The 64,367-nt window shown below is 37.4% G+C and overlaps 4 protein-coding genes across 4 annotated transcripts; 2 read left to right on the top strand and 2 right to left on the bottom strand.

Moving 5' to 3' along the window:
- Nucleotides 1-2,026: 2,026 nt before the first annotated feature.
- Nucleotides 2,027-7,147, top strand: LOC108674055. Its single transcript, XM_018161954.2, has 5 exons — nt 2,027-2,086; nt 3,189-3,322; nt 4,070-4,273; nt 4,644-5,007; nt 5,391-7,147. Exons 2-5 carry the CDS (start codon nt 3,194-3,196, stop codon nt 6,641-6,643), a joined length of 1,950 nt encoding a protein of 649 aa, XP_018017443.1. The 5' UTR covers nt 2,027-2,086; nt 3,189-3,193; the 3' UTR covers nt 6,644-7,147.
- Nucleotides 7,148-11,211: 4,064 nt separating this feature from the next.
- Nucleotides 11,212-24,096, top strand: LOC108674057 (ATP-dependent DNA/RNA helicase DHX36-like). Its single transcript, XM_018161956.2, has 17 exons — nt 11,212-11,417; nt 13,262-13,450; nt 13,913-14,038; nt 14,289-14,512; nt 14,711-14,817; nt 15,393-15,502; nt 15,974-16,163; nt 16,631-16,805; nt 17,236-17,384; nt 17,742-17,849; nt 18,558-18,844; nt 19,200-19,386; nt 19,724-19,925; nt 20,581-20,769; nt 21,552-21,721; nt 22,193-22,505; nt 22,855-24,096. The coding sequence occupies exons 1-17, from the start codon at nt 11,375-11,377 to the stop codon at nt 23,221-23,223; spliced, it is 3,138 nt and encodes a 1,045-aa protein (XP_018017445.1). The 5' UTR covers nt 11,212-11,374; the 3' UTR covers nt 23,224-24,096.
- Nucleotides 24,097-24,344: 248 nt separating this feature from the next.
- On the bottom strand, nt 24,345-30,326 carry LOC108674058 (sodium-dependent nutrient amino acid transporter 1). Its single transcript, XM_018161957.2, has 8 exons — nt 30,208-30,326; nt 28,888-28,968; nt 28,297-28,552; nt 27,718-27,934; nt 27,141-27,414; nt 26,233-26,745; nt 25,518-25,752; nt 24,345-25,193 (listed from the first exon to the last, which is right to left on the bottom strand). Exons 1-8 carry the CDS (start codon nt 30,259-30,261, stop codon nt 24,895-24,897), a joined length of 1,929 nt encoding a protein of 642 aa, XP_018017446.1. The 5' UTR covers nt 30,262-30,326; the 3' UTR covers nt 24,345-24,894.
- A 4,817-nt stretch (nt 30,327-35,143) lies between these two features.
- On the bottom strand, nt 35,144-61,777 carry LOC108674059 (sodium-dependent nutrient amino acid transporter 1). Its single transcript, XM_018161958.2, has 9 exons — nt 61,300-61,777; nt 46,612-46,719; nt 44,138-44,387; nt 43,594-43,819; nt 42,001-42,274; nt 39,275-39,467; nt 38,633-38,952; nt 37,998-38,232; nt 35,144-36,411 (listed from the first exon to the last, which is right to left on the bottom strand). The coding sequence occupies exons 1-9, from the start codon at nt 61,318-61,320 to the stop codon at nt 36,155-36,157; spliced, it is 1,884 nt and encodes a 627-aa protein (XP_018017447.1). The 5' UTR covers nt 61,321-61,777; the 3' UTR covers nt 35,144-36,154.
- Between the last annotated feature and the right edge of the window lie 2,590 nt (nt 61,778-64,367).

Here is a 64,367-nt window from a genome sequence, read left to right as displayed (position 1 = left end):
ATCAGTGTTTTTACCCGCGACCAGTGTAGGGTTATAAGAACAAATTCGTCGAATTGTGATTATTCCGACTTCGTCGAAGGCAACGTTTCATACATCGCATTATCGACGACTTCTGTTTTTAACGGCTGTATATTTTTCAGAACATCTTTTGTATTGTTTTTATAATCCCGTTACTTTAATCTTGGTATTCAAAGATAACGCATGAAACGATTACATTTTGCAGTAATATAACCAAAAAACTAAATCAGGGTTATTAGCAAATCATCAACAGCGGAAAACTTCCAGCCCCTAATAAGGTTAAAAACCTGCGAACCACTCCACCCAAATGGGCTTTTTTGCAAGAATTATCATCAAATGATTTATTCAGTGACACGCTTGTTCGTTCGCCGTCGATACGAGGCGAGACTCGATCGAAGGGAGGGATTGGCGCTAAGACTTGGTTATTGACAGTCAATACGGCAATGCCGGTCTGGTGATACCGTAAAGTTCATTCCGCGTGGCCTTTGCATTAATGTTTGTGGGGCTCTGTCTAGAATCGGTGCATTGTCGGAATAAATTTGATGCTCTAGGACAATCTTTGAGTTATATTTTGTAATTAAATAATTTGTTACGTTTAAGGTAGTTTGTTCAAATCAACTCTTCTCGATTCGAAACCCCTTTGTCCATAGTTGAAGAAATATAACTCAGTATTCACTGCAGTGAGTGACAGAGAGCGCATTTTCTCGGCGACGAAAACTTGAGGTCACGGACGGACGGACACACGGACAGACAGACAGACGGACATGGCGAGCACAATAGTGCATTTTTTCCCATAAATGAGAAAATGCGCTAAAAAGCGAACTCAACACACCCAATCCCACACATTATTAGTATGGATCCATAATTGAAAATAAATGTATTAGCACCCGTTCTAGTAGAGAGTATCGGACAAGGCCACATATTTTTTGCTATAGTGAGCATAATTCAGCACATATCAAGCTCCTAGGAATAAACTACGAATTATGATGTAAATTAGACGCCTATAGAGTTATTCAATTTTTAATACAACACTATTTTGTAAAAAGTGTCAAAATGGGCCTGTTGCCCCACCCCTGGGGCAATGGGCCCATGGGCTTGGGGCAAGGCGCCCACCCTTGGTTCTTTTACCACAATTGCATATTTTTCGTTTAAAAATGATAAAACAACACTTTACAGTTAAAAATAATAAAATGTAATAAAAAATATGGCATTCATTCATTCATTAACAGCTCAAAATACAGGTGTGCAAAGAAGAATGGTATAAAATACCAGTCAGCATCTGCAAATCATTGGTCGAGACGTATAGAAATAGACTGGTATCTGTTGAGCTGAATAAAGGGTATTCAACCAAGTATTAAATTAAAATAATGCGGATTTATTGTTTTGTACGAATACTTTTTTCACCCGAAAAGTGAACATGTTGCATTGTTTTTTGTTGCATTGAGATTTAATTTCTTTTGATAGTATTTTTGAATACTATGCGTCTCTATACATAATTTAAATCACTTTTCCTGTTAAGTTTGTGTACTTACATACATTAAAATGCGATTTTTCAAGTGTACGAATATTTATTTCCCCCCACTGTATATTATAGTGACACTAATATTGACACTATTTTTTCAAGCAGTATTTTCACTGAAGGAAACTAATTGCCCTTGCACATTGGTCCAGTAGTCGCGTGGTTACTACAACTCACAATAACTAAGCGTCTTCATTTGACGTGCTTCCGGCCTAGGAAGGAGTTCATTCCCATCCGCGTTAGGCTTATAACATGATAATTAGTAGCGGTTATTTTTTTTTAGTTTCAGACTCCACTAGTGACTTCGTGTACAAGGATCATCCAACACCTCCTTTTGACGTTCAGCATTCGCCATTAGCTGGACATCTAAAAATGTTGTTTAATGGCCCAAATTTTTTCGTAAACTATTTCGATGTACTCTGTAACAGTACTATTAGGTTTGGACAGCTAAACTAAAGAGCATTATTTAATGCCTNTACGTGAGCATTGCGTCATCTGGGGCCGTGTTCGAGGTGGCCAGGGTCTGCCGGTCTACTCTGCGACCCGGAGGTGTGATCCTGCACAGAACCTTGACGTAATTTCAACTAGAGTTCAACTGCACATCAGTTACATTTTCAACTGGAGTCCAGCTATATATGGGCCCTAATTATGATCTCAACTAGAGTCTAGCTATAAGCCACAGTTGCCAACTCAACTAAAGTCCAGCTGAAAATGGCCCAAGTTACCGTGCAAAGTTATGTCCAAGCCCAATATCAGACTCTAGTAATCACGGCAATTATTGACCACAGTTGCTGTCTCAGCTTTAATCTAGCTATTGGAGGCATTAACCAGTGTTCAGTGAGTCATGTTCGATGACTTGCATCACCTGCGGGTTTATAGCCTAATTTTCTGGAAATAGATCTCCCATCAAAGTAAATTTCGACAAATATGGCATTTTGTCAACTATAAATACTGATACATGCAGTATTTAGAAATTTCAACCGTCTGTCCGTAACTTCACGTTTTCGTCGACGAGAAAATGCGCTCTTGTGAATCACTACAGTGAGCACTGAGTTATTTTTTTATCTGTTTATTCAAGCCATTTCATTACTTAGTATTTATGTCTATTAAAGCATTGAAGGTGAATTTCCCGTGTGGAATAAATTTTTTATTGGTGAGAAGTTGTGAAAAAACAATCGAATTAACCCAAGTGCTTGAACTTTCAAGAATTAAGATTGTTAAGCATCAAGAGGCTATCTGGCATCAAGTGGTATGTAGAGTATTAAATGTTATCGGAAGCAATGCAATTAATGACCCTTAATGCAATGCTTTGCCGCAAAAACGTTTACACTTAATTAAAGCTTTGCTGCAGAACCTTAAGTTTTTACTCACCGTGCGAATAAACCTCAGTTTTTTCCACATCGTATAAATCAAACTTGAGTTTCCACTAATTGAGTAGCGGTATCAGCGTTAAAGATTAGGCCATTTGGACTGTCCACGAATCTGACTATCGAAGAATTTATGGCAGCTATGGGTATCGTACCCTTATCTCACCGCTCCAAATTTGGAGCTCTGAACTTTAACCACTCGACCACCCTGCCGTCTTCAGATTCTTTACTTTAAGCCAACAATCTTTATATATATAACGGTGCGACATGAAATGTTGCTGCAGTTGCAATGCGGCACGGCGTGTGGAGTGCCTGGAGCGGCTGGAGCGAGTGTGTACCGCCATGCGGATCCGGTCAGCGCATCCGCTACCGATACTGCGACTCCCCGCCCCCTCTCAACAAGGGGGCGTACTGCCAGGTGACCACGTAGGCATCTTAATGATGGGCAGGATCCTTATGCATATGATATTTTCATTATAAAACAATTGCGAAACGTATTGTTTGATTATATATGTGGTTTATGTGATTCTTATCACCATAAGAGTGGCTTTTGCCGCACAAAAGACAATATTTAAGAGTCAGTTTCGTGATTTGCCCGATATTTAACCCACTACTTCCGCATGTCACCGTTCGGGAACATAACTTTTAACTTAAATTATACGTAAACTATTGAGTGTAGGCTGTGTAGCAACCTGAGGACGTTTGTACGCAACAGAGAACATTTTTAAAGTTGTTTTAGGTGGCGGCAGTCATCAGTGAAAGTTATTTGGCTCTCACTAGCAACGTATCCTTTTTGGGAAGTAGGCTTGTGACAATATTGCTCCGGTTACTCGGTTGAGGCGGTAGAGGGTTAAGGTCTAATGAATTAAGGTCTATACTAATGTTCCTTTATGTAACTTTCTAATAGATTTTACAGAATTGCCTGAGCATTACATATCCTTCATATAGTGTTTAATGCGGTTGAAATCCAGCTGTAATTTACGCATCTCATCTAAAACGACTGTACATACCTCTGACGAATTTCATGTCACTATCTCAGTTGAAGACTGCAATTCAATTATTCTCAAAGTTTCTTCATATTATCCTGCTAATTTCTTTTAATTTTAACTAAACTATTAACAACGGAATTATTTTTGAATCCCATCACACTATATTCCCGCTTCAGGGCAACGCTACGGCTGTCACGACATGCACTAACCCCGCGTGTGACCTGCCTGCTGTCACGTCTACATCGTCACCCAGTCTCCCCCTGGACCCCAGACTGCGCTCCTGCAACTGCGGGTGTCGACTCAACGTCACCAGCGGCCACTCACTGCTGCTGGATCTTGACACGAGCTCCTGTCGCGGCAACGTCTCGTGGCTCATCAAGGTAACAAAATTATACACGATGCTTTGCATTTACTTATTTGATTGCCTGGCAAATTATTTTTATGTAATAATCTTAGAAAAATTAATATATTCTATATTAATTTATCATCATTTCCATCATATGAATTATTAGCCAATAAAAATCAGCTTTTAACTTGAAATTAATTTTTGGGGCTAAGTTTATGATCGCTCAACAGTCTGCCTGAATTTCCATGCCAGACTTCGCCACGTTTTCGATGCATTCACTGTAGCCGAAGAACTTGAGCATCCTCAATCACCATTTTATTTAAATACTATAGAATAAAATTACGATGTTTTAAAATAAAGTTTCGAATGTGTAAAATGTTATAATTTTTCTCAATTCTTGGCAGTCACCGGACGGCGAGAGCGTGATGGCAGCGCTGAGCAGAGCGTCGCTTCTGGCTGGCGGTCAGTGGGTGAAAGTGCGGGACGGGAATCGGTCTACTTCACCGCTGCTCCTCACACTTCCCACTCTACCTCGCCACACACCAGGGATCTTCTTAACTACACATATGCTCATGGCGACAACTCTTACTGGGATCCAAGAAGAAAAACGATGGAATAAATTTAACAGCGAGAAAAACACGTTTGATCCTTGGTGGCTTATCAGATCTTCCTCTGAATGGCTGAGGCTCGAAGTGCATACCCTAACTAACGTGAGCAACGAAACTATCATCCCTCATCTTGGCTTCACCCTGCTAGCGCGGCCTGCCGGTGAGTCGGAAATAACCCTGCATGCGATTTGATACAGATTTGTGAACGTTCTTTCTGTTTTGTTGCCGGGTACACCTTGTTATTGGTGATACGCATATATTGAAATACATGTATTGATATACGCATGTATATCAATATTGATATTGATATACGCATGTATTGATATACATGCGTATCATGTTATGTTATGTTATGTTATGTTATTGATATACGCATGTATTGATATACATGCGTATATCATTGATCTCGGTTAATGCACGCGTAGGTTTGAAGAAACAAACCACATGTGGCAGTGTTAAAATTGATGATGTGTTTAAATTGATAGTATTTTGTAAATCTTAAGCCTAATTAACCACTTAAACTTTATATTTTTTTGCATACAGGTGCAATGTGGCCCCATCATGTTGAGGAAGAGTTGTTCGTTTCCAAAGACGTACAAGCAGTGGGCTGGATTTCTTACGCCTCTGTGGTGAACTTCTTCGCTTTGGTGTTTATTGCTATTATTCTTTGCCTAATAGTCGTGTTTGTTGTCGCATATCGGTTTCAGTACCGTGTATATCGCAAGTCTAAGATGGAATCTGATTCTTTGAGCGACTCTTTCGGTAGCTCGAGCGATTTATTGGAACAGCAGTCATCCAAACGACTGCCTTCGCTGCACACTCTTGCCGAGGTCCTGTCTCTGGCATCGTTGTCGTTTGGTCGCCGCGACACACAGAGCAACTACACACAACTCACAGACAGAAATTGTGTGCCGTTAAGAAATAAAACAGGTTTCACGTCGATGCCTTCGTCCCCTTTTTGTGGTAGAGCTCCGTTCATGAGGGCGAAAAATTCACGGCGATGTGAGACCAATCGACGCTCTGCTTCATGTGAAGAACTAGAGTCCAGGTTTATATTCCCCATAAAGGAAGAGAATGTAATGACAACTTCTATTTCTGAAGTAGAAATTAGTTCATCTTGCAAGGAAGATAGTGGAAATGAAAGTCCAAGCAAAGAATCGGCTAAAAAGTTGGGAAAGAAATCTTTGATCAAGAAACCCCAAACAATTAAAGGAAGCTTTGCTTACGTTACGAAAGTCAAAGATCTCAATGGCAGCCGGTTACGAGAGAAAAATTCTAGTAGCAATTCGCCGAAAATACCGAGCCATCTAAAATTGAATCTTAAAAATACGGGAAATGGAAGAAGGCAATCACCTATTACTGTTGGTAAAATATCTTCCATTGCAACCGCTCATGCGAGTTCGACCTCGGAGTTGTCAATGACTGGAGCAGATCTCGAGTTTGATTATTACGACTACAACATGGATAACGCGTCAGCTGTTCCTGGGTCACTGTTTGGTCTCGACCCCACGCTTATGCCGTGGCTTCCGTCCATTTTGAACATCGATGAGATTGATGAAGAAGATGATATTTATACATCAACACGCCATCCATTTTCAGTTTCTGTGTCGACATTGACTCGAGATGATGAAGTGAAGGAAAGCATTCCATTACAAGATATGGCATCACTTGACGGGAGAGCGAAGACTACAGGTCTTGCTGAGAACTCTGACATGTCAGCTTCTAAAGCGATTAGTCTGTCAAGTTCCGATAATTCCGATGAAATTAAATTTGCTGATGATTCTGGAGAAGAGTGATGGCTTCTGAATACGTGATAATTTTCAGTTGATGTATTATAAGTATATAACTCTTTTAGCAATAAATGTGTAAAATGAACCAAGTTCTTTATGGCAATAAAGGCCATTTGGAAATAAATAATGATGTCCTACCTCACTGCCAAACTAGCTAAATGTGGACTTCAATTCAAGCTTTGGCAAATGCAAGTAACTATTTAGGTTGATGGAACACTGAAAATAAAATTAAATACTCTTTATCGCTTTTTCATTGTGATTTAAGACTGTCAAAAGACGCTGAATTATATTTTTACAGTAATTTTCCACATGCTGACTTTTCTAGTCATTAATGCCTTAAGTGTCCAACATCTTCGTAAAGTATTTTAATACATTCTGCACTTGAAGATTTTATTCAAGTCTGTAAATATTATTGCATAGTTCATACATTTTTCTACCGTTTTTAACACAATATCACACAATATCATATCATAATATCACAATGAAATTGATTATATTAGTCAAAATTTTTGAATTGTGTAAAGTGCAAACAATTAATTTTACATCTGATTTTCGAAATTTTGCACAGCCATCAAGTGTCTTGAGTTCAAAAAACTTGATTATTAATTTTAATACTGAGCGTCAAATAATGTGTTTAGTATAATTTTCAGATTATAAATCGAAGCAATTTGTACTATGTAATTATCATGTGAATTTAAATATATTGACGAGAGAATACTCATTTTGCAATAGCAAAAAAGTGTATAATTTATTATCCTCTACACGACTTAAAAAACGTTTCATTCCTCCGATTTGTTTACGAATCGATAAAGAATATGCAATTAATTAACCGCATCAGTAGAACAGTTGATAAATTTTATTCGATGAACAAATGCCGCTGCGGATGTAGAGAAAACTCGTGTAAGTCGGAGCGATTACCGCGCTCCCGGCAATGTTCAACCGATCCCTGTACTTTTTCAAAGATAATTGGTATAAAGCAAGGCAATTGTGAAGAATTGTAAAGTAAGCAGGCTCAAATAGGCTCACTAAAATAAAGAGATATCTAAGCTAAAATTAACGCTATACTGTTACCATTTCATCGACACGAAATTAAGTCCAACTTAACTGCCAAAATCATTCCCTACGAGCTTCAGATAATAGCAATGATTTTACAGGCTAAAATGGTACAAAAATACTGCAATATTTTTGAATTATAACCGTTTTGAAGGGACTATTTTACAAAGCAAATTTAATCTGCGCTTATTAAAGGCATGGTTAACATTGTACCATGTTTTTCGTGCCACTCATCCAAGCGATGATGTCCAGAATTTATGTATATACTGTATTGGCCGGTGCTCTCAGGCCAAGCCCAGTGTTAGAGGTCTCGGCAGCTCGAAGCCATCGATGTACGTCCAAAGTGTAGAAGACGACAAAAACGGTACCTATAATGGAATGATGGTTCTGAGGCGTGCTGGAGCGACTGAGACCTCATGGTTCAGGAATGAATTGAGGCGAGATGTTGAACTGGCAGTGGATTGATAAAAATACGTTACGAAGTAGAATGAAATCTACTTTTAAAAGGCCGGATTTTCGGAGCACGGTATTTAGGTACGGACGCTTCGTATATAACTACGAGGTAGACGTCCATATTCACGAACGGACCGAGAAGTCACCGATGGGAGCAGGTGCGAGACTGACGATTTTTCGTAAATGAAGACCGTCAGAAGGGCATTTAACCATTCACTGGAATGCGATGAAACCAGTCAACCATTCCGTTATGGGAATGACGGGATTGTTTACGTTTATCAATCTCAGTGACGAACTGAACTGAAGAAAGCTGAACTGAAAGACAGAAATCCTCGTGGGTCAACCTTGTATAGTTCAACCATACTTTTTAGCTAAGTACTATGAAATGATCCGCTTCTCTAAGTGAAAAATTGTTGGGATAATGAACGCAGCAGGAAGTGAGCAAAATGAACGAAATTAGTGCAATGCATAATATTAAAGGATTGAAATAAATGTCATAATGTGAATTCGATCGTAAAAATTATTCAGAACCGCGTGTAATTATTGAGGCTAAAGAAGTCATATTTACATTAATGAAACCTAAATTTATTTCTTTGATAAATTATAATGGCTAGAATGAATTTGGTTAGTAATTTAAAACACTGATCATTAAATCAATAGCATATCGTCGCAACTGCCTACCATTACATTCCGATTTTATTAACGTCCTAACCTCAGTGAAAACATGAAATGAAAGTCAACTCGGAATCAATAAAGTCTACGGAGTCTAAAACGAAGATTTAAATATGTTCAACTCTGGGAACATGAACGAATTTCTCAAGTCGTTCAAAATTGGTGAAAATACACTTGAATTTAATTCAGAATTAAATAGTAAACTACGCTGTTATGTTAATCCAAAATTATTTGTTCATTCAGTGCTCATGGCTGATGCGTCAGACCAGCAAGAGTTGGGGCACCTATTACAGCAGCGCCTGACTAAGATGCGATGTCAGAGTTGCTTGCACTAAAAACGTATGTTATTATGAAAATTTATTGTTTTCACGCGATTAATTGAAGTTATGCGTCATCGAATTTTTTATTGTGCCAACGCTCTAGGTGCTCATTGTACAGTCAGGTAGAATTTTACTATTGTTCTACATGAAGTTCGGTCTCGATATTCCAAATGAAATTTTTCTGTGCTGCAAATAAACCCCTTTTCTGTTCCTTCGATTGTAAAGTAATAACTTAATATTTTTCGTTTTGATAATATATATATATACGATGAAAGAATTATGTAAGAATTCTTATTAGAATACAAGAGTTATTTTGTATTACCCCTTGTAGAAGTGTTCTAAACGAGAACTTTTGATAATTTATAACTACATACATATAACTACTACATAGTATAACTACATTTATACTACAAGTCTACAACTACATATATGCAAACTTTCCAAATGAAAATGTATAACTCCATACATCGTCTCTACCGTGTACGTTTGTTTTAGATGCTTGAGGTAACATACAGGACGAGCGTCTTAGGTCGGCACGTCTCGTACGCAAGCAGTGGCGTTGTTGAAGTCAATAGAATTCAACAGAACATTCAAAGAAGTAACAACAAAGAAGTAACTTACCATTCAACATTCATTTTCTTCTGAAGATGAATAGTTATAGGAAACGGGGACAAATTCGCTAATTCGAATTCAAATTGAATTGAAAATATATTGGGAACACACTGGTGCCGTACTAAAAAATTGTGCACCTTGTCCTTGAGTTGAGCGCACCGAGCAAGCCCACCTTCATCTTATACGGGTCCGCATGACACGCTCGTTTTCTTGTCAAGTTTTCGTTTTCATTGCGTGCAGGCAGCCTCGCTGTTCGTAACTAAGTTACGAACAGCGTAAACAAATTACGAACAGCGTCTCATTTTGTTAATATGCGTAATTACCTGACCGTGAGCCGTGATGCTCAGTCCGCTTGGGACATGCAAGTACATATTTTTCTGTGTTATTCATTACAATTCCGGATATCTTATTAATTACTGGTCATTCAAATGATTCAAGTGATTCGAGCAAACGAGTTATATTATTTCTTATTATTTGCTCTGGATTTCTTTTTTATTGTTCCTGAAGAATTTTTCCCTTTTCGTTGGCATTCAGCATTGTATAGATATTAAGAATGTTATTTATGTTACATAAATATTTGCTCATGTTTTCATAAATAAATCACATAAGATTTGAAGTAGTTTTTCCTTGCCGCGCCGAACGGAGTGCGTATAGTCAATCTATATAAAATTNATACGGGCCACGGTTTTTGTTGAAATAAAATTGACGTTCTTGAAATACGAAGTCTACACAAAAATATGGGTCTATTGAAGATGACGCAAAAAGATTGCTCCATCTATTGTTAGGTTTCTTTTTTTTTGTGATCACTAACCTCCAGACTTGGACTTTTAAAGCAGTCACAGCGTAACTGCCAATGCTGCCTCTTAATCGTTAATATGTACCGAGCTTTAGTGGAATTTTATTTCATTTGGGCCGCTGGGAAGGTGGGTGGTGTTTGATAACTACTGTTAATCGTCGCAAGATTGCTTCTATAAATTTTTGTGCAGTAAAAAAAATTCAATGCACATTTACCGCCGGGAAAGCGCAGATGCTTCATGACTTTTGAACTTCTTTTCTGCATAATCGAATTTCTTGGCACGTTGGTTCAAGTTATAGCCAACTTGACTTAACTTGACTTCACCGCATTCGACTTTCCGACTCGACGGAGGCAGATAGACGTCTGCTACGATATGCAGTCTGACGGTTGTCTTTACAATACGAATCAGACCAGTTAGGTATCCAATATAAAATCACAATTAAAAAAATGTAAACAATAAACGTGTTAAAACCAATGAAAATACCCTTACCTAAAGAAGAAAAACCTTTACCAAATCATACCATTTGCAGCACTATAGTAATGACAATTCGAAATAGATCGATGTGTCACACTTAGCTAACATGACTACAAGACTAGGGCTAGTACACTAACTTACTAAGTACAGTAGGAGTAGCACTAGCACAGGCCACAGTTCGTTGCAGTCTACATAATTATAGCTACTTAGAAATTAGAATTTACAACTGGGGTAAATGTAACCACCACAACACATATTTTTCCCAACATTATTTCCAGAGATGAAATTCTGTACTATAATTTAGATGTTGGAACAGCAAAAACGTGTTTAATATTTTGTTCTTAGAACAGTTCAATATGAATTCAGGTTCAGGAGGTTATAGAGGATTTGTTCGTTACAGTAAGTATCATTTTCAATTCATTTTCCCTCAAGTACCATTCTATATATATTTTAACAACACTTTTTTTTAGTTTACAATGTTACGTTGTTACCCTACCCGGTACTCGGTAGCTAGTACTCTGTAAGTCAAAGTCTGTAGCGTGTAGGTATTCTGTAACTGTAAGTCACTCAGTGAGTGCAAATGTACAGTTTCCTGTCCAATGGCCATTGGCCAATGCCTATAATTTGTATTCTGGAGATAATCTAAAATTCTAAACAGTACTATAATTATATAATAGGCCTACTTTATAATAATACATGAATTAGATTTTTGATGAAGATGATAGTCAATTGAATAGCTCTTTGACTCTTTCAGTTTCTGTAGGTTCTTTAAGTTTTATTTAAATAATTAATGATTTTTAAAATATGATTTATTATAGCCTAACCACTGTAACCAGTTTACAATACCTACGTACCTCTAGGCTCAAGCCTATTTAGTTTTTTATTCAATATGAAATTGTATTATATGTATAATTGTGATTTGTGATAGTACCTACTATACTATACCAGTATACCATATCATCTATGAGACTATGACTATGTGCATATGATTTGAAAATTGTCCATGTTCTTGTTCATGTAATAATCTTTTAACAATTATTAAATATTGCATAATGGCGAATGGCGATAATGCATTAATCAAGACTCAAAAAGAGAAAGAAATTTAACCTGTGTCCTGTTATGACAATAATTATGAGCATTCTGTTCATTGTTGCAAGCAATTATTATATAAAAATGAATATATAAATTATGTATAAGCAACTATTACACTATTATTAGTTATAACTTTATTTAATGAATTCTACAGGTAACATGGATCATCAATTAATATGATTAAAATTTTTAAGCATTAATTTTGAGCCTGCAGGCATGGAAACAATTCTAAAAAATTGGGTGGATTGCACTTTGCAGAAGCCACCTATAAATGAGAAAAAAAGTCTGCTTGTAGTCAATTTCATTTGTTTTAAGTATAGCATTATTTCCTTTATAAAAAGATAAGAAAACTGGTACATTTTTGTCCACAAATTTAGAAAATTTTCCATAACATAAGTATTTACTTGAAGTAAAACATACTGGGGAAATTCTGCCAATTGCCCAATACTCCAGATTTATATGTGGAATATATCTACTTTACAAACAAAAATTTCACTTGTTCAACTTTTTATAGAACCTCTAGAGTCACACTACTGTCGGTGTCAAATGTGTCAATGACACTGTGACACATATGTTGCCACTCTGCAGGGCAGGTATTATGAGCCTATGAGGCATATACTTCACTAGTTATAATCAATATTGCCACACTTCCCTAAAAGCCCTATTATACTGGTCATATAAATTGTTAACTACAATTTGGAATTTTTCAATTACCATATTATGGCTACAAAGCTCTTTTGATTACTCTAGTAAGATGTGGCTCAGTGTTGTTAATAAATTAATTATTTCTAATGAAGGCCAGTGATTTAAGTACAGTGGCATCATTATTGGCATTGATAGAAGATGAATTTTTATTTATCTATTTGCCAAGAAATGTGCATGGTTGAGCTGCAAGATTCCAAAATCATTGAAAAGAAGTCACTTTGGACTTGCAAGCCATCAGTTATATAGAGCTCAGAATTTCTGATTGTGCTTCAAGGAAGGCGTGAAATTTTTTTGAGCTTTGGAGATTTCCACTAGAAGAATTTTGTATCTTCTACCTATTAGTTTTTCTTCTTGTTAGTGTCAACTGCCAACTAAGTAAAAATCTTAGAAAAAGTAGGTACCTATTCTGATTATGTTCAATTTTATAAGTTTATTATTTTTTTCAGTCCAAGGCCGTGGCAGCAGGGGACGAGGAAGAGGGCACAGAAACCGTGATGGAAGACATTTTGACTCAGATACTGGACCTCACTCAGGGGACAGAAGTGATCACTACAGACGTGGGCACCGGGATGAATCTGGACGAGGGAATGCAGGCAGACCAAGGCCTCCACCCCATCTACGGGGCAGAGAGATTGGTGAGAGTTCTCATGCCATTCATTAACAGCTCTCACCTTGAGTTAGTTTGCCTTGTAGGTAGTTGTATTACCTATATCTTATTTATTAGTGAAAATAACATTTTTCAGCAAATCTACATTTATCTTGACCAAATTTTAACATAACTAGTTAAAGGCAAAATCCCTAAAGAGTTTGTTGTAGAAAAATTTGAATCATGCAGCCATTTTCATTCAAGTCATGTATTTTTTTACAAACTGTTGGCCAGATTGGAATGATTTTGAGCAAGAATAAGACTTAAGTTACTATTCCAGGAAGACCTGCAACATTTTATGTGCAACTCAATTAAATTTATTGCTGAAATTTGGTTTATGTTGATGTCAACTATTCACTTTAAATTCTGTGTCAAATCATATACTTGATTTTACTTTTGATTTGTATGTATATTTGATTAAAAATTTGTATCAAATTACATAATTTTGCAGGCATGTGGTACCGAGATAATGCAAGAAATTCTAAAAGTGACAAGCATCTTATGGCAAGCTTATCCATGGATTCAGAACAAGCTCAGTCTCTGGATCGTGTTTTAGATTCTATTGGTGGCTCAAAAGGTTTGTATAATTGGTGGCATGAATTTCTGTAATTTTGAGAGATCATTTTTGTCAGTATAAATTAGTGAGCAGTAATATTTCCGAAGTCTTCTTATACAAATACAGGGTTTGAATTAAATAAGGTAAACCCCTTAGAAAATTGTGCTGCTTTTAAGAATCTTCTCCAATACTTTCTGGAATTTCATGGCATTTTAATTTTGATAATTCAGATGAATTTGTTGTTGACATTGCCACTTTCCTCATCACATAGGACGGAGACAAGATTCACGACCTGGTAGCTCTGATCACGATAGCTTCAGCCACCCTGAACAATGGCTTGCTGATCAGCACTCGCAGAAATGTACAGATGAAAAGATGTTGGTGCAACCAGAGCAACAACAGCCTCAAGCGATCTCAACCTATACTCGTACAATTGATGGGATGAAAGACTCGGCTTTCAAGCGTGCCTACATGGACAATGTTAGCGCTAACCAGGTAATATATACTAATTGCACAACCAAAGATTTGTTATTTGATATTACAGTATTTGCTAATCTTGATAATGGTAATTGTCTTCCAACATTGATTACTGTATATTTCTAAGTTTGGATACAGTTTTTCATAAATGCTGTATTGTTAGGAAAGTAATAAATTAAGAATTGATAAACACAATTTTATGTGCCCGTTTTTCAGTTGGAAGATGAGATTAAATCGGAATTTACTTTGGAAAGCTTGAAACAAAACTCTCAACTCGACAGTGCATATCGGGAAGAGCTGATTGAACTAAGGAAAACTGAGAGGTATGTTACAAGGTTCTCTTCTATGCACTAAAATCTAATAATACATGCTATTTTTGTACCTATATGTGATAATAATTTGAATCCTCATTACAGTCAGTTCTATGGAAAGTTAAGTTGGTGGTTATAATTTCTCACTAATGCATATTCAAAGAAACCTCTGTTGTTGATTTTATCAGAACTTGATATAAAAATATCATTCTCGTGACGATGACAAATTTTGACAAAATCTGAACTGAGAAATCAAGGCATGTTGGAAGTCAGTGCAACCCAGATATGTTTTCTGGAAAAAATACTACCTATTAATTTTGTTTTTCTCATCCCTTGCTGCTCTTTTTGTACATTTTTACATCCAGGCGATGTAAAAACATTTTCAGACTCTTGCCATGTCCGTCTGTCTGTCCGTCTGTCCGTGACTTCACGTTTTCGTCGACGATTAAATGCGCTCTCTGTCACTCACTGCAGTGAGCACTGCAGTTTTCATGGTCAATGCACTTTAGTGCACACCAAGGCAATTCTGTGCAAAGCTTTCGTTTGCGCAAAATTAAACCTTTGTATAATTTCTGCACCTTTCCTAGGTACAAAAAAATGCTGGAGTTTCGTAAGCGTTTGCCATCCTACACAATGCAGGAAGAAATCTTACAGCTCGTGAAGAACAATCAAGTGGTTGTGCTTAGTGGAGAAACTGGTAAGACGCGAGGACGGGTGAGTAACATTTACAGAATTTGTCCAGAAATATAAGATGAAGGACTGATTTTTCTCAAGCGGCTGTAATGACAGCGCGTTCGCCGACTGGGTTGGTAGTTGGTAGAGGTCCCTAAGTATAATACGGTAGCTTGTACACAGGGATAGTGGTGGCAGCCAGTATAACTTTCAATTGCTTACTGTGAGTGATTATCATGCTAATGGCATCATGTAGAGGGTTACTGGGTTCATTCGGGGCTAGTAGCGTGTGCACCCGAAGCAAATTGCATGGTGAACAGTGTCAGTTGATATTTGCAAGTCTTACTGGCTGGGACTACCGTCCCCGTGTACAAGCACCCTAACAAATGATAGATTGGGCATTTGTCTTGGAGCCTACGTAGAGTCGGGAAAGTCTTTTTTGCATAACAGGGGAGCTGTACGAGCAGTAAATGAAGTGTTAATCTTTCTTTTTCAGGCTGTGGCAAGACTACTCAAGTTCCCCAGTTCGTGATGGAGCAGGAAGTGGAGGCTGGCCGTGGGTCGGCCTGCCATGTGGTATGCACGCAGCCGCGCCGCATCTCTGCCATCAGCGTCGCTCAGCGCGTGGCCCAAGAGCGCGGCGAGAGCCTCGGCCACAGCGTCGGATACCAAATTCGTCTTGAGGCGTGAGCACTCCCCAACATTTGCCTTCAAATTTCTTCACAATAGAAATTTTCTTCAGTTGCTGGCATCTTTGGCGGTTAATTCCTAAAGTTGTGAGGTGTCACTGTTAAGAACGTCTTTCATGACTTAATATGTGTGATTCTATAGGCATCTAGCGATACAGAGCTGGAGAAGTTAATTTACATGCACTCCCGTACCAGGTCGTATCTTTGAAGTTAAGCGGATGTCTGAAAAGCAATATTCAATTCTATAAAAAATGTGTTTGCTAATATATCACACTCCATTACGAAGTTTATACATAATTATTTCAACTTCTGGTGGGTTAAACTGAAAATGTATTCGAGCTGTTGCAGGGAATTTGTTTCTAATTTACCTGGTCGTAAATAAGCTCCTTCTCGGAACTTCTTCAGAGTTCCTACTCCATCTTCTCTGAAATATTTGCTTATTAATCGCACGTCTTCTTTTTCAGTGTAAAATGTCGGAGTAGAGGGAGTGTAATGTACTGCACTACGGGCATCGTGCTGCAGATGCTGCAGGGAGATCCTCTCCTCAGTTCGGTGTCACATCTCGTGCTCGACGAGATTCACGAGCGTGACACGCAGTCGGACTTCCTCATCGCCATTACTAAGGATCTATTACCTAAGGTTCAACTTGGAGCCTCAAGCTTTGTGTCTTGACATGTAGCTAAAGGATTTTTCACGGAAGTTTTGACTCGAAACGATGATTAATAATTATGGTTTTCTAGAACTAGTGAAAAGAAAGTACTCCTATGTAGGGCTTCAATCTCAAATGTAGTGAAAGAATATATAACTGATTTTCCTATTTGGCCCCCTCTGTATTGTGCATCTTCAAGATGCACCAAATTAAGAACTTTTCCTGTAGGTTTGCCCTGAGGCCCGAAGTTTTGTGCGTATGAGAATGAATGCTAAGTAGAATAGTCTGCTACGATCATGTACTGATTGCTGTACTATGTGGAAAAGTGTAGCCGAGTTTCTTGTTATACTTTTAAATTGATTTTACAGATAATTTCAATTTATTTAATGTGATGATTAATGCTCGTATTTTTTTGAACAGCGACCAGATTTGAAGTTAATCCTGATGAGCGCCACCCTGAATGCCGAGAAGTTCTCCGAGTACTATGGTGGCTGTCCCATGATCCATATTCCTGGCTTTACTTTCCCGGTCACTGAGTATTACTTGGAAGACATCCTGGATACTATACGGTGAGTTTTCAGAGCTTCACTTTTATTACACAATTACGTCAATTTATTCAAAATTTTGAGTCATTTTATCACTATATCAAGAAGTGTTGATGTTTATAAACGACTTTACTGATGTATATATTGTCATTCTTGTCTTTTACTCATCAATAATGTAGCCGAATATTTTTTACATTCTAATACAATTTTCTGTGTATAATTTTTTTCCCCGTTCTTAAAATGATAATAAATGTCAAGGAAATGTTTATAGGCTGATTTATATAATTTTCTTGGCAATATCATCATATATCTTTGATGATTTCCTGAAGTGAAATGTCAATGTTCGACATTAAAACTCGCAATTTCTTGTTCGTTTCACAGCTTCGAGTTTCCACCTCCAAAAGGCAAGGAGCCTATCTGGGCTCAGCGGCGCAACAAGAGCTCGTCAGGTAGCGAATTGTTTAGAAACACCGTCTTACCGTGGGTCGAGTGAGTGGACACATTAACCAGTTATCAGTGATTTATATTAACATGGTTGTATTAGGCTTTAATTTCAAGATTTTTAGGCTTTATTTTCATGATTTTTGGAGGCTTTATTTTCACGATTTTTAGGCTTGATTTTCATGATTTTTGTAGGCTTTATTTTCATGATTTTTGTAGGCTCTATTTTCATGATTTTTTCTCTATCAAAAGATTGTAACTCATGATACACAGAGCAACCACTATAGTTAATTTAATAAATTTTGTCTTGTTTCACCTTATTATAATTACTGTTATTGTTCATAGATTGTATTGGTTAGAGTAAACCTGTTTGCTTTTCAGTAGCTGTATTGACATTCAAAAAAACATGGAAACTATTGAATCGGTAATTATCATCCTTTTCATATAATCTGATTTATGCAATCTTGAATTTATCTTTCTTGATATGTTATTACATTTTACTCCTAAAATAGTCACTTGAATTATTTATTTTCTTGGTACTCATTTTCTACTCTATTACACTATTGGTACACTCTTGCTCGATTAATTTTTCACTAATTATCTCTGAGTTCAAATTTTGTGAAGTTATGAAGTTACTTAAAATATTTATAGATATTATTATTAATATTTTGTTGGTAAATATTTCATATCGTAGTAATAGTATTACGTAAATATTATTAATTATTATGATATTTCAGAGATAATTTCAATCATCAGCTCTCAGGAAGCGAGTGGAGCGATATCAAGAGGTGCTGCTTATGAACTCCGGAAGCCGCACAGCGAAGAGCTTTGCCCTCAGCTCATAGTGAGTCTACTCCGCCACATCTGCCGCCAGCCTCCTGGTGCCGTGCTGGTGTTTGTGCCAGGCTGGGGCGATATCTCGACACTGAACAAACTCATGGACGAGGACTCGTTCCTTCGCGGCCAGAGGCTTCTGGTCATCCCACTGCACTCGCTCATGCCCACAGCCAACCAGAGGGAGGTTTTCGATCATCCCCCATCAGGTCAGTCTTATAGAAGAGTGAATTTTGCTCGTTTTATTATTGCTAATACTCGTATTGCAAAGACTCGTACAAGACTGACCATCTGGCCAGTCTTATAGAAAAGTGATTTTTGCCCATTTTATTTATTGCAAAGCCTCGTATTTTTGCTTGCTCATATTTAAGCTCTCTATCGATATATTTCTGTGGTATAATCGTCAGGTTTGCGTAATTAAACTATGGAATAAGTTGATGCAATGAATTCAACAATCTCCATTCCTAAGTTCAGACTCATCCTCGTTGAATCTATGTTGGCACTGACAAATGATTATTTTCTCAATTCTCCATTCAATTTTTAGAAATTATTCAAAATTTGCAGGTGTGCGCAAGGTTGTTCTTGCCACGAATATTGCCGAGACGAGCATCACGATTGATGACATTGTTTACGTCATCGACAGCGGCTATATCAAAATGACCAACTTTGATAAAAGCTCGAATTTGTCGACGCTGGCGTCGGAGTGGGTGACCAAAGCCAACGCTCACCAGAGGAGAGGCAGGGCAGGCAGGTTTGTTGATCCACCAACGTTTCAACATTTGTCTGCTGACGCTATTTCTGGTATCCAGACCTCTAGATACGACTATCATTTACCTAGATTGAGGTATCCATAGCTGAAGAATTAAAATTAGATAGAAATAAGGTACGGAATCCCGGCATTCATCGTCGTCCTTGGCATCCTTTATTGTAAATAATTCATTTTTATACTATTGATGCATTTATGCAAAAATTCTGATTTGTTTGACCCTTAAATTACATTTTTCCACGTACCGTATGTCTTTAAAGTTAAGAGATCTCGGCTGAAGAGATTGCCCCCAGACGACCTCACTTGATTAATATCGTTGCAGAGTGCAGGCTGGGGTTTGCTATCATCTTTTCACCCGCATCAGAGAACAAAACCTCGCAGAATATCCCCTTCCGGAGATTCTACGCACTCGGCTGGAAGAAATCGTCTTGAATGTTAAAATTCTCAAACTTGGTAGAGCCTTGCCTTTCCTACAGAAACTAATGCAGTCACCAGACGAAGAGGTGCTCAAAATTTCTATAAAGGTAATTGTTGACAGTTGAGTACATGATACACAGCTACTATCTTATTCGTAGATTGTTTCAATGTCATAATATGATTTTTTTACATCCTAAAGACGACGTACGTATGTGTAAGCTGAGTATATGTTGCCTCTCGTCTATAAAACTGCCCTAACTTATGAATTGATGCATCGCAGACTGTCAATCAGGACTGCATTAATAATTTATTGCCACAAATCACACGTATACCGAAAACAGAAGCGAGTCATGTGGAACATACAATTCGTCGGGCAATGTTACTAAAACTAAATATTCAAAAGTTTCGTAATACTCATTGAATATTGGTGGCAACGCGCTCATCTGCCAGTAGCTCACAATGGCTGAAATCTTAAGAAATATGATCATGACAAATGAATTTGTCATATTTTGTCTAGATCTATTTCTACGTTTTGTAGTTGGAATCTTTCTCCAATAGTTTGCTGGTATACTCCATACAACAATTAATTGCGAATTTAATTGTCAAGTTTACATAGACAGTGCCATAATTTGTCATTTAAAAGTCCGGATCTAAAATTTTTGGTGCCACCAACCATGGAGAGGAAGTGCCGGCAAAAGCCAAGATTATATATATTTTTTGAATTTCATTCCTCTCAGTCATTAATTTGACTTTTTTTCACAGTTATTAGAAGCCATTAATGCTTTAGACGATGATGAGAACCTGACGCCTCTGGGCTTCCATCTAGCGCGGCTGCCGATCGATCCTCTGACGGGCCGCATGCTCCTCATGAGCGCCTTCTTCTCCTGTGTGGACCCCATCCTGACCGTCGCTGCCGTGCTCTCTTTCAAGGAGCCTTTCGTGGTGCCCCTGGTGAGTCTTGCTCTCTTTCAAGGAGCCCTTCGTGGTGCCCCTGGTTAGTCTTGCTCTCTTTCAAGGAGCCCTTGGTGGTGCCCCTGGTGAGTCTTGCTCTCTTTCAAGGAGCCCTTCGTGGTGCCCCTGGTGAGCCTTGTTCTCTTTCAAGAAGCCTTTCGTGGTGCCTCTGGTGAGTCTTGGCCTCTTTCACAGTTTTAGTGTCCTTTCGCTGGGCCATGATGAGCTTTCTTGTTTTCCTATTTCAATGGTCCTTCCATTTTGCTCTTGGTGGGCGAGTCGTTTTTCGATTTTCTGCCTTTGCTGATTCTTGCTATTTAGTTTTCATTTATTGGTATCTCAATTTACCACGTCACAAGGTACAAATAACATTCACAATAGAATGACGATATCCATAAGCAAAGGCTCAAGTCTTAGCCAATAGAGATGACGAAGTTAATTTATGGCGATGGCCATGCTGCTGGTTTATCTGTATTGTGCTTTTTCTACGATTCATGAATAAATATGAAAGTATGTTTCTGAATGCAATTAATGATAATATTTTTCGATTATATGGCTTATACAAGAATAATTATATATTATTCTTGCCACCTGAAGACGTAAAAATTTCAAACTTTGACGATTCCGGTTAGACTTCATAATATTGAGCTATTATTCTTTGTTTGCAAGTGTCATTTAGACTTGAACATTAAAATCTATCTTCTTATTCCCCGTTTCGCTTAGCAAAATTGAAATTTTCGTGTTTTGATGTCGTGGCATTTATGTTCAATATTTTGCTACAGGGTAAGGAGAAGTTGGTTGACCAAGTGAAGGCACGATTTGCAGGCAACACTTATAGCGACCATCTGATGTACGTGAGAGTTTTTGACAGCTGGAGGGAAGCGTGCGACAACCGCGACAACAGCTTCTGCTATAAGAACTTCCTCTCCACGTCTGTGCTACAGCAGATCAAGTATGTGGCGTTCGAAGTTAAGGTTATCTTGTTAAGAGAATCACTTAAATGCATTCACTTAAAAAATTTTCTCAAAAATGGCGTTCATATGCAATGCTAATAAAAAATAACATCAGGCCTCGTAATTTTCACGGCACATTTGGCCTTTTCAGTGAAAAACAAGTTTCATGGAACTATTTATGAATCAATTGGTTCAGACATGTTATTGAAATCAGACATGTTATTATTGGCCAATAAATGTTATCAGACATGTTATTGAAATGGCCAATAAATGTATCGTATAATTTTTTGCATGTGGGTACGGTATATCAGAAATATGGAATTGAAAAAAAATTGCCTTTCCTGGAAATCATTTTCATTTTTAATCGTTGTCCTGTTATGTATTTTCTCATTATCTATTGTTTTCTATTTTCATAATTAAAAAAAAAGTTTATTTTGAAGATCATTAACTTACGTGTTTGTCTTTGCCAGACGCATGCGAGACCAATTCTTCGGGTTACTCAAAGACCACAAATTTGTGGCACCAGAAGTACGGAGCGGCTCCGACATCGAAATTAATCTTAACTCCGGCAACGTTGCCGTAGTGCGCGCCGTTATTGCCTCCGGTCTGTACCCTAACGTGGCGTGCCTCAAGCGCACGGGCAAGTCCTCCTCAAAGCGACCAAAAATAATGAGGACCGCCGACCACAACCGCGTTCTCTTCCATCCTAAATGCGTCAACGATAAAATGCAAGCGTTCGAATCGCCGTGGATGGTCTTCAGGGAGAAACTGAAGATGAGCAGTGTAAGTTATGATAATTTATGAGCTGACATATGAAGTAGATTGCGTTAACTGTTTTGGTTTTCCAATTGTGATGGGTAATTAAAACCTCGTGAACTGTAACTTTTTGTGAACTGATTAAAACCTCGTGAACTGTAATTTTTTGGAGAGCCATGCGGTGATTCCCTCTTTTTGATCGCTCTTAATGTCATACATAACTATAGTTTTAAACCATAGTTTTGTATCAACATCCCTGACGATCGTTACATCCCTATTTTTGCCTATGTGTGTTCAGAAATGTGTGATCGTGTGAAGTTGATTTAGTATTTCGAATGACGACAAAATTTAATTAGAAATTTCATATACTTTGCAGGTATTCCTGTTCGACGCTACGAACGTTCCGAACTACCCGCTGCTTCTGTTCGGCCAGCGCCTTGAGTACGTGGCAGCTGAAGGCGCCATTGACGTCGACGGCTTCGTAAAGATTAGGTGCACCGAACAAGTCGCTAACGTCATCCGCAAACTCAGGAAGGAACTCGACGCCGTACTGGAGTATAAAATAAGTCATCCTGACGTCTCACGTTGGGATCAGCACTCGAAGGAAGGCAAGCTGCTCAACGCTATTGTAGATCTCCTGTCCAAGGAGAAAATCGATCCAAATCAGCAATATCATCCGCGGTATGACGTCGCCGACGACGACGATGATGAAGAAATGCATGAAGAATATCCTAGCTATACATAGCGTAATTTTACTCGTACTTTTTCGATTAATTAAGATCATTTCATTTCCTTTTTGCGTTCACCGGTCATGCTCCATCAATGTTGCTCCAAGCTGTGAATCCCCTCATTTATCAGAGGAATCTCATCATGCTGGCCAAAGTCTATTTTCGAGTCGGCTTTTGTATCATTATTTGTTATAAGTATATTGTGTGTAGTGATTCTAAAACTTGATATTATCGAGTACCACACGGTTCCTGGCGCGTTTCAGCAAATTCTTTCTTATCAATTAACTATCATAACTAGTTTCAAATTATTTTACATGCTGCACCAACAATATATCAATTAGTGCATCGGTCAATTGATAATCACATATCAATTGAGTGTAGTGTATGATATTTAACGGTTAGCCGATGTGATTAGGTGGGTGTCATATGGCTACAGTCGCGAATCTTTTCTAGATGATCTGTTGTTGGATATATTTTAGGCAAGTAAAAAGGAATAAAAATTGTTCATAATCCCGAAAGTGCGTACCACTAAACTGGCCTCAGCGTAACTATGTTTGTGCGCATGACAGAGTTTGGAATTACAGTTCATGGGTAACGAATCTCAGTTATTTCGTGTTATTTTCTCATTTTATTATTGAGGTCTACGCGAGGATCTTGGCTTATGTATGAAACCTCAAATTCTGCCTTCCTTCAAAGGCTAACACTTCTGTAATATTCTACTTCAAGTGAATCATCTTGATCTTCGCCTCTCTATTCTTCTGCTCAAGTTGCTTTTTATGCAGCGTGACTGTAAAGAATTGCCTTCCTTAAAAATTGCGTTGTATGTGTAATTCTTCTAACAGAGCGTTGTTAATTTTGAAAATTACTTGAAAGAATAAATGTAAACTGTTTTTCTGGGATTTCTTCGGCATCCATCCGAGTGCTACGGTGGTCGCAGCTGAAGGCACAATTTGCAAGCAAACTGAGGAATGGCTGTGGTGGAGATTCAGTAGAAATAAATGACATTTTAATTGTTTTCATAGTGAGAGAAAACGTTAGAATTACGAGAAATAGATGGGAAAGTCCTGCACTGACTGCCTGGAGTCATTCTAAGATGCATTTTAGCTAGACTAAGCTTCAAGGATATAAAAATTCGATCGATGCTTTAAGAGTTTAATCGTGGGGTGCGTTTAGAACAACACACCCTATGACCTTAGCTATAACTAGTTTACATAATGTGGTGAATGTCAATGGCACCCAACACCGTGAATCATTATGCTTCACATAGGTGAGAATGTAAAGAATATGTTAACATTTATTTCAATAAATAATGACTCTACCTTAACTTAAATGAGTCTTTACCGTTTTTTGACACAAGAACGCGCAAAAGTACTCGATTTTTATGGTGATGAATTCGTGATGTTCGAATGCGGATGATATCGGGATGGACTGGTACCAAAAACGAATTTAGACAATGGAGTGAAATGACAAATGTTTGAAAAAATGGTTGTTTCAAAGGTCAACAATATTTATCTTTTTCATTTTTTGAGTAGATGCTGGAACATGATTTTACCAGAAACCCAGCCTTTTAGCGAATCGTTCGACGGGAATCAGCATTACAAGAAAATCTATCACTGGTTGCTGACTGTTGCTCTCTTTGGCCTTGATAATGCAAGAAGGGTTTCGAAAATATAAAAAATGATTTAAAGTTAATCATGAACTCCCATTGGATTGTCTATTCCATCGACGTCTGTCTTGCCACGGTGCTGAAATCTCCTACCAAAATTTACTAAAACCAAGAACAGCCTAAACTCTGTTACGTTGTATGGTTCGATGAACTGAAGGTATTGGGCTTTTAGTGAAGGGTCTTGGGGTCCCCATTCTTCTGAAGGTCGGAAGAGATTCTTCAAAGAGGACAAGAAAGTAGGTTCCTTGCTCTTGTAGAGGCCTACGACGAAGCAAACAGGCACCACTGCTATGGCGACCACAGTCAGCAACAGGCCGAACACTGGAACAATGTCGAGGGTTAGTTGACAGATTTAGAAAATGATTATAATGAAACATATTATCATTGTGAAACATATGATCATTGTGAAACATTTGATCATAGTGCGAATCTCAGAGGGTTCATCGAAGGAAATTGACATAAAGAGTTTCAGCACAGAAAAACTATTATGGATTTTTTGAGGTATGGTATGCTTTCCGATGATTGTAAGTTATATTGCTATGTTTGCGACAGAGATGCTTAAATAGAATTATAGATTAGCTATTGAGTGAGTATTGACGTTTATGACACTAATAGATACTAGAATAAGCTACATGAGTAACTCACCAATAGCTCCCGTGCCGAATATGTATTTTCCATGAGTGAGAGGCTTGGCCACGGCCAACGTATATATGAAAATTATGATCAAGGAAATTGGGATGATGCCTGCCCAGCAGATCTTCCAGTATAGGCCAGTCTTGCGCTCGAGCATGAACTCGATGTCCATGCAGAACCTCTTAAGTCCGTACACCCACTGCACTGCCACCACCTCCAGCACCGCCAAGATGAAGATGATAAAGCCCTGAGGATAAATGTGGTACGGTTTTTAATATTTTTAAGAACGGAACTCTATGTACCCTGTATATAGTTATGAATAACACTGTCCACCGTTTATTTATTCATAAATACACCTTCTGCCTATTGACGATAATTCTAGTCGCCATTCCAAAGTTTCTAAACGCTTCCATGAAGAGGTCACCCTTCGTCTATTTAAAGTTACTTTAGTTACCAGGCCTTCAGTAACGGATAGCATTAACGATGATATATTTTTCCTTAGACAAAAGGTTGGAACAACGTATCGGCAATATTGTGATGCATAGATTCTTAATGCGAGAACCTTGTTGGGCAAATTAAAGTAGATCCATCAATAGCGCTCCCTTTTTTTCGGTTGTTCACATACCATAATATTCGTCGATTAGAGTGAAGATGTACTAACCTCAGCAGCTCATTATACTATATTGTTAATAATTTATTTTAAGATTGCCACGAGTAACACACTCACCCCTCCATAGTAGTCGACGAGCGTGAGGATGTACTGTCCCTGAGGCGTCACGTAGAATAGCCCCAAGAAGAAACCGGCAAGGCTGACAACCAAAGTCACGACTGGTTTGTTCCATTTCGGGAACTCGTCGCAAATAATTGTAATGACGCATCCCGTCAAAGCCGATGCACTTCCAACTCCCAGAGTGAAAAGCATTAGGAAGAATAACACAGCAAAGAACTGCGGAGCCCATGTGAAGCGAGCCAGGACATCGGGGTAACTGATGAAGGCTAGGGATGTTCCTCCCTCTTTGATGACTTCCGACACGGGCACACCAAGCTGATGGGCGAGGTGGCCTAAAATCGAGAAAATAGTGAAGCCAGCGAGCAAAGAAGTGAGTGTGTCCGTCACCGAGATGATGGTGGAGTCTCGGTACACATTGTGTCGGAAGCCGTTGTATGAAGCGAACATTGTGATGGATCCGAAGCCCACGCTAAGGCTGAAGAAAGATTGAGAAACCGCTGCATACCAAACCTGTGAAGGAAGATATACCGGTAAGAATTAATAAATACGTTGATATTTCTAACCGAAATGGCTTACTATCAAGGGGGCATTAAATGCTCTTGTGCCGATATCCATAACTTGAAAGCTTTACACCGAGTAGATTTTTATTTGAAGTTCAGAAGTAACTGACAGCCTTAACTATTTCTTTTCAACGCTTTTGAAAAGCGTTGATAACAGTAAAATACTTGAGCGGGAAAAATAGGTGCAAAGGTTTAGATTTGACTAATTAATCAAGATAATTTAGGTCATTCAGTTTTGAACAATAACTTTAGAGTGGCATTGCTTGCATATAATAAATTTTGGTGTACTCATGCACTTCTATACCATCTTATTGATATAGAATGATAGAAAACGCGAAATCTTACGTTGAGTTCAATGAGTTTATGCCACTGAGGCGTAATAAAGAACAGAATGCCATCGTAGGCGCCTGGCAAAGTAGCTCCTCTGATAAGCAGGATCAGCAAGACGACGTAGGGGAAAAGGGCAGTGAAGTAAGCCACCTTCCCGGAGCTTGCCACGCCCTTTACCAGCACCACGAAGAGCACGATCCATGACGCCAACAGGCACAGCGCCAGGCGCCACTCGGGGGCATCAATGCCGTGGTCCAGACCGAACCGAGAAATTTGAAGAACCTCTTTGCTGTAAAGGAAATTTCACGTGAAAATAAGTGACTAGAGAGGTTTAATATTATTGGAGATTTTTGTGATTATAAAAAATTCAATGCTTATTAGTTGTGATGCTTTACCATTGGTTTTAACTCAGCTCAAAAAGTAAAAAGGAAAAGTTGAAAATGAAACATTTTCTGCACTTTACGCAATAACACACCATAAATAATTCATTATCTCACGATAGGCATTTGAGGTTTAAATTTTCAGCCAACCGTTTCCTGTGAACAAATTTCTAAATTATATATTAAATAAATTATATATTAAATTTCCTTACTTGAAGTACTCGTCACTGGATGACTTAAGATGAAAGTTCTCCTTCAACGAGATGTTAGCCATGGTATCGACGCAGTCTTCTGATGCCCAGTCCCCGCATGTGGCCCAGGGCAGCGAGCTCTTGAACGACGCCACGAAGTAGAAGACTGTGAGCGCCATCAGTGACACGTAATATGTGACCACGGACCACGTAGCTATCGCCTGACCGTATCCAATACCTGTTATAGAGTTGTGCGTTAACTTTAGTACGTTTCATTGGTTATTTTTCACGTTTGAGGCAACTATTTTAGCACATTTCTTAGGTCATTTTATTCATAATTGGGTAAATCTTCCAAAATTTGTGATGGGTGTGGGGTTGGGGTGGTGGTATTTTAGGTTGTTATTAAAAACGATCATGAATGAGATAATTATCTCTACTACATCGTAATAGTGAAGAAATGTCCAGAAATTTCACTGTCAATTTTAGTTACTTTGGTGTCTTACTAATCAAGTAGGGTAGAAGACTTATATCTCTATTCAAATGAAAGTTCATGAAAATTTCCAATACATTGAGCATGAATAAAAAAAATGTTATTCTCACCTTTGAATGCAGGCGCAAGTTCCCAGACCTTGACCGACCCTCTGGAGGCGAACTGCCCCAAGCAAAGTTCCATGTAGTACAGGGGCTTGCCTATGAAGATGAGCACAACAATGTAAGGGATGAGGAACGCCCCGCCGCCGTTCTCGTACGCCACGAACGGGAACCGCCAGATGTTCCCCAGCCCAACAGACATGGCCACGCATGATAACAGAAACTCGATGGGGTTGCTCCATTGTTCCCGGGTGTTGTCGCCTTTCTGAAATTCGAAAAGGATTTTAAAACAGAGAATAACTCGCTTACAGGAAATCATGGTTTTTAGATTCCGGCTTCAGTTCAAGAACTACGTAGCATAAGATGGCTGTTATGGAAAAATGTCACCTCAAAAAATATTTCCTTTAATGCCAGCAATTAAATTTTTAGAAGGCATTTAACTCCGTCTAACTAACATAACATCTGGGAAATTAATAAATAAATTTGGAATCTTACGACTACTTTTTACGGCCAAAAATGTTAATAGAATTGAGGTTATTAATATTTTGATAGTATTGAACTTTTTTTTATTTGAAACATGCAAGCCGCAAAAGAACTTACCTCGGGATCTGTTGTTTCGGAGGCCGGTTTGGCGGAACCTTGACTTCTCGTTGAGCCATAATTTGCAGAAGAAACATCCGCCTGCACGCATAAGAAGATAATGCTATTTTTGAACGGTATTTTTCGAAAAAATATATCACAATCTCTTACATGACGTTAAGTGTAATTTCAAGCTCTTGACGGGAGAATTGGAATTTGTTGGAAAGACTTAATAGCGATTTCAGCGTTTATTAGGCCGTAGGCCTGTCGCCGATTCTCAACACGTTGACTACGTATTGGTACATATGCGTACCACAAAATGTATTTCTCCAGGAGGTAGTGGTACATAATTCAGGTTGCCTAAAATCGGCCAAATCCGAGAACAAAAAAGGCCAAAAAGGCCTATAATTCAATGTATACTAGTTTATTTGTAGGTTCCGCTATATAAATTCCATTTATTTTCTTTTTGAAGTATTTAAAATTTAATTAGGAAGTATCCCTATCATAGATTTTAGCCGGCGAACGCAACTGAGAAAAACTAAATCACGGAATTTGTCCGGAAAAAATGACCGTCTGGCAACGCTGCTTAAAAAAAGTACAAAAAATGAAATAACAGCACAAGATGAAGCAATCGTAGTCAACGTGTTAACATCGCAGAACATCCACGGCTTGTTGCGGTCTCGAACTCGCAACTCACTGCTACAATTCTGCTGTGCTTAACCGTCCGGCCTCCTTGCCGATTCTGACCAGAAACTTGCGCAAAGAGCTGAGATCGGACCCGCGCCTCTCTGCGCCAATCTTGGTACTCTGAACTTTAACCACTGGCTATTTTTGCTTAAAGTTGTTATTTACTTGGAAAGGAACTAATATTCTTGCTCCTCGTGAGATTGGCAACAAAATTTACGAATAATTTAGATGATTTCAACTCTAATTAAAAATTATAAAACCTCAAGTCTTTGATTATGCTTTGAAATTTACTATTCAAACTCTAAGTGACATTCTGAGACACCCAGAATCGTATTTGTTTAGTATGAAAGATCCAGGACTGGATCTGTTCCTCTTTGAGAGAATTATTAACGTGCGAACATATGTTCAGTTACTCATGTTGGGTACTTCACCCACCCCAATGTCTGCAGAACACAAAACACTCTTCTCCCGACGAAAGTGAATAATGTAATTCACTTCTGCAAGTTTTCAATTCGTATTTCTGTACCACTTGATGTTGAATGTAACAGACTTCTCGGAAATTGAATAAACTTTTCAAGGATGCGAGCGCTAGATTAATATTTATATTTGTTAAAACTTAAATCAATGCTATTGGATTATGAATTTTTCACTTACCCCTCCTCTCCAGAAGACGAGCTTCTCAACCATGCCCTCCAATGGATTTTTCATGTTTGCGATGGCTGTGAAAATATTTGTCTTACAAGCTAAAATTATTTTTTTAGTTTCACTTTATTTAGAACAGGCTTTATGTAAATATTTTTACCTTTGCGTCTAGTAATCTGTGAAGACAACAGAAAAATATAACTCAGTACTCACTGCAGTGAGTGACAGAGAGCGCATTTTCTCGTCGACGAAAACTTGAGGTCACGGACAGACGGACGGACAGACGTACAGACAGACAGACAGACAGACGGACATGGCGAGCACAATAGTGCAATTTTTCCATGAATGAGAAAATGCGCTAAAAAGGATAGTGAAATTCGATCGCTTTTAGGACAAGGGTACGAAAGCGAAGCTGAACATTTTTTATCTAAAGGATTTTTTTACTGCGCTAAGAGGCAATAAAGATTTTAATTAATCGTTATTGCTCGCTAAACTCAAAGACCAGAATTAGCTTAAATGGATGGACTGATACCGGATATTGCAACTAAATTGAATTGTCCACTCTTGTCCTGCTTACAAAAAACTGTCCACAAACAAATTGAATAAGTTGGAAATTTCACGCAATCGTTCAGATTTATCGCAACTTGAACGCAAATTGAAATGAGTGCATGTTTTTCATTGAAATTTCGACGTTCTTTCCAAATTCAGAAGGGGTTATTAACGATAGATCGTAGAAATATATCTTTTATATTCAGAAGACCTCATATCAATAACGAGACGAGGTTGGTAAACCTCAAAATTAAATTATTGTATATATAGATTTAAAATATCTTCAAGTATTCTCGCGTTTCATTTGCAGTTTCGATTTTTGCTGAAAATTTTTAGATCTATTATTAGTTTAAATGATCACATTTCCTTGAATTCAAGTGCTGCGTCAGAATCTTGATTCCAAATTTAATGCCCTTGCTTTACTTAATTTCGGTGGACTTCAATCACCAACTGTCACACAAATTTGTTTTTGCTCTATTCGTGCTCCAAGAATTGTTCGTAACTGCAATAGTTTACGTTATTTTAATTAATTTTTCTCTAATTTGCTCACGTTTGGAAAAATCACTGGTTGAGATTTTGCCATTATCTTTATATAAACTGCACACTCACAGTTCTTAGCACAGCCAACGATACACCACAACGTCTTCATCGATACTGAGATGTCCGTAGCGTTGACGGGCTTATATGCATATTCTTACCGGATACAGGCATCGTAGCTCTGCGTAATATCTAGTGAAGTCCCTGCTACAGGCCAGCGCTAAATGTTTCCAGTAAGTCTGTCGGAAGTCGAAAGAATCTTCGAGGTCGCGCGACTCGCGCCCACTAGTTCGAGGAACTGCAAAACTGCCTTTTTCAAGTTTTTCTAAATGGAATATAGGGAGGGTTGAGAATACATTTTTTCTACGGATTTTGGATTGTAAGGTAATATTTTTTTCTGTCTATTGGTTTAATTATCTTGATTTTCTTGTGTAACTGAAAAAATTTCGCGGATACCCGAACAAATAATTTCCAACTGGCATTCCTTGACCATTAATTTATTTCGGCCGTTGATATTCCCCAAGACGCCGAGCATTTACTGTGGAGGGAATCTGTACCCTATAATTTCCTCTTTATTGGGAAAGTCCCGTAGCTGGAAGATGACTCACAAGCGAGTTCGAGTTGCGTCGCTGATGGAATTCTTTAGATGAAAAATAAGAACTCGTGTGTTTCCTAGTCCATGCAACAAAAAATAAATTTTAAAACTGTTATAGTTAGGTACATTAATCGGGATTTTTGTAGGCGAAAGGTGGTATTTGAGGAATGAACAACGTCTATTTTAACAGCCAATATCACATATTGCTTCTCATGAGCCTAAAGTGAACCGGATTGAAGTGTTTACTTGCAAAGTTTCACAGTTCAATGAATAATTTCATTTGCATTGGTCCAGTCTCTGACTCCTGCACCTTGTTCGTATTTACATTCTCGTTCCCATGAGCAACAACAGGCTTGGCTTCCCAGGTTTATCCTTAGCAAGAACTAAGACGGAAAGACTTGCACAACGCTTCGTATAACATGAGCAATGAGCATGCCTGTAGGCCATAGTTGTCATCAGTTCTTTTACGATTGCACCCGAAAAAATAATAAGTTGTATAACTAAAATTGTGACACACACAGCATGAAGGAGATATGACGTACAGCATGGAGGAAGAAGTGGTCGTAGCTCTGTTGCGTCCTTTCGCTGGACCAAACTGGATTAGGATGACCCAAATTGAGGAACGTTCAGAAGAAGTCTCAATCATTTAACTGAGTATATAAGCCGTAGAATATCTGCTACTCATATTCTTTGATGACTGCCAACTCGAAGCACCTAGGATATTCTAAAATCTAATTAAAATATTTACATTTCAAACAATCTACCAATGCAGGAAAGATAGTTTGAATTTCCCTCTCATATAACGCGACTATAATCTATACAACTCTATGATACCTCACATCTATCCAGCAAAAATAGACACCATTACCTCATTTTGTGTCCCGTACTTAAACGTATCCGAGAAGTCTCAAAGGAACGTATATTGTTTGACGCTGCCTCGGATCTGTTGCCCGGAAAAACTTGTCCTCGCCATCTAACTCGATGACGTCTCTAAACCTGATCGCAAGAACCACGTCGCTGGCAAAAAAAGTCTTGACGTTACGCAGAGCTGCGAAGCTGTTCTCGGCAGTGACGCACACTTGTTTCGTTTGCAATGCAGGCGTTGTTGTACAGTACGTTCACCACGTTTAGGACGTCGATGTTTCGGATGTTCGGCATGATTCTAACGTTGTTGTTCAGAATGTTCTCAATGTTTAGAACTTTGTTGTGTGACGTTCGCCATGTTTTAAGCGTCTTTGAAAAGAAAGTGTGCCATGTTTTAGAAGTCGATGCCCAGAGGCCATTCTATCAAAGTTCGCTTACACACGCCTAGCGGTTAGTACGCGTTGCTGCCTAAGCGCAATAACGGCCGATTTCTGGCAGCCAATTTGTACTTTTTAGCCAAAAAAGCCGCCAGTTATTGGCTAAGTGAGGTACGAACTTGCCTTTTTTTACAAACTCGTAACAATCTCAGGACGTTCTGGAGAGTCCTGTGATCATGCAGGATTCACGTAGCAATTTCCCCGAGGAAATCCAGATTGAAGTTTATATCAATTCGAGATCTGCAGACTAATCAGAAAAGGGACATTAATTTAGTAAGTGAGGTGAGTGATATTGTTTTCCTTTTAAGTATTCATAATGTGCATAAATGCTATTTTTAGTCATATTCAAAATTAAGTGTATAAAACTGCAACAAAAATTAATAAAATGCGGCAGTGAACAATAAAAAGTGCGAGTAGAATGCCCGTCATTTGCTTTGATTAAAATCTTCTTAGTAATATTTTATTCCCGTCTTCGTCGCATCTTTGTCTTTCATCCACCTTTATAATCCTTTGCAATAACAGTAATTATTTTCATTTATTGAAAGTTGGAATTTTCTTAAAAAAAATTGAGCGTCGCAAATCGCTGTACCTGAAAATATTGCAAGTACATGCATACTACATGCTTATATGTATTATATTGTATATATTGCTATATATATTATATTTATTATATTTTATAGCGATATATACTAGGACAAAAGCTATTATAAGACAAATGCGATATCCCTGAGATCGTATAACAATATTTTCCGCTTTCCTTCCGTTGAATGTGCGTCAGACATGAGTTCTGGTGTAAAGGAAACGGACGTCTGCTAATTTACGATTAATGAACAATAATTCAACTGTCGTGTCCGGTACATCGGACAACTTCTACTTTATGCTAAAGAGAGACAAATGAAAGCATGGATTGTTTAGGTCTAGGCAAAACCATACGGAAATCATTGGCGAAATTAGTGCATACGAATTCTCTACCTACTATTAAAGATATTCTGTAACCTGATTTTCAGTGTCATAGTATAATGAAACAAAATAAGCGGTTGAGTTGCGAGGTCATGGTACTATGAGGTTTGAAAAACTTATTAAGTCCCAATATTGTGAGTTAATAGTGTGGTGAGGCACGAAACACAGGCTTGATGAGCTTAAATATTGTTAGTTCACTGTGTAGTGAACATGGAACACAAACTTAATAAGGTCCAGTAGCTTAATGCGCTGCTTTTAATGAGCTTCAAAATCTTTTAATAAGGTACTAAAGAGATACCTGCGAAAAATGTTATACCTCCTCAAGTGTCCCCTGTTACCACGTACAGGAAACACTTATCAACTCGGTACATCCCACAGTAAGCGCTCAAGATGTGTTTTTTTATCTATAATGGAATTCCCACTAACAAGATGAACGACCTAGCTTATCCCGTAACAATTCTTCGCTGCATGCATCAGAAACACAGACTACATCTTAACCCTTTCCAATTTATTTAATGTTTACTTTTGTTTAAATTTTGTTTTTATTTTGGCGAACATTTTCAGGTTTGCTCATATATTTACACGAGCTAAGTTTATAATCATGGCAGGATTGGAATTCCTTGAAGGATCAATCCCATTAATTTGAAGCCGGTACAAATCATAAGGGCAAGCATGATTTCTATTCAGATATAAATACAATGAAAATTTAATACTCTTTCAATAAGTTTCATGCGGATTTAAGAATTCATAATTTTTTTACAAATCACACTATTCAGATGATGGGCCAAATCACCTACAAGTTCTCAATAACCTAGTTAATACATTTTTCAGCAGCAAAAAGTTCCAAAGAAACGAAATGTTTTAACGTTTTTTAATGACAGTTAACAAACCACTGACTAAATGATCCGATTTCAGAAGTTAAGATATTAAAAATCATGTAGCTAATTAAAAAAATGTATTACGAATTAGGGTTTGAAACAGAAACCGGAAAATGAGGACGACAGAATTTTTGTTAAAATTTATTTAGCGAGCGTAAGGAGACTACAAGCTCGAGTTTCAACAAAAAACGTACACTAATCAACATAAAACAATTGGTCGGTAGCGCTTATTTACTTTTTTATTACATGTGTATTATTTATGTATTTTTATTATTTATGTACGAAATTCCCGCAAGCATCAATTATACATCACGACTCTAACATACGGACAGAAAGGGTGGAATTTTAACCTAAAAGAAAAAAACAGTCTACATTTTTTGGGCATAGTTGCGATTAAAAAAGCCATAATATTTTACATTATAGAACGTTTTAAACACATTTTAATATTTCTTCAATATCACAAATTTCAAGAAAGTAGAGGTCATAGAGCTGCAAAGTGGAAACCATCATTGATTGCAAATTAAAAAAAACAGACTTTTATTCGTAATGCCCGGTCCCGTCAATCAATAAAATCAATTTTCATCAGATTTTCATGATATTGCGATTAACCATTCTTGCTGATACCTCCCGAATTTCTCGATCCTAGACACTAATTCACTAATAGGTATGATTTTTACATGAATATCACAGTTACCCAGTCTGATAGAGGTTATTTACTATGAATTCAACAGCTTTCTTCAATATCGATTGAAAAGTTGTCCGTCATTTATTCTCGGATTCTAATAACTTAACAAACTTAAATCAAATATGATTTTAGTGGGCAATTCCGGTGCATATGGTTACTTTCCTAGGAAGTTTGCAGTATTTACGTAAATTAATTCTTTTCGAAGGATACATATATTGATGTAAACGGCCACACATTAAAAAAATAGTTTATGCATTAAAATGAACATAGTATTTGCAAGAGTAGTATCTTTACCTCACTATATTATGCTTGGTATGGACATAAGATTTCTTTCTTATATTTTACACTCACCCATACTCACTACCTTTCAATTAAAATATGATTTAAAATACATCAATTTTATAATCTGTATCGACATCTTCTCAACATATAACACAAAGACGATCATAAGCTCTTAAAATCTATGTATCTCAATGTCAGAAGCAGGGTTATCAATTCCATCCATGGGCACAGCAGGATTATTTCCCGCTAAGAAATCCTTATAATTCCTGTTCAGTACAGGATCTCTAGGACCCCACTTGTCTGACGGTCTGAACGTATCCTTGACACTCTCTAGGAGCCCCATGCCCTTGCGGTAGCGCTTCACGTACGCGTACAGGAAGAGTGCCGGTACCGTGGAGACAGCGAACAGTGTCAGCGCCACGCCGAACCCTGACACGAAATTACAGATTTATTTATTAATTTATTATACTTAACTTATATTTTTTTCGTTCATATTATTAATTAATTTATCAACCCTGACACGAAATTACAGATTTATTTACTAATGTATTATAATTGGCTTGTATTTTTTCTTCATTTGTATCAAATAATTTATTAGGCTTGATATAAATTTTTTTTCATTCATATTATTTATCAATTTATTATGCTTGATTTATATTTTTTCTTCATTTATATTATTAATTAATTTATTATGCTTGGCTTATATTTATTTTATTCATATTATCAATTAATTTATAAACCCTGACACGAAATTACAGACTTATCTATTCATTCATTATGCTTGACTTATACTTTTTTATTTATATTATCAATTAATTTATCAACCCTGACACAAAATTAGAGATTTATTCATTAATTTATTATGCTTGATTTATATTTTTTCTTTATTTATATATTTTATTAATTTATTATGCTGGATTTATATTTTTTCTTCATGTATATCATTTATTAATTTATTTCACGAGACTATTGTCTAAAAAGCCGGAAATATTTGTTTATTTTATTTTAAAATCCTCGGAAATAATTTGTACTCGTAATACAATAATACATTAATTGAAGTTTCTGCGTGATTTAAAAATCAGCTCTAATTAAGATTAAAAATTACATAAAAATTAAAATTGGGCTCTTCGTGGTAAAAGACAGGAGATGAATATTGGTATGGTCTGATTGATATAAAATAACATGTATAATTAGGTCTCGAAAGTATCAACATCTTTAGGCTAAAATGGCGGCAACTCAGCCCCTGTTTCTACTTCACAGAGTGAGAAAAACCAAAAAACTACTAAAAAAAGGTCCTAATTATATAATATAAAAATATCATAGGAAAATAATTTATGATCGAAACTTCTTGTGCGTGGTGCGTTATCATTATGCTCATATTTTTTTACTTTTCATAATATTAGCGGAGCATTTGTTCTTAAAATTGTTGAAAGGTTTCCACATTTTAGGAAATGATTCTATGAGTCACTTTTAACTAATTTCATCAAATTATGAGGTGCGCTATTGGGAACAAATTCATTGAAATTGTTGCATTCAGTTTGATAGTATCAGTGTCTAATGTAAATTGCGCATTGCTTATAAAATACTAAAGAGTATCGTAGTGATTTTCAAATTCCATTAAACCCAATAGCAAGCCTCCATTGTATCACAAATGAGCTTTATAGTCGTACTAAATGCGCTACTGAGCCTAAGATGAGTTCCATACTTACTGTATTTGCCAATAACAACGGGACCAAAGACGGACCTCAACTATCTAATGCTATAAGCTACGTTGCCCGACCAACAGTGCTCAACGACAGAGCCGGGAGCGAAAGATATACATGTACTACCTCAGCCTAAGCTGCGTTACCGTACTAACTGTACTCACCGATTGCACCGGGACCGAAGACAGGCCTCAACTATTTAATGCTATTAGCCACGTTGCCCGACCAACAGTGCAGAACGAAAGAGCCGGAGCGAAAGATATACATGTACTACCTCAGCCTAAGCTGCATTACCGTACTAACTGTACTCACCGATAGCGCCGGGGCCGAAGACATACTTCCCGTGTGTTAGTGCCTCAGATGTAGCCACGGTGTAGAAAAAGACCACGATAAGCACAACGGGTATTAGAATGGCCCAACAGAACTTCCAGTAGTAGCTTGTCTTCCTGTTCAACATAAACTCGATGTCGAGGCAGAATCTTTTGATACCGTACACCCAGTGAACGGCAATGACCTCTAGAGCAGCTAAGATGAAGATCAAGAAGCCCTGCAATGATTAGTTCAAGTTAATCAACAAATCAATGAAATGTGGAGCTGAATTTTGTTCAAAAACTAAATCATTTGCAAAATTTTTCTCTTACGCTATAAATTTCATGGTATGAAGTTAGATCTTGTACATAGTTACGAAGATACCTCATCAGGCATAAAAAAACTTGTTTAACCTTTCCTAACCGTAATCACAGATCTAAATGAAATGCAGTGTTAGTAATTATTACTAGATAGATCATGGTTTTCAAAAATTTTTTTAAAGCCCAACATAAACAACTGCGTCACGTTTTGTTGTGTCCCAAAACTAAATTATACATTTAGTAGGTTCATACACAGATGCGTTAGGTTAAAAATTTATCTCTTAAAATAATATAGGAAATATGTCTCGAGTAACTCACCCCTCCGTAGTAATCAATGAGAGTGAGCACATACTGCCCCTGCGGCGTGACATACACAAGTCCCATGAGGTAGCCGACGATGCAGACACAAAGTGTCACCAACCATTTCTTCCAACGCGGGAACTCATCACAAATAATAGTGATGACGCAGCCGGTGAGGGCCGTAGCGCTGCCGATGCCCAGAGTGAAGAGCATCAGGAAGAAGAGAGTAGCGAAGAACTGAGGCGCGAAAGTGAAGCGGGAGAGCACGTCAGGGTAGCTGACGAAGGCAAGAGTACTGCCTCCTCCCTTCAGCACGTCTTTCACGTCTACTCCAAGCTCTGAGGAGACATTCAAATGATATAACTCACAATGAATAAATTAAGTTTCACTTACGTTAAAGCTTATCGTGTCGTGAAATATGTGCACTTACAGGATGTAAACTACACGTGACCAGGATGTAAAATTTCAAAATTTAAAATTTTTGTCCATTTTAAATTGACGTACTATTTCCCGATTACAATTTGACCAACTTATGCAGGTATTTCATAAATCCGGATGCATGAATAGGATAATTTATTGGAATTTTAGCCCAAAACTTTCAAAAATAATATGTTAAACTGCAGAAACGGAAAAATATCCAGAATCTATTCAATAAATTACCGTTGGCGAGGTAACCGAGAATTGAAAAGATCGTCAACCCAGCCAAGATGGATGTGAAGGTGTCGGTGTAGGAGATGATTGTGGCATCTCGGTAGACGTTATGCCTGAAGTCGTTGTATGAAGCAAACATGATAATGGAACCGAAGCCGACGCTAAGACTGAAGAAAGACTGCGACAGAGCAGCGTACCAAACCTGTGGGCAACCGACAATAGAAGGAGGTTTCATAATCAGCAATATATTTTAATTTTCTATTGTATCTATAAAAAGTTACAGATTGAAAAGTGGGGCAGAGCTGTAACAAAACCTGCTATATTAAACATCCATAAAATCTATTTCGGCCATAAATAATTGTATTGCTACTGGATTTTTAAGCACCCAAACGATTGGCTGTTCGTCAATTGGATTGGTAATATTGTCACGCACAACGATTGTGTGCGTCAAATTAGCACGGAAAACGATTATGTGCAGTAATATTGGCACGAAAAACGAATGTCTACAGTAGTATTAGCACGAATAACGATTGTGTGCGTCTAATTAGCACGAATAACGATTGTGTGCATCTATTTAGCATGAATAACGATTGTGTACGTCTAATTAGCACGAATAACGATTGTGTGCGTCTAATTAGCACGAATAACGATTGTGTGCGTCATATTAGCACGAATAACGATTGTGTGTAATTAGCACGAATAAAGATTGTGTGCGTCTAATTAGCATGAATAACGATTGTGTGCGTCTAATTAGCATGAATAACGATTGTGTACGTCTAATTAGCACGAATAATGATTGTGTGCGTCATATTAGCACGAAAAACGATTTTGTACGTCATATTAGCAAGAATAACGATTATGTGTGTCATATTAGCACGAATTAACGATTGTATGCAGTAATATTAGCACGAAAAACGATTGTGCGTCATATTAGCACGAAATACGATTGTGTGAAGTGATTTTAGCACGAAAAACGATTGTGCAATCATATTAGCACGGAATACGATAGTGTGCAAAGTCACGTCGCTGCAGCTATTGTGCCCGAAAATCGTTGAATTATCGACACTCAAAACATTCAAGAGGTTAATAATCAGACCTCAAAAACTTTCAAGTTGGATTAAAACCTACATCAATGCACTGTTGTTTACCAAATATTTCAGCGAAACTTTCAAGATCGATCAATAGTACAGAATTAATATCGAGAAATTAAATTGAAACTGACCTTAACTTCGAGTAGCTTCTCCCACTGCGGTTTGAGGAAGTATATGATGCCGTCCACAGCACCAGGAAGAGTAGCACCTCTTCCTAGCAAGATGAAGAGCACGAGGTAAGGGAAGAGCGCCGTGAAGTACGCCACTTTACCGGAACTCGCGACGCCCTTCACCAGCACCAGGAATATCAGGAGCCAAGAGAAGAGCAGGCACAGGCTCAAGCGCCACTCAGGGGCCGACATACCGTTGTCCAGGCCGCTGGGATCTGATCGCAGCACTTCGTTTCTGTGGCCGAGTGGATAAACAACTTATGAGTCACAGAAACTGAATGTATTTTAGAAATCGTTTCTGTGGCCGAGTGAATAAATAATTTTTGGGTCACAGAAATTTTGAGTCACAGATTTGATCGCAGCACTTCGTTTCTGTGGCCGAGTGAGTAAACAATTTTTGATCACAAAAATTGAATGTATTTAAAAAATTTTTATGTATATTTATTTATACACTATAATGGTGATACATTTGTCTGTATTTTAAAAAATTTTTTCTTGTGATGTATATTCATATACTATTCTGGTGTTATTTATTTCCAATTTAGTAACACTGTGAATAGAAAAATGTTATCGGAATAATTGTGGCACGATAATTTTTGATCTAAAAAAAAGTCTACATCAAGATTTTGCCAAAATGTGTTGACAAATTTTTGGGCCATAGAGTCTGAAAAATTCTGCTGCCTCAATCTACGTAGCGTATAATGAAAATCTGGTTAATGCATAGCATTGCATTTCAGAGCGGTTAAATATCAACTCCGGCTCAATGTTTACTGGATAATTGTCATTGATATGAATAATTCAACGACCATCAGCAGAAGCACATAACGGTCAGCCATAGATGCAAAAAAACCTAATTGTGGGATTACAAATAATGATATCTTACATAGAGCAATGACATGAACTTTTCATCTAAATAATTTGAAGGGAAAGAGAAGAGATAGCTTTCAGGAAACGTTAATCAGGATAAATATTTGAAATTCAGTCTCAGCGTTACTATAAAAAAATTGCATGTCAGATATTTACTTTAGCACGTGAAGCGCTGTCATGAAGTATTCCTCCTGATATGGGCCCGTACGCTAAATAGGGCACTAGCACTACGAAGTAGCACTATGCACTACAAGCCGTAGTGCGACATGGAACACTACGGTTGGCATGCTAAATAGGGCACTATTGTGCGTCATATTAGCACGAAATACGATTGTGTGAAGTGATTTTAGCACGAAAAACGATTGTGCAATCATATTAGCACGGAATACGATAGTGTGCAAAGTCACGTCGCTGCAGCTATTGTGCCCGAAAATCGTTGAATTATCGACACTCAAAACATTCAAGAGGTTAATAATCAGACCTCAAAAACTTTCAAGTTGGATTAAAACCTACATCAATGCACTGTTGTTTACCAAATATTTCAGCGAAACTTTCAAGATCGATCAGTAGTATAGAATTAATATCGAGAAGTTAAATTGAAACTGACCTTAACTTCGAGTAGCTTCTCCCACTGCGGTTTGAGGAAGTAAATGATGCCGTCCACAGCGCCAGGAAGAGTAGCACCTCTTCCGAGCAAGATGAAGAGCACGAGGTAAGGGAAGAGCGCCGTGAAGTACGCCACTTTACCGGAACTCGCGACGCCCTTCACCAGCACCAGGAATATCAGGAGCCAAGAGAAGAGCAGGCACAGGCTCAAGCGCCACTCAGGGGCCGACATACCGTTGTCCAGGCCGCTGGGATCTGATCGCAGCACTTCGTTTCTGTGGCAGAGTGGATAAACAACTTATGAGTTGCAGAAATTTTGAGTCACAGATTTGATCGCTGCACTTCGTTTCTGTGGCAGAGTGAGTAAACATTTTTTGAGTCACAGAAATTGAATGTATTTTAGAAATCGTTTCTGTGGCCGAGTGAATAAACAATTTTTGGGTCACAGAAATTTTGAGTCACAGATTTGATCGCAGCACTTCGTTTCTGTGGCCGAGTGGATAAACAACTTTTGAGTCACAGGAATTGAATGTATTTTAGAAATAGTTTCTGTGGCCGAGAGAATAAACAATTTTTGGGTCACAGAAATTGAATTTATATTAGAAATCGTTTCTGTGGCCGAGTGAATAAACAATTTTTGTGTCACAAAAATTGAATGTATTTTAAAAATTGTTTCTTGTGACGTTTATTTATACACTATTCTGGTGATATTTATAGTCTATTTAGTAACACTGTGAATAGAAAAATGTTATCAGAATAATTGTGGCACGGTAAATTTTGATCCGAAAAAAAAACAGTGTACATCAAGATTTTTCCAAAATGTGTTGCCAAATTTTTGGGTCGCCGAGTCTGAAAAAATTCTGCTGCCTCAATTTACGTATCGTATGGTAAAATTATGGTAAACTCATTGCATTTCAGAGACTAAATATCAACTTCTGCTCAATGTTTACTGAATAATTGTCATTGATATGAATAATTCAACGACCATCAGCTGAACATAACGGTCAGCCACAGATGCAAAAAACGTAATTGTTAGATTACAAATAATGATACCTAATATGTAGCACTGGCATGAATTTTTCATCTAAATAAATTAAATCAAGAGAGAAGTGCTAGCTTTCAGGCAACGTTAATCAGGATAAATATTTGGAATTCAGTCCCAGCGTTACTAAAAAAAATAAATGTCAGATATTTACTTTAGCACATAGAACATTGTCATGAAGTATTCCTCCTGATAAGATTTTGAAAGTTATAGGTAAAGCTTTTAAGCAACATTCATCCATTGAACTACAAAGCGTTCAGCCTCAGCGATATGTCTACCGTCAACATTAATTAACTCGTGTAATAGCGGTTTCAGCCTTTAGTAGGCCGTAGGACTGTCGCCGATTCTTAACATCGCAGAACATTCACAGAATTTTGCGGTCTCGAACTCGCAACTCACTGCTACAATTCTGCTGTGCTTAACCGCCCGGCCTCCTCGCCGATTCTGACCAGCAACTGACGCACAGAGCTGGGATCGAACCCGCGCCTCTCTGCGCCAATCTTGATACTCTGAACTGTAACCACTGGGCCACCCTGCCCGTGTAACACTAACATGAAGTATTCCTCTGAAGAAGATTTAGCCAAGGAGACGTTGAATGTGAGAAGGGAATGATTGGAGCTCGAGCGCACACAGTATTTCGTAGACCATCCCTCGCCACACTCTGACCACGGCAGCACGCTAGAGAACGACGCGAAGAAGTAGAAGACCGTTAAGGCCATCAAGGAGACGTAGTAAGTAACTACCGACCATGTGGCTAACGCTTGACCGTATCCAACCCCTGTGGGAATGAAATTTTGTTTAGATCGTAAGTTTCAAAAGGGATTGCAGTTTTTGAAATATAAAGCAGAAATTTAGGGATGGATTGGAATATTTAAATCATCATTTAGGTCGTAAAATAAAGGCCAATTTCACAACGATCAAGTTTCAGAGGGTTAACATAATTACAAATGCATAATTTTGAACTTCGAGTGTTCCACGATACATTCATTCAACAACGTTCAACCAACGAAATTCAACAATTTCAACCACAAACGATATAAAGATCTCGATAAGCAAGAGGATATACAAATCACCAAATTGTTAATTTCAAACGGACCTTTAAATGCAGGTGCGAGTTGCCAGACTTTGACGGCACCAGCGGAGGCGAACTGTCCCAAGCAAAGCTCCATGTAGTACAGGGGCTTGCCTATGAAGATCAGTACGCACAAATACGGGATGAGGAACGCCCCGCCGCCGTTCTCGTACGCCACGAACGGGAACCGCCAAATGTTCCCCAGCCCAACAGACATGGCCACGCAGGATAACAGGAACTCGATGGGGTTGCTCCATTGTTGTCGGCCTGCTGCCTGTGTGTAATTGAAGTTGATGAATAATTAAATAACTCTACGCTAGATAAAAATTGACAGAAATTTAGAAATTTGTTGTCGGCCTGCTGCCTGTGTGGGTAATTGAAGTTGATGAATAATTAAATAACTCTATGTTAGATAAAAACTGACAGAAATTTAGAAATTTGTTGTCGGCCTGCTGCCTGTGTGTAATTGAAGTTGATGAATAATTAAATAACTCTATGCTAGATAAAATTGACAGAAATTATTGAAATTGACAGAAATTTCATATTAGTGATTTTTATTGCCCGGTTCTTGGAAACGTATAATTAATGAAGGAGCACAAAATGCATGCGACGGTTAAAATTTGAATATCTACAGAACAAGTATTCGCGTAAAAACTATATTCAAGAGTTGTTTCTCACCTTGCAATTTTCTTGGCTAATAAATAATTTCATCATTTTGCAAAAAAAATTAATAGTAGTTCCATTAGCAAATTACGGCTATTAGAGATTTGCATTAGCGTGAAATCTGACGATGTGAAGTCGTGTAAGCATCTCACTATGACAAATATTTATGGAGCAATGTTGAACTGACGTATAAATTATTGAAAACTTGTAATAAAAATCAACTATTCGAATGAATCAATGTCCGTAAATCTGATGAATTGACATATAACGTAACTATATTAGTGAAGAAGAATTAAAATTTTCTACATATCACTCATTTAAATTTATTTTAGAGGATTTCGTATCGTTCCTTTTTCTATATCATTGCATTGTCGGTTCCAATTCAATAGTGAGATATGCGCGTTGATTAAAGAGGACCGTTTTCGCCCATATTAGTGGCGAATTAGGGGTAATTTCGCCCATTTATTATAATAGTGTGGCGGGGAACCACTAATACGTACTGGCCACAATAGACAGTCTACTGTGCATTGCGCACGCAATTTATTGTGACAGAAAAAGAATATGAATTAAATACTTTAACGAAAAAGCATCGGCGAACACAGGTTATTCGTGGTTTACACGAACTATCTTCAGTAGAGATCAATGAATCTGTCAAATTATATTGTAAACTGTAAACTTAACAGATCATCACAACTGCTACGGACAACTATTGCAGGATATCGCCTCAAAATGACGCACATATTGCGTCTCTATGACGTCACTTGTTGAAGATCCTATCAGGGATATCCGTCTCAAAGTTTATCCTTTTGGTGAAAGATTGTTAACTGGCCCACGAACGAGATTAAAGAAAATTTTCCATTTTATCTCAGGTAGATGAATAACAAACAATGAATCATTTGGGTGGGAGGGTTCAGCCAGGAAATGGTAATGAGGTTGTCGGTCGAGGTTGCACGAGGTTCCAGATCCAATGGTGATCAGAAAATCTTATTTCCCTAAAATATCGCGCAGCACCGACGACATCAGAAAATCACTCTGCCATTTCACCGACAAGTCATCACGATGACGCTAAGGTTTCTTTGATCAGCGATGGCAAGAATAAAGCTTGCGGCGAAAGTATCACAGTCAATGCTGGGGGACTATTTCTGTTGCAACTCTAGCACAGTCTTGCAGGTTAGTACTTATAAAAGAAATAGTTTTAACACATGTACCTCAAATACTGGTTATTTACAATTGCGTTGTACTGTGTAGTCCACTCCAACCAAAGTCTAAAACATGAATGACATATTCAAGAAGTACACAAAACCTAAATTGCGGAAGTCTTTAAAACGAAATGCAAAATTTTTCATAACTGAAACATGATTCAAATTGGTACTATTCCCTAACATCACAATGGGCTGGGATTAGGCGGATACAATTAAATATTTTGGCTACTTGTTACGTTCACCAGGCTTAATACGATCGTAATCGTTAAGAAGAAATGACGATAACTCAGCATGTAAAACTCTTACTCTCTCTTCTTACTCTTGTAAACTCTTACGTCTGATGCTCTCCTCATTCTCCTATCTCGCTGGTCTCTCTCTCCTTATTTACCCTATAAATGCCGCAAACTTTTTCGTAATATAGGTGCGGAACTCTATAAAAATTTGTTAATTATGATGCGAAAATTTTCCGCGACTGAATGAATAAACAATCCTAAAAATTATAAATTTAACATTTCCATAAATAAGTAATCTTAATTATTATGCGGGTTCACATCATAATACCATTATTATAGCATAAATATGCGTACATATAGCATGAATATGAATACTATGAAAATATGTACTCGAAATTACCTCTGGTAGAGCGTCAGGTTGAGGCAGCTGCGCTGCGGTGCCGTTCTTAGCTTTTCCATTACTAGCTCCTTCGCCCGCCTCCACGACGTATGCGACGTTTGTCACGCCCTGAGATAAGAAATAAATTTAGTAATTAAGAAAACTATTCTAAACATTATTATTTTTCGAAACCATAAAGAAGTTGACTTAGGAAACTATACTGACATTATTAATTTTTTGTCAAAATCATGAAGTTGCTGACTTACAAAAGTATTTACACTATTAATAATTACTTTTCGGTAAATAAATTATGTAGCTGACTCAATTAATTTGATTTGATTTATCAATTTTTGTCTACGAACTTGACGTGAAGTGAGAAAAGGAAAATTTAATTGCAATTACATTTTGAAAAGGTGAAGTTTCTGAATTTCTTGATTAAAAAAAATTTCAATATTACTAAATAACAAATTTTGACGAATTAAGTTTAAAGCAGGATAAATGCTAATTTTTAGTTAAACGATCATTTCGATTACTTCTCACTCTTTGTTACAAATCTGCAGTTCACAATTCACTCATTATCTTTTAAACTAGCATATAACTAGAATATAACAAGTATGCAACCAGCATTTGAACTAGAATAACTAGCATATAAATAACATAAAAAAATGTAGACCGAGAAGCGAGAAATTTATATCGTGAGCCGAGAATTATTTAATATGAAGTCACAAGCTGCAGAAGCCAGACTAGAAAAACATGTGAGTATTAGTAACTGCCGCTCATCGCAACGACTAAACCCATGGTTTACTCGTAAACCCATGGCTTGATTCGCCTGCGTAGAAATGCCGGAACTCCATTGAACGGGGACAGTAATTTTATGGCCACGTGCCGTGACATGGACAATGCGGTGCCGTGATGCAGTGATTAGGCCACTTAGCCTGACCATAGCTGATGCTAAAATGCTACATATATTATATTATTAAATCCTTTTTAAATTATGAAGACTTGGTTTAAGTAAATATTAATAGGGACGTCCAACTTAGCGATCTATAACTCACTCAACGGTTGGAAGTAGCGGTCTGAAACGCACGCACTTAGTGAGAGGGACGTTAGACGTAGCGATTTGAAACGCACTCAACGATCACAACGATCACAGCGGTCTGAAACGTTCTCAACAAGAAGGACGTTAGAAGTAGCGGTCTGTAACGCACTCAACGAAAGGGACGTTAGAAGTAGCGGTCTGTAACGCACTCAACGAAAGGGACGTTAGAAGTAGCGGTCTGAAACACACTCAACGAAAGGGACGTTAGAAGTATCGGTCTGAAACGCACTCAACGAAAGGGACGTTAGAAGTAGCGGTCTATAACGCACTCAACGAAAGGGATGTTAGACGTAGCGGTCTATAACGCACTCAACGAAAGGGACGTTAGAAGTAGCGGTCTGTAACGCACTCAACGAAAGGGACGTTAGAAGTAGCGGTCTGTAACGCACTCAACGAAAGGGACGTATCGGTCTATAACGCACTCAACGAAAGGTATGTTAGAAGTAGCGGTCTATAACGCACTCAACGAAAGGTATGTTAGAAGTAGCGGTCTGTAACGCTCTCAACGAAATGGACGTTAGACGTAGGGTCTGAGAAGCACTCAAAATGAAACATTAACAGGAGCCAATGATAAGTTAATTCCTATGTCCCGGCAACTTTCTTATGTTAACCGAATATGAAACCTTGTAACTTAGTATGAAAAATTTTGCTGAAATTTAGGTCTACATTGCAACAATTAGTGATGACAAGACACTCCTTATTTGGGCGGAAAAATAACATGTGAATTTTTCTGTTGATGGCCAATAATTTCTCATGTATGAATAAGTTTAGTCAAAAGCTGAAACGCGACCGATTAAAAAAAAAATCAGGTGAATGTTTACAAAAACAAAAACTTTTTTATTTCCATGAAGTTTATAATATGATACGTAATGAAATAAAATTTAAATGAAATTGTTTTGTTTGATGATCGAGTTATCCAAGCCGTCGTGCGAGTAAGAAATTTATTGATGGGAAATTGGTGAAAAATATTTGCTCGGCATGCAACGGCTGAAGATAAATTAAATTTTCCGATACGTGGAGATTTTCATTTATATAAAACTTAATATGAACCTCAATGAAATTAAAACCCCGAAGTCTCGGAAAATTTTAAATTTCTCTTTAGCCATTGCATGCCGAGCAAAAATTAATATAAATAAGTATGTTTCCTCTTAACGAATAGCTTTGATTTAAATTGTTGAGCACAATTTTGTTTTAAGCTAATGAGAAATGACGGTTTTCATATTTCGTTGATTAATTATAAGTTTTACATGCCGTAAATACTCGTATGTGGGAGTTTCTTTCCATACATGTAAATTTACGTGTGTTCCCTTGACATGTAAGTTGGTTCCAAGTTTGCCCGAATGGATTTACTTTTGTACAAACTTAATTTGTTACAAGATGTTTTAGATTTTTTTTTGTATTCTTTTCACGTGTGGGTGATTTATTCCGAATTACATATCTCTGACAAACGTACTTTGCAAATAACTAATATTTTTCTCACAAAAAATGTCTTAATTTCAGGCCATAACTTTCATGTTATATTATTTTACACACAATGTACGCTGTGTGTAGCTAGCCTTGTTCACGTCTGATCCTCGAAATAACTTATTATTCCATACTGATGTAGTGAGTCAATCGCGGTCTTGCGCATGGTTCATAATGTAGGTACTGTATAGCTTTTGTATTTTATTTTTTCTTGATTTTATAATTAATAAAGTTTAATTTTGAACGACTGAGTATATCTATCCATAAGTTTGAAGTGTATTCATGTGCAAGATTTGTTATTATTTGGAGATATTCACGTATAATCCTGAGTGATATTTTATACCAGACATGAATGATTATTTCCTCTTTAATTACAGTCGTATGCATTACCGTGATTGTTTTAATTTTCATCGATCTAAAAGTTTAATCCGTATAAAACGACTTAAAATTCTTTCCTTAACTTTCATTTTCCTGGAAAATTACTGACCTCAATAATTACATAGAAAAATTTGTTGAATGCAATAATTCAGATAAATGCCAAAAAAGGGAGAGTTCAGTGTTTTTCTTATTATTTGTTGTTCCAAATTATCACAATATTATTGCATTAGGGAAATTTTACGTCATTTCGCTAAAATTTCCGTAATTTAATTTTCATTTTTATTTATCTCTAATTACACTCATTCTGATGCAAAAAATAGTAAATTTTTGTCATTTCTCATGGTACTGCTGAAATAATAAGTACAAAAAATTAATAAATTTTTATAGCTGATTTAAAAAATTAATGGCATTTTATATTAAAAATACGTAATGCGTGGGAAAACTCACAGGACGCTCGCAGTTGCGATAGCTATCGGTCACGTATATGAAGGTGACCGAACTACAGGATTTAAAAACGCAATTTCTGCGGCATTTCCTGCCTTTTAGTTCGTGTTTAAAGATACTTCAGATAAAATCAGGTGCGGTATCTAGTTAATTGAGGGGCGTCTACTTAATAAGAGGCTATTTAACCTTGCATTGATAAATGCCTTCTATTTGCACTGAAATTTGTTGAATTTATTCAAGTGGAAGTGAACACCAGAATGTCCGAATTACACAAATTGTGCTTTAATAAGATGGTCAATTCTTTTAATCAATTTTTGCCTTTACTTAATGCACGATCGACGTCTCTAGATACAGCGAAAATTTCATTATAATTCTAATTTCGTTTCAAGTAATTTCTGCAGTCCTTAATAGATAAAGAAACAATATTGATGCAGCTCCCAATTTAGAAATCTGAGTAGACTACGAATTTGTCCATAAATTGTAGTGAAATTGTGCAGAAACCTTATTTTTGTTTTACTTTATTATTTTAAATCTGAACCAAATCGTGAGACCGAAAAAAATAAACAATCGAACAAAACTAAAAAAACTAATTTGTCAGGAAGCGATAGTTTCTGGTTGATTTCTGGCAATTTATTGAAAATCAATAGTCCGAACGCAAACAGAATTGATCGACAAGTAGTTGTATTTTTTTGAAGACCATTGCAACAATTTTTAAACGTGCTCGCTTTAACCCTATAAGGTCACGGTTGTAAACGTGCTCGCTTCAACCCTATAAGGTCACGGTTGTAAACGTGCTCGCTTCAACCCTATAAGGTCACGGTTGTAAACGTGCTCGCTTCAACCCTATAAGGTCACGGTTGTAAACGTGCTCGCTTTAACCCTATAAGGTCACGGTTGTAAACGTGCTCGCTTCAACCCAGTAAGGTCACGGTTATAACCGCGGTTGTGTAAACAGACAATCGTTCATTTCACAACCAACAATGGCACTTCCAACTACCGTATGCGACACCACCTGTCATGTCAGGCCCCAATTAGAGGTCGTCATTGTAATTAGAGTTTTATTGCTGAGTCGATCCAGCAAGTCGATTTTCGGCCTTAACTCACCCAGTAATGCTGATTAAATTACATCAACTCAATCAACAAAATTTACATAGCTTGATTTCTTCATTTTTCGGGAAATATTTCATCACATTCGTATAGTTATTTCTATAATTTTAAACTAAAGAAGATAATTCATTCAGTTTCATCGTTTCGAACTTCAACTTGTCGTATCGTCCAAGCCCACAATTTTCAAGGCCATTTCCCAGCACATATTGCACGCATTCATCTGTTCACCAACAAGCTATACTCTTGAAAGTGTGAAGGTTGACTATAATTAAAGGCCCCAAAGGTTATGATTCTCACTCACGATTCTCAAGGCAATTTTTCAACACATATTCCTCGCTTTCATCGATTCACCACCACGTTATATAAGGTTCAAGGTTAACTTAATGAAAGGTCCTAAAGGTTATGTATTCTCACTCACGATTCTCAAGGCAATTTTTCAATACATACTCCTAGCTTTCATCGATTCACCACCACGTTATATAAAGTTCAAGGTTAACTATAATGAAAGGTCCAAAAGATTAGAACGAACGTTACGTCACTGCTTCATCATTACCTCATACATCCGCGGCCATCAGCTTTGTCGTATCGTCCAAGCCCACAATTTTCAAGGCCATTTCCCAGCACATATTACACGCATTCATCTGTTCACCAACAAGTTATACTCTTGAAAGTGTGAAGGTTAACTATAATTAAAGGTCCCAAAGGTTATGTATTCGCATTCACGATTCTCAAGGCAATTTTTCAACACATATTCCTCGCTTTCATCGATTCACCATCACGTTATATAAGGTTCAAGGTTAACATAATGAAAGGTCCAAAAGGTTAGAACGAACGTTACGTCACCGCTTCATCATTACCTCATACATCCGCGGCCATCAGCACGGTAAATGATGTCGAATGACTTGCCGTTTCCACATGCATAATTCCATCACTGCAGTGGGCCTCAAACGGATGTAAATTTGTCTGGGGTGATGGAAGGGTGAGTGTTTTCATTCAGCCGCATACGTCAATGTTGACAACATTTGCCTAAACGGATGTAAATTTGTCGGGAGTGATATAGCTAGGGGTGAGTGTTTTGATTCAGCCACATGCGTCAGTGTTGACAACATTTGCTTAAACGGATGTTAGTTTGTCGAGAGTGATATAGCTAGGGGAGAGTGTTTTCATTCAGCCACTTACTTCAATGTTGACAACATTTGCCCAAACGGATGTAAATTAGTCGAGGGTTGTGAAAGGGAGAGTGTTTTGTTTAAGGCGTAACGTGAATATAAAGGAATGTTCAATTGCTTAATATTTTATTGCTCAACGTGGGCAATATTTGTTGCAAGAGGTAATGAGAATATTAAAACATAATAAATTGGATGATAATGTGAATATAAGTTTGGGAACCCCCGGTGCACAACTTACATTAGCATAAGCCAAACAAACGATGCAATAAACGATCAGCAATAAAAGTTCCATATTTGCAGCGAGAGATTGCATCACGTCCTGTCCTTTGCATATTGAATGGCCAAACACTGCAAGATTCACAATATTTATGAATATCAAGGGAAAATATGCGCATACATAGTATATGCTGCGGATAGAAAATCAGACGGAAGACAGGCACCAAAAGCAAGTTGTTTTCCTGTCCAAGACGAACTAAAACTTGATGTTAATGGAAATTTCATATAAAATGGAACAAGCACAGGTATAATTATGAAAGAAAATAATTGTACTTATGTAGTGAAATGGTTCGATTAAATTATTCATGTATGAGTAAAATTCTTCGTGAATGCAACTTGGAATACTGGGTGGGACGTCACCGACAGATTCAACGAGAGCTGTAAAAAACAAAATGCTTTGTAAAACAATAACGAATATTTCCATTGAACTTTTAAAATCCAGAGTAAGAAATTATTTTTCAATTAAAAGGTAGTTACGGAGCCTATAGGACTTTTTAAAGCCGAATTAAATTTCTAATCGTGAACATATATCACTACGTGCCATCTGATCATGCAGGTTAAACATTTTGGCCCTTTCTCAAGTATGGAAGCTCATTCATTTAAATGAATAAACTTATGCATGAATATGAATTATATATGAACATAATCATATATGAATATTCTGTAATTATGAGAATGGACCGTGCAGGATGTATTTTGAGCTCGGCTCCTATATAAGCAAACATGCCAGTCACGTTGCCTTATATACATTATACAAACTTAACGTGTACGCGTACTTTTAATTAAACACTTCAACCTCATGTCACGCACACGAAGGTCGATTATAAAGTACTTATGTATGGACATGATTTTAATGTTGCTAAGCGTGGGGCGTGATCAATTTATTGATAGGAAATTTGCCTCACAAGAACAATAATTAATCTCATTCACATGCGCATGAGCATTGCGATTACGACATTTGTTCATGCATAACACTATTGTAACAACTGAGTATATATATGCACACAGTTATGTTCCTACACAACAATATTGCTATTGCACACAGTTGTGTTCCTTCATAAAAAATTATTCAAACAACAAACAGTTCTCAACAACAGTTGATAAAAGACAGCAAAACAACGAACAGTTATCCAATCACAAAGAAAAAGACGTACATTGCCAAATCATCTATTCAGAACAAGATTGTAAAGCGTGTTTTTCAGGGTTTTCAATTAGTTTAGCTATTCATTCAAAAGTGAAGAAACCGAGACTATAAAAGTTACGATGGTTCCATTGAAAACGTGAACGTGGCGATATGTGTGGTGCGTTTCCTTTCCCTTTCTTCGCTTCAGATTCTTTGTTAATTCGCTTTGTATGCATTAAATTTTTGTGTTTATATAATTTTTAGTGTGCAAAAATCAAAGTAAATAAGATTGAGATGGGTAGTAACTCACTCGTACGAATGGTGAAAGGTTAATTTGAGTTGCAATCGTAAATTGACCGCGTAAATATGTTGTTGAAGTAAGATACTGTATATGTATATAGATGCGTGTTCCGTGCACCAAGAGATATATTGAAGATACCAGCGTCTTTATACTCAAAAAGTATCTGTCCAAAATTTTTTTTGTGTCACAATCTAGCCGAGTCATCGCGAAATTGCGTTTTTTAACAGAGTCTGTAAAGAACTCAAAAACCATTTGATTATAAATACAAAAATTTCGCTTTAACATGCAATTCACACTTGATTCTACTAGCTGTTTGACAGCTGAATGTAAGTAGCAAAATTTTATCTGCTGTTTGTTTAAATTAATTTAATTTTGTATGAAAACACGAGAAAGGTCCCGCCTTAAATTATCAAGTTCACCTTCTACCTTCGCTCGAAAAAACCGATGGTAAATGCATTTCTAAGTTCTGAATTTCAGAGTTCCAAATTTCTGAGTTCTGAATTTCTGGGTTCTGAATTTCAGCGTTCTGACTTCCAAAGTGTAATTTCAGAGTTCTGAATTTCTGGGGTCTTAATTTCTGAGTTCTCAAGTTCAAAGTTCTTAATTTCAGGCTTCTGAATTTCTTACGCCATGAGTCTCATTCAACAGGAACTCTGTAAGTTGTGGCCAGGCATGCGGCGCATTTCCTGCCCCAGCACCAAAACAAGTTAAAATAAAAAATTAATAAAATAATACCTTCGCTGAATAATTCAACAACTCCCGCACCGTGAAGCCGAGACGCTGGCCCTACGCGGCACACTGAGGCTGCTTCAGTGTTGGGTGGGCGGACTATACGGTGACCTGAGTATACACAAGATGTACGGTACACGAGACGACCTATGTATAAATGACGCACACGGTGACCTGAATATAAGCGGTGCACACGGCAACCTGAGTACACACGGCGACTTATAAACTCAATATACACGGCGCTCAGAAGCTGCTGTTCGTGTTTCCTATGCACAGTCACGGACGAGGCGTTTCAATCATCACAATGTTACTCAAGACGCATTCGAAGTTGTAATAATGGGACTTCCTTCACATTATTCTGTAAGCCTGCCTCCATGAGCCTTCAGGGAACCTAGGATCATTTAATAAACAGAATTGTTCAGTTTGACCGCACTTATTAAGGTTCTGGCTACAAATTAGATAAAAGTAACAAAAATCATCTTTACAAATCACCGGAAAGCACTCAGGTCTCAGTTTTGACAAGAGTTTAACAATATTTTAATTTTACCTTGACCCTGACCAGCCACTGCTTAAGTGATTCTTACGTCGGTAGATCAGAGAGCTACATGGTAGAAACGTACCTTATGCACATTGATATTGCCTAGAATCATTTCAATTTGACTTTTTACACAATTAGGTCGCAACTGCATCACTTTAAGATTAACTCTTTAGAGTGGTATCTCGGAAGTAATTAAAAGGTAATTCAAGACTAAAATTAATAGCCATTTTTAGTTGGAAAAATATCCGATGCCTAGACGGGTAGGGAACTGAGAGATACTTGAAAATTACGATTATACGTACAGTAGAAGGAATCATTTTAAATCATTTATTCTTAATATGAATATGACGATATTTTATTTAATAGAATGATTGCGTCGCCCATTTAATACGTGCTGAACATCATATAAACATTCACCATTACCTCAATGTCGTTATCATAAAATATTACCATCATCATAACGTCTTCATCTTAAAAAAATTCACGATTACCCTAACGTCGTAGTCACATCAACATTTACCATTTTCACAACGTCTTTTTCATATAAACACTCGACAATATCACTATATCTTAATAATATAAAAATTACAACATAATAACCCCGTCGGAGCTTGAATGCTCGATGCAACAGCTCGCATGTGGAAGCTCCTCCAAGGTCAACACTGCGTGGATCGTTCCACTCCATGGCGTCATGGCAAGTAGAATGCGTGGATATATACATATTATATATAATATAATATACATGTTTACTATGTTAAAAAAGAACCTCTAGTTTGCGTTAATCCTTGTTTGTGTTGCAAGTTATGCGTATTCATTTAGTGTTTAAAAATTGTACTATTTCAGGAAAACTTAAAATGTGTTTACGAATCAAGAGTTCAGTCTCTTACCTTACAATGGAATCACGTTTAAAAATCCCTAACTCGCAAAATATGACTATTCTGAGCGACATTTCATAAGGTAGTAAAATACGAGTATGTTTAACATTTGTGAGGTGCTGAATTAAGGATGTTTTTCACATCACGAGCAGACAAAAGACATTGCTGCGACAGCGCGGCCGTATGAAGCGACGCAGCCGAGTGTGCCTTTCCGGCCAGAGAGACAATCAAGGCCAAGTTTTGGGAATTAAATAATAAAACGAATGTCTTCGTTAAAGAGGAATCAATTACAGCATCACTATTCAAGTCTTTCTTTTGTATGGATTTAAAAACTTATTTGTACCGCCTACACAACCGTCATAATTTCACTCAGGAACCGCTGCTATAACGCTGAGCAGCTCTCATACACGGAAATCTTTGGCAGTTCGTCGTATCCGGACCGAGTTACTCAGCTCGTCGAGTTCTAAGAAATGTTACGAGCCGAAAAAAAACGCTATGGCTGCACCCACACATTTTAATGGAGGTGCGCCATGATGGACGTACTTGTTTTACTTGCGATGATTTCATCGAAATGGAAACGATCTACGCATTGTAATTGTGACGACATGGAATGGAACGATCTACGCATTGTACTTGTTGTGACGCCATGGAGTGGAATGATCCACGCAATGGACTTGCAATTGCGATGACGACATGGAGTGGAAAGATCCACGCATTGTACTTGCAATGATGCCATTGAGTGGAACTATCCACGCATTGTACTACCTATATCATATACAGATGTATATTACAGACACTTACGAGGACGGGGAGAACTACCTGCGCACTCATGGGCGATTACAATGCTTGTAGGTTTTCCGTGAGAATAATACTAGTAAAACGCTAATGTCTTAATCTACAGGTGTCAAGTTCGTGAGGACGCCATCATAAATGACATTATATTATTTAATTATGGCCCTTGGAAGATCGAGACTTCCAAGAACCAGAAAATATAAAACTATTAAATTTCAATTCTGCCTACCAAGACACTGCAGTCGAGCGATTTATACTTTCTTGTCTTTACAAGAAATAGGCAACTATTATAGAGGTCCTTGTTCATCCTGCGATCCTGGATATATTTTTATGGAGAGTTTCCTGAACGTAAATGTTATAAAGTTTCTTTCGCTTTAAGCCTAATGGGTGTGTTCATCCAATTATTTATAATTAAAAAAAAGAGTTTCCTTATTTATGCTTAATATTCCATGCGCATATACGTATTAGAAATCTAATAATTGAATTTGGTAGCGGTATCTTTGATGAGAGATTGTTGCTGGCGAGAGCTACACAACACAGTGGAAAATGGGAAATGCAATTAGTTCTAACAGCATCATGAATTATTTAAAACCCTTAATGATAATTGCGTCGTGATGAAGAATGTAATCATGTGCTTTAATGTCTCTGTCAACAACTGATTCATAATTTACATGGTAATTGATATGACCTGCTAGGAAATCAAGTGTGGCCGTGCCATGCACAATGAACTCCAGCAAGAAGGTCGGCGAACGTTCTGCACTTGTATAAGGTTTTTGCGGTCCTTGTGTCCCGTCAATGCTTTCACTTTCACAGTCCTGCATTTGTGGTGCCTTGAAGTGATTATGCGCCTCAATCTGCCCGCTCATGCTGAAGGTCCCAACAGTACGATTTTGATTTATTGCAGTGGAAAACGTATCACGTTTTAATTTAGTTATAAAATGCACTATGAAATTAGAACTATTTCATGGCTCTAACGATTCGATTTTGATTTATGAAGTGGAAAAGTATCACGTTTAATTTAGTTATAAAATGCACGAAGAAATTGGAACTATTGCATGGTTCTAACGAGACGATTTTGATTTATTGAAATGGAAAACGTATCACGTTTAATATAGTTATAAAGTGCACTATGAAATTGGAATTATTTCATGTATGTAATAATAGTTAGAGAGGACATATATATCACATTATTTTCAGTAGTTATTAATTTGCAAATTCTAGGTTGCAACTTGCTAAACTCCGATTCGTCGGATGTTTGACTGCAGAGTTCTGATTTAATATTTCCATCATGATAACAAAAAAAAAACATTGTTCATACGTTTTTACATTCATATGATATGTTTCATCTATTTTTTACATTTTAATCCTGAAAGTGTTGAACGTGTAAAGTTTGATCAGGTCAGACAGACAATTGCACCTCTAGAACAGGTGGGCCACGTATACGCTTTGTATGTACATGTATGTGCTAGACCATGCCTGCAAAGATGCTATTCGCCAAACTAAACAATTTTGTGAATTCAGTTCATGTTCAAATGATTCGCTGTAAAGATATTTAAGAAGAATTATTCTTTCGCAACATTTGGTGTCACAAGATTATCATTGAATCAAATAATGCTTCAATGTAGCATGTGATGATGTGTAGCGTGCAAAGAATTTAACAGGATGAAGAACTGTTCGGAGAAAACATGCGTTTATGTTTTTCGTAATTCAACTGTTATTTATTTGCAATAACACTTTTCAAAGCACTCTATATTTTAGTGTAATAAATAAGGAACTAAACGCCACCTTTCAAACATTACCAATTTAAATAATAAGAATACTTTATCACTATTGCTGTCAAATGATCCATAGAATATCCATACGTACAGAAATTATGTTCAAATTATTTTGAAAGACACTGTAAATGGAATGATTCTCGGCATTTTGGACAAGGAGAAAAATTGGAACACAATTTTTCGAAGCGGGATAGAGCAGAGAACATTATTCATTATGGACATACTTTGCGAAACGAATTTCTCAATCGCCATACCCAAACATACCATACCCAACATACTATTTACCCAACATATACCATGCCCAAACACACCATACCCAACATATGTACCAAACCCAAACATGTATCGCCAACCGATGTGGGTAGCCAGGAATGCCTCGAATTTTTTGACGTAAACGACTGTTCATGCTTTGCTTTTGAGGGAATCAGTCATTTTACACTCTGCCATGATGACATATTAATAGAAGAATGAACGTGAGATTCGAGCTAACGTTTATGGTGAAACCGAGTTTTGATATAATTTCTATACATTTTAAGGCGAAGGGTGAATTATAATTGTGGGATTACGTTACGTTAACTCCGAAATTTAATGCAAAATAGATGTGATTTAACCCTAATGTCAAGTGTTTATGAAATTAAAGACATTTAGAAGCAAGTTCATGACCATGGAAATCCTGAAAATCAACTTTTACGACACTTGACCCAACGTGTAAGTAGGTAACTCGTAGATGCAGTCACATCGCGCTGCCATTTCCGGGCAATTGCAGCTTCAGAAAATGTTGTATATTAATCTATTCTTTTTCTAAGAAGAATATGCCATAAGGCATTGAACGATGTTTTAATTATGTTTAACGGGGAAAAAGTGCCCAAAAAGTATATACTTCTATACTATATAGAATTAGACGGTAGATTTAGCTTCGTAAAAACTTGCGATTAGTGACTATTATCACAATTTTGTGAGAGGGCATGGGCTATGTTTGAAGAAGTGCACCACAAATGCAGTTAGCAAGAAAACGCATGACGTCCGACTCTTAAGTTATTATCTATTGGTTTTATTACCAATTTCATAAATTTTCAGACAATGACACAAAGGGAATATACATGTAGCATTTAGCAGTGCTCTACAATGAATCAAAACCAACCTACTATTTCTATGCTTAACAAAGTTTTCTTGTGGCAAAAACTCCAATGTGACTGATATTAGAGTTGACTTCCTGCAACACAAAACAGTAACAAGTGATTGTTTAATCAAATAATGTGTTTCTAGATGGATAATATTGAATATCAGATTTTTATATATCTACTAAAAACCTTGTAACATAAGAATTACCTGTTGGTCCTTTCTTACCCCAGCCTGATCCCATCTTACCCCAATGGGGTAAGATGGGACCAGCTCACTTTTTTTAATCTGTACAGAAAACTGTGTTGTATGCAGAAAGTCTGAGTTGTAGCTTTGAAGCCCACTGCATAACCACACCTTGTGATAAGTTTAGGATTTTTTAGTTATTCATGGTATAGATGCTACATGCCTGTTAGTAATTTTGGTCCTGTCTTACCCCATCTGACTATATAACTCGTAGATGCAGTCACATCGCGCAGTCATTTGCAGCTTCAGAAAATGTTGTATATTAATCTATTCTTTTTCAAGAAGAATATGCCATAAGGCATTGAATGATGTTTTAATTATGTTTAACGGGGAAAAAGTGCCCAAAAAGTATATACTTCTATACTATATAGAATTAGACGGTAGATTTAGCTTCGTAAAAACTTGCGATTAGTGACAGAGAATTTGTCGATTTAAGTTTTCGGGGTCGAACAATTCTTCAGATGACGTTGATTGATCGAAAGACAAATATAAAGAAGGAAATTAAATGTATTAACAACGTTTCTAATGCAAATTATCTGTTAAAATTATGTTTTTTTCTGCGCATATATATTTTAGGCACCGAGATTCGTTGCAGCTGCATGTTGTCCGAAAAATATTCCGTTATTAAAATGAGCATACGAGTTCGATGGAAAACTCTGTGGGGTGACCATGTCAGCTAGTAATTTAAGATTGGCTTGTACAAATGATGAAAATCATCATAATCTTTGAGAAAATCATGTGTTAATTTACAATCCACGAGCGCCTTCTCAAGCACAACTGTTGATAAGTTCATAAATAAAATGAAGCGTTAGTACTTTCGAGGTTATGTATGAAGTCATGGTTGCCATTTACTATTTACTTCGTCAGAAATTCATATAAATATGAAATTACAATAGTCATAGTCAGGAAGGAATTCTAGAAAAAGTGGTTCATATAATCATGATCTATCCAGGCAGGTGACCTAATCAGCTACAAAATAAGAGTTAGGCCCTATACATGAAAGAAAAATATAGTTTTGGGTTCTTAGATCATCATGATATTTGCAATTACTAATATATAATCCCTCGTGAATTCAGCCATGGTCATAGTACATACGAATAAAAGCTACGATATCGTTGCTACCTATTTATACGTTTAACGACGTAAGTCTGAATCTCCCGACAGTTTATGTGGATGGCTACCTTACTTGCGTTGCAGTCTCCATTCAGTTGCAGATCAAATATAATACAAACTTCTATCAGAATCTAATGAACGATTTCGATTTATGTACTTACGTTTTGATTTTTATGTGACATTTGGGCTGTTGTATAACGTTCAAGTATTGTTTCTTGTACTTAGTGTCAGCGTTAAAACTTCACATTTGTTTCTAATTTTCTATTGTTATCATTACACTAATATTTTCTTTAATATCAAACTAACGCTACACAATAATAAGCGCAATTTTTTAGTAACTTCTTCTTGAAAGAAAGTTGTTCAAATTGAGGGCACCGTGTGATTCCCAGCAGAAGAGATAAAACTTCACGTTCAACGTTTGCTTTATTTTCAACCGGATGTATTCGATTCACTAGAGGTCCGGCACTCCTCAATCAGCCTTGATGAGTGGTCATATAAAGTCACGTTATCTCTGACGACTAAAATGCATGGGAAACACACGTAACTCAGCAGCGACTGAGGAGCTAATAGTTTCTAGTTCCAGCCTGCACCACTGCACTTCCCACACTACCTGGCTGGAAACAATAGTCTGTGTGGTGGAGTGACGCAGTCTCGGACCTCAGCGTTGCCCGCTCATTGCAGGGTCAACGGCAACCGCATTGTGGCAATTTTCTCGTGCATTTGGCATCTTCGGTATTAAAATAATTGGTCTTTGCAGAGAAGTCTGGTGGAAAAATGACTGGAATAATGTTCTTTCAATATGATAATAGAAGTGAATGAAATCACAAAATGCTATCTTCTTAAGAAGAAAATTGTTTTATTTTGAGCGGCTTTGAAAAATAAAGTATTTTTACAACGCTATTTCTGAAACAGGACCTTGTCAACCTAGCTTTTACCCAATGGGTAATACTAACTTTGAGTTGATCTGTGTCTCAAGTTTGTTTCAACAGAGACACATTCGCTTCTCAAATAAAACCACAACAAACACATTTCCAGTTTCAACAAACACTTCACAGCTATCGATAAACTTTTTAATGTAGATCAAGGCGGAAATCACTAATTAAAGAAATTCTCGCAACATCTTGCAACTCTAAGGTTTCGGGGGGCGGATGGAGCGCAACGTAACCTGTTGCAATGCGAACGTCTGCAATCGCGTGTTTGGAAAACCTGCTCATGGTGGGAACAATGTCTCAGTATATCTCAACGAAACCATCCTACTTCACGCGTAATTTGTCTTCCGGTCCCTGCGAAAAATCTCACGAGGTTGAAAATTTTAGAATAAATCTGATTGTTAAAATCCACAATGTAAAATATAATATGATAGACGTAAGTTGAACTCACGGTTCCACTTCATAAGATCAGTTGAATAGGCCAAGAATGCAGTCTATAGTTACGCTGCAGCGCACAGGTTCCCGAGACGGGACTCGATTCCCAAACAACCTTCCATTACTGTCGATTTAGAGAGGTAATTGGCTTAAACATGATAAACTCAGAGCAAATTAGCATGGCAGGTGCATATTTGTTGGTAAGGTGCCTGTACACAAGGATAGTACTAGCCGCTAGTTCATCCGGCGTTTGAACTGTCCACGCTACTAGCCTCGTGTATAGGGGTTCAGCCGCTTCAGAGGCATGCGCCGGCAAGTGCCCGAGGCGCGGCCGAGAGAGACAACGATGTGTTGATATCTTGGCTGGAGAGTGGAGATTATTGGAGAAGTGGCTAGTAGCGCTGATGCAGCCATGGTGAGAGCATCTGTGCCGCTCCTGTGAAGTATCTTGGGTCAAGCGAATCATGGCTTGTTTGAACGATAATGTTTCTAAGAGGAATCCAACAAAGTGGATTCCAGACGATATTCATTATTCTTTGAAATATTCCAAAAATATGAATTAAAGTATAATGTTTTCCATGATGGTTACTCCAACAAATGAAGAGAGAAACGAGTATTTTGAAACGGAAAGAAGACCTTATTAGTCAGGGTTTAGTTGTTCCCGACGCTGTATTTTTAAGGGCTAGAATATGGAGTATAAAAAAGACGTACAGACTCGAGTTGTTGAAGGTGATCACACTATCCATCTTCGCAGACCTCACTCGACGGCTTCTAACGACTCACTGGCGGGCGCGAACGAGAAGATAGCGGCACCTTTTACTCTCCTCGTGTGTACAGGCTCACTAGCCGGATAGTCACCAAGCGACCGACACTAGCCAGATTTACTAGCCGTCTGCACTATCCCCGTGTACAAGCACCTTAAGAATCGCTTTATCTTTTTTGAAACTATTCTATCAAATCCGAGACGGGACTCGATTCCCAAACAACCTTCCATTATTGTCGATTTAGAGAGGTAATTGGCTTAAACATGATAAACTCAGAGCAAATTAGCATGACAGGTGCATATTTGTTGGTAAGAATCGCTTTATCTTTTTTGAAACTATTCTATCAAAATGCAGATCAAGCTACATCCTTGTTCTATTTTGAGAAAGTTAGCTTTAATTTCGGCTCCTGTGTCAATGTCATGACAGGATGTGCCCGTTCATTTTGCGTCGATGGCAGCCAGATAGGATGCTCTCAGAATATTGATTAGCAATGAATACTAATTATATATAACGTTTTAAAAAACATTGTAATCTATTCATAGCTACTGGAAACAATATACAGATTTGTGATGTATTTAAATTATACAATACGATTTAAATTACAGGTGTCTTTTCTGTACGACTGGTGGAAGCATATCAAGGGTTGTTCATTGTCATTTGTTCTCTATATTGAAAATTGAATAAACGATATTCACGTTTAGCTTATTGCCTCACGATCATGGCTCCTTTGCATCCAGTAATGCTAAGTAAAATACACATCAACTTCATGGTTGACTGAATTTTCCCGTAAGGCCGACATCATTAGAAAAATATTATTTATGAAAAATATAACTCAGTACTCACTGCCGTGAGTGCAGAGAGCGCATTTTCTCGTCGACGAAAACTTTAGGTCACGGATAGTGCATTTTTTTCATAAATGAGAAAATGCGCTAAAAATAACAAATAAATGGGAGCTGCACCATGCGAACTATGACGACTGGGTTCTTAATTCACTCAGTCTCAGTGCGCGGTTGGGCGGTCTGACAAAAAACGATTACCCACATAATTTCCGCAAAAAATATATATAACTCTGTACCCACTGCAGTGAGTGACAGAGAGCGC

Source organism: Hyalella azteca, unplaced genomic scaffold, assembly GCF_000764305.2.
Source record: "Hyalella azteca isolate HAZT.00-mixed unplaced genomic scaffold, Hazt_2.0.2 contig10128, whole genome shotgun sequence".
NCBI lineage: Eukaryota > Metazoa > Arthropoda > Malacostraca > Amphipoda > Hyalellidae > Hyalella > Hyalella azteca.
This window is presented reverse-complemented; position numbering and strand designations above follow the sequence as displayed.

What these genes read in the sequence shown, in the direction of transcription:
- LOC108674055 (XM_018161954.2), top strand. Translation starts at nt 3,194, where the DNA reads ATGCGGCACGGCGTGTGGAGTGCCTGGAGCGGCTGGAGCGAGTGTGTA. An exon ending in ACAAGGGGGCGTACTGCCAG is followed by an intron (nt 3,323 to 4,069) that starts GTGACCACGTAG and finishes TTCCCGCTTCAG; the next exon opens with GGCAACGCTACGGCTGTCAC. An exon ending in ACGTCTCGTGGCTCATCAAG is followed by an intron (nt 4,274 to 4,643) that starts GTAACAAAATTA and finishes AATTCTTGGCAG; the next exon opens with TCACCGGACGGCGAGAGCGT.
- LOC108674057 (XM_018161956.2), top strand. Translation starts at nt 11,375, where the DNA reads ATGAATTCAGGTTCAGGAGGTTATAGAGGATTTGTTCGTTACA. An exon ending in TAGAGGATTTGTTCGTTACA is followed by an intron (nt 11,418 to 13,261) that starts GTAAGTATCATT and finishes TATTTTTTTCAG; the next exon opens with TCCAAGGCCGTGGCAGCAGG. An exon ending in TGCTCAAAATTTCTATAAAG is followed by an intron (nt 19,926 to 20,580) that starts GTAATTGTTGAC and finishes TTTTTTTCACAG; the next exon opens with TTATTAGAAGCCATTAATGC.
- LOC108674058 (XM_018161957.2), bottom strand. Translation starts at nt 30,261, where the DNA reads ATGAAAAATCCATTGGAGGGCATGGTTGAGAAGCTCGTCTTCTGGAGA. An exon ending in ACTTGCGCCTGCATTCAAAG is followed by an intron (nt 27,935 to 28,296) that starts GTGAGAATAACA and finishes ACTCTATAACAG; the next exon opens with GTATTGGATACGGTCAGGCG. An exon ending in TCGTCGACTACTATGGAGGG is followed by an intron (nt 25,753 to 26,232) that starts GTGAGTGTGTTA and finishes ATTTATCCTCAG; the next exon opens with GGCTTTATCATCTTCATCTT.
- LOC108674059 (XM_018161958.2), bottom strand. Translation starts at nt 61,320, where the DNA reads ATGTCACATAAAAATCAAAAC. An exon ending in AGAAGCTACTCGAAGTTAAG is followed by an intron (nt 39,468 to 42,000) that starts GTCAGTTTCAAT and finishes GGTTGCCCACAG; the next exon opens with GTTTGGTACGCTGCTCTGTC. An exon ending in TCTCGGTTACCTCGCCAACG is followed by an intron (nt 38,953 to 39,274) that starts GTAATTTATTGA and finishes ATGTCTCCTCAG; the next exon opens with AGCTTGGAGTAGACGTGAAA.